The sequence below is a fragment of the Eubalaena glacialis genome, chromosome 1 (genome assembly GCF_028564815.1).
Source record: "Eubalaena glacialis isolate mEubGla1 chromosome 1, mEubGla1.1.hap2.+ XY, whole genome shotgun sequence".
Lineage (NCBI taxonomy): Eukaryota > Metazoa > Chordata > Mammalia > Artiodactyla > Balaenidae > Eubalaena > Eubalaena glacialis.
In genome coordinates this window covers 119,687,806-119,759,894 of record NC_083716.1, presented here as the reverse complement: position 1 = coordinate 119,759,894, position 72,089 = coordinate 119,687,806, and the positions used below count along the sequence as shown (strand labels likewise).

Here is a 72,089-nt window from a genome sequence, read left to right as displayed (position 1 = left end):
ACCAGAGATGGGCATGAGACGCTAAGGCTGCTGCCACTGCCACCAAGAAGCCTGTGTGCAAGCACACGTCACTATCCACACCTCCCCTCCTGGGAGCCTGTGCAGCCCGCCACTGCCAGGGTCCCATGATTCAGGGACAATTTCCCTGAGAGAACACATCGCACACCTCAGGCTGGTGCAACATCATACCAGCCTCTGCCACCACAGGCTCACCCCGAATTCCATACCCCGCCCTCCACCCGGCCTGACTGAGCCAGAGCCCCCTAATCAGCTGCTACTTTAACCCCATCCTGTCTGGGCAGGGAACACATGTCCTCAGGCAACCTACATGCAGAAGTGGAGCCAAATCCAAAGCTGAACCCCAGGAGTTGTGTGAAAAAAGAAGAGAAAGGGAAATTTCTCCGTGCAGCCTCAGGAGCAGCGGATTAAATCTCCACAATCAACTTGTTGTACCCTGCGTATGTGGAATACCTGAATAGACAACGAATCATGCCAAAATTGAGACAGTGGACTTTGGGAGCCACTGTAGACTTAGGGTTGCTTTCTGCATCTAATCTGTTTCTGTTTAAATTTATCTTAGTTTAGTATTTAGAACTTATTATCATTGGTAGATTTGTTTATTGATTTGTTTGCTCTCTTCCTTCTTTTTTATATATATATTTTTTCTTTTTTCACTTTTTGTGAGTGTGTATGTGTATGCTTCTTTGTGTGATTTTGTCTGTATAGCTTTGCTTTTACCATTTGTCCTAGGGCTCTCTCTGTCTGTTTTTTTGTTTTGTTTTGTTTTTAGCACTTCTTTTCATTGGTGGATTTGTTTTTAGGTTTGGTTGCTCTCTTCTTTCTTTTTTTTTTTATTACTTTTTAAAAAATAATATTTTTAAATTTTTTATTTCAATAACTTTTATTTTATTTGTTTTTTTCTTTCTCTCTTTCATTTTTTTTCTCCCTTTTCTTCTGAGCTGTGTGGCTGACAGGGTGCTGCAGCTGGGCATCAGTCATGAGCCTCTGAGGTGGGAGAGCCGAGTTCAGGACATTGGTCCACCAGAGACCTCCCAGCTCCAAGTAATATCAAATGATGAAAGCTCTCCCAGAGATCTCCATCTCAACACTAAGACCAAGCTACTCTCAACGACCAGCAAGCTACAGTGCTGGACACTATATGCCAAACAAATAGCAAGACAGGAACACAACCCCACCCATTAGCAGAGAGGCTGCCTAAAATCATAATAAGGTCACAGACACCCCAAAACACACCACTGGATGCAGTCCTGTCCACAAGAAAGACAAGATCCAGCTTCATCAACCAGAACACAGGCACCAGTGCCCTCCACCAGGAAGCCTACACAACACACTGAACCAACCTTAGCCACTGGGGGCAGACACCAAAACATTGGGAACTACAAACCTGCAGCTTGTGAAAAGGAGACCCGAAAAACAGTAAGTTAAGCAAAATGAGAAGACAGAGAAATACAAAGCAGATGAAGGAGCAAGGTAAAAACCCACCAGACCAAACAAAGGAAGAGGAAATAGGCAGTCTACCTGAAAAAAAATTCAGAGTAATGATAGTAAAGATGATAGAATATCTTGGAAATAGAATGGAGAAAACAGAAGAAACGTTTCACAAGGATCTAGAAGAACTAAGGAGCAAACAAACAATGATGAACAACACAATAAATGAAATTAAAAATTCTCTAGAAGGAATCAATAGCACAATAACTGAGGCAGAAGAACGGATAAGTGACCTGGAAGATAAAATAGTGGAAGTAACTACCGCAGAGCAGAATAAAGAGAAAACAAGGAAAAAAATTGAGGACAGTCTCACAGACCTCTGGGACATTAAATGCACCAACATTCGAATTGTAGGGGTCCCAGAAGAAGAAGAGAAAAAGAAAGGGATTGAGAAAATATTTGAAGAGATTATAGTTGAAAACTTCTCTAATATGGGAAAGAATATAGTCAATCAAGTCCAGGAAGAACAAAGCGTCCCATACAGGATAAATCCAAGGAGAAACACGCCAAGACACATATTAATCAAACTGTCAAAAAATAAATACCAAAAAAATATTAAAAGCAGGAAGGGAAAAACAACAAATAACATACAAGGGAATCCCCATAAGGTTAACAGCTGATCTTTCAGCAGAAACTCTGCAATTCAGAAGGGAGTGGCAGGACATATTTAAAGTGATGACAGGGAGCAAACCTACAACCAAGATTACTCCACCTAGCAAGGATCTCATTCAGATTCGATGGAGAAATTAAAACCTTTACACACAAGCAAAAGCTAACAGAATTCAGCACCACAAAACTGGCTTTACAGCAAACGCTAAAGGAACTTCTCTAGGCAGGAAACACAAGAAAAGAAAAAGACCTAAAATAACAAACTCAAAACAATTAAGAAAATGGTAACAGGAACATACATATCGATAACTACCTTAAATGTAAATGGATTAAATGCTCCAACCAAAACACATAGAATGGCTGAATAGATACAAAAGCAGGACCCATACATATGCTGTCTACAAGAGATCCACTTCAGACATAGGGACACATACAGACTGAAAATGAGGGGATGGAAAAAGATATTCCATGCAAATGGAAATCAAAAGAAAGCTGGAGTAGCAATTCTCATATCAGAGAAAATCGACTTTAAAATAAAGACTATTACAGGAGACGAAGAAGGACACTACATAATGATTAAAGGATCAATCCAAGAAGATATAACAATTGTAAATATTTATGCACCCAGTATAGGGACACCTCAATACATAAGGCAAATGCTAACAGCCATAAAAGGGGAAATCGACAGTGACACAATAATAGTAGGGGACTTTAACACCCCACTTTCACCAATGGACAGATAATCCAAAATGAAAATAAATAAGGAAACACAAGCTTTAAATGGTACATTAAATAAGATGGACTTAATTGATATTCATAGGACATTCCATCCAAAAGCAAGAGAATACACTTTCTTCTCATGTGCTCATGGAACGTTCTCCAGGATAGATCATATCTTGGGTCATAAATCAAGCCTTGGTAAATTTAAGAAAATTGAAATCATATCAAGTATCATTTCTGACCACAACACTATGAGACTAGATATCGATTACAGGAAAAAAACTGTAAAAAATACAAACACATGGAGGCTAAACAATACACTGCTAAAAATAACCAAGAGATCACTGAAGAAATCAAAGAGGAAATCAAAAAAGACCTAGAAACAAATGACCATGAAAACACAATGACCGAAAACCTATGGGATGCAGCAAAAGCAGTCTTAAGAGGGAAGTTTATAGTAATACAATCTTACCTCAGGAAACAAGAAAAATCTCAAATAAACAACCTAACCTTATACCTAAAGCAATTAGAGAAAGAAGAACAAAAATACCCCAAAGTTAGCAGAAGGAAAAAAATCATAAAGATCAGATCAGAAATAAATGAAAAAGAAATGAAGGAAACGATAACAAAGATCAATAAAACTAAAAGCTGGTTCTTTGAGAAGATAAACAAAATTGACAAACCATTAGCCAGACTCATCAAGAAAAAAGAGAGAAGACTCAAATCAATAGAATTCGAAATGAAAAAGGAGAAGTAACAATTGACACTGCAGAAATACAAAGGATCATGAGAGATTACTACAAGCAACAATAAACCAATAAAATGGACCACTTGGAAGAAATAGACAAATTCTTAGAAAAGCACAACACTCTGAGACTGAACCAGGAAGATATAGAAAATATAAACAGACTGATCACAAGCACTGAAATTGAAACTGTGATTAAAAATCTTCCAACAAACAAAAGCCCAGGACCAGAAGGCTTCCCAGGCAAATTCTATCAAACATTTAGAGAAGAGCTAACACCTATCCTTCTCAAACTCTTCCAAAATATAGCAGAGGGAGGAACACTCCCAAACTCATTCTACGAAGCCACCATCACCCTGATACCAAAACCAGACAAAGATGTCATAAAGAAAGAAAACTACAGGCCAATATCACTGATGAACATAGATGTGAAAATCCTCAACAAAATACTAGCAAACAGAATCCAACAGCACATTAAAAGGATCAAACACTATGATCAAGTGGGGTTTATCCCAGGAATGCAAGGATTCTTCAATATATGCAAGTCAGTCAGTGTGATACACCATATTAACAAACTGAAGGAGAAAAACCATATGATCATCTCAATAGATGCAGAAAAAGCTTTTGACAAAATTCAACACACATTTATCATAAAAACCCTCCAGAAAGTAGGCATAGAGGGAACTAACCTCAACATAATAAAGGCTATATATGACAAACCCACAGCCAACATCATTCTCAATGGTAAAAAACTGAAAGTATTTCAACTAAGATCAGGAACAAGACAAGGATGCCCACTCTCACCACTATTGTTCAACATAGTTTTGGAAGTTTTAGCCACAGCAATCAGAGAAGAAAGAGAAATAAAAGGAATACAAATCAGAAAAGAAGAGGTAAAACTGTCACTGTTTGCAGATGACATGATACTATACATAGAGAATCCTAAAGCTGCTACAAGAAAACTACTAAAGCTAATCAACGAATTTGGTAAAGTAGCAAGATACAAAATTAATGCACAGAAATCTCGCATTCCTATACACTAATGATGAAAAATCTGAAAGAGAAATTAAGGAAACACTCCCATTTACCATGGCAACAAAAAGAATAAAATACCTAGGAATAAACCTACCTAAGGAGACAAAAGACGATGCAGAAAACTATAAGACACTGACGAAAGAAATTAAAGATGATACAAACACATTGTGAGATATACCATGTTCTTGGATTGGAAGAATCAACATTGTGAAAATGACTATACTACCCAAAGCAATCTACAGATTCAATGCAATCCCTATCAAACCACCAATGGCACTTTTCACAGAACTAGAACAAAAAATTACACAGTTTGTATGGAAACACAAAAGACCCCGAATAGCCAAAATAACCTTGAGAAAGAAAAACAGAGCTGGAGGAATCAGGCTCCGGACTTCAGACTATACTACAAAACTACAGTAATCAAGACAATATGGTACTGGCACAAAAACAGAAATATAGATCAATGGAACAGGATAGAAAGCCCAGAGATAAACCCACACACATATGGTCACCATATTTTTGATAAAGGAGGTATGAATATACAATGGAGAAAAGACAGTCTCTTCAATAAGTGGTGCTGGGAAAACTGGACAGCTACATGTAAAAGAATGAAATCAGAACACTCCCTAACACCATACACAAAAATAAACTCAAAGGATTAAAGACCTAAATGTAAGGCCAGACACTATAAAACTCTTAGAGGAAAACAAAGGCAGAACACTCTATGACATAAATCACAGCAAGATCCTTTTTGACCCACTTCCTAGAGAAATGGAAATAAAAACCAAAATAAACAAATGGGACCTAATGAAACTTAAAAGCTTTTGCACAGCAAAGGAAACCATAAATAAGATGAAAAGACAACCCTTAGAATGGGAGAAAATATTTGCCAACGAAGCAACTGACAAAGGATTAATCTCCAAAATTTACAAGCAGCTCAATATCATAAAAACAAACCACCCAATCCAAAAATGAGCAGAACACCTAAACAGACATTTCTCCAAAGAAGATATACAATTTGCCAACAAACACATGAAAGGATGCTCAACATCACTAATCATTAGAGAAATGCAAATCAAAACTACAATGAGGTATCACCTCACACCAGTCAGAATGGCCATCATCAAAATATCTACAAACAATAAATGCTGGAGAGGGTGTGGAGAAAAGGGAACCCTGTTGCACTGTTGGTGGGAATGTAAATTGATACAGCCACTATGGAGAACAGTATGGAGGTTCCTTAAAAAACTAAAAATAGAACTACCATACGACCCAGCTATCCCACTACTGGGCATATACCCTGAGAAAACCATAATTCAAAAAGAGTCATGTACCACAATGTTCATTGCAGCTCTATTTACAATAGCCAGGACATGGAAGCAACCTAAGTGTCCATTGACAGATGAATAGATAAAGAAGATGCGGCACATATATACAACAGAATATTACTCAGCCATAAAAAGAAATGAAATTGAGTTATTTGTAGTGAGGTGGATGGACCTAGAGTCTGTCATACAGAGTGAAGTAAGTCAGAAAAAGAAAAACAAATACCATATGCTAACACATATATATGGAATCTAAAAAAAAAAAAAAAGGTTCTGAAGAACCTAGGGGCAGGACAGGAATAAAGACACTGACATAGAGAATGGACTTGAGGACACGGGGAGGGGAAGGGTAAGCTGGGACGAAGTGAGAGAGTGGCATGGACATATATACACTACCAAATGTAAAATAGATAGCTAGTGGGAAGCAGCCGCATAGCACAGGGAGATCAGCTTGGTGCTTTGCGTCCACCTAGAGGGGTGGGATAGGGAGGGTGGGAGGGAGATGAAGAGGGAGGAGATATGGGGATATATGTATATGTATAGCTGATTCACTTTGTTATAAAGCAGAAACCAACACACCATTGTAAACAATTTTACTCCAATAAAGATGTTAAAAAAATAGTTCATCTCTTCTTTTCTGATATGAAATATGGCCTTTTTGTACCTGAATTTCAAAGTATATTTTCAATATTTGTGGACTGTCTCTTTCTTTTGTTGCTATTGTCTTGTCATAGGTAGACAAGGACAAACTCATTTACTGCACCTTCATAATATTTTTGATATTTGGTAAGATTTGTCTTGCTTCAGAACTCTTAATTTTCAGTTTCTGGCTATTCTTGCATGTTTATTTTCTACATAAACTGTAGAAAAAAAAAACTTGTCTAATTCCCTGCTCTCAAAAAACGCTGTTTGTTCTTTTATTGAGCTTGCATTAGATTTATACATTCATTTAGGGACAATGGCATTGTGATAACATTGAATCATCTTATTCAAGACATTTATTGAAGTCTTTTAAAAATGTACTTTAGTAGAATTTCAAACTGCTCTTCACATAGAGCCTTAACATTCTTATGAATGAGGTATTTTCTTATATTTATTATGTTTTCTAATTCACGGTTGTTTATATAAAGAAAGCTATGTTTGCATATTAATTTTCCTACCAGTTCACCGCCCTGGATTTTCTTAATATTTTTATTATTTCATCTGATTCTTCTGTTTTCCAGGTATATAATTACAGATCTGACCTCACACCCAAAGGAATGTAAAATGGTACAGCTATTCTGGAAAACATTTTGGCAGTTTTTTAAAAAGTTAAACATACATCTAACCATATGATCCAACCATCCCACTCCTAGGTTTACCTCAGAGAAAGGGAAATATATGTCCATACAAAGACCTGTATGCAAATGTTCAAACCTACTTTATTTGTTAATAGTCCAAAACTGAAAACAACCCAAATGTCCATCAACAGGTAAATAAACAAATTTTGATATATCCATACAATGGAAAACTACTAAGTAATAAAAAGAATTAACAATTGATAAACGCAACAACATGGAGGTTTCAAAATAATTATCTTAAATGAAAAAAGCCAAACAAATGGACTACGTACAGTAGATTCGTTCCATTTGTATAAACTCTAGAAAATACAGACTAATCTAATATGATAGAAAGTAAATTCTTGATTGCTTGTGGGATGAGGGCTGTGGAGAGAGGTAGGATGGTGACATTACAAGGGACCCAAGGGACCTTTTTTGGGGTGATGGATGTCTTGATTGTGGTGATGGTTTCATAGATGTATACATATGCCAAGCTTATCAAATTTTACACTTTGTACATTTGCAGTTTATTATATGATGATTATACCTCATTAAAATTGCCTTAAACCCCTATTTAGTATTTTTAATGTAATATAAGCACATGATTTGAAAGCTTCAAGCAGTATAGAAAATTATTTGATTATGAAGTTCAGGATAGAGTTTTCAGAAAAACAAAATTCACAGAGTAATATTTGGTCATTTGAAAACTAATATTTATTGTTTTTAAACAGATTTGATGGAACCTTTGGAAAAACTTAAGGATGGATTCATAGGAAACTAAGCCAATGGCAGAAAATAAGCCAAGTATTAACTCAAGAAAAACAATTAAAGGAAAGGGAAAGCAATCATAGTTGACAATTTGGCTCAGTCATGAGCATATGTACACGGTCATGAAGATTTAAGCTTTGACTATAGATTGAGTTAAATTTTGGGAAAGCAGGCTTGAGAGAAGTAAAGGTTGGCAGTAGAAGAGTGCTAAATCCTTATTTCCATAACAAGAAATCAATAGATTATGTTCTACAGTTGGTAAATCAAATATAGCAGCATAAACATATTATCATAAAAACATTAAAGGAGACTTCCCTGATGGTCCAGTGGTTAAGATTTTGCCTTCCAGTACAGGGGGTGCCGGTTCCATCACTGGTCAGCGAGCTAAGATCCCACATGCCTCCGGGCCAAAAGACCAAAAGAACACAAAACAGAAGAAATATTGTAACAGATTCAATAAGGTTTTAAAAATGGTCCACATCAAAAAAATCTTAAAAACAAAACAGACAAAAAAAAAAATGAAGGTAATAACCAGAAGAAACAACTAGAAGAGTTTGGAAGTGTTTTCCCCTGGGGAGGAAATGTGGGGCAGCAGACTGCTCTTTTTTAGCTATTAGTCTTTTATCAATTTTAACTTTTTAATTTATGTGCATATATTATGCTATTCTAGGAGGCAGTGTAGGGAAGTGGTTATGAGCCTAAACTCTGGAGTCTGAGTGCCTGAGCTCAAACCCCTACTCTTTCAGTTAATAGCTATGAGGCTTTGAGCAAGTTACATAAATTCCCTGAGCCAGATTTCCTCATCTGCACAAGGGAGCTAAAAATGGTATCAATCCCCTAGGGTTATCATGTGGATTAAATACATTCAAATACATAAAACACTTGGGATAGTGCAAGGCTAATGTAAACATGACATAAAGCTTAACAATTCTTATTATGAAATGGTGATTCAAAATGATTTAAAAATTATATCCCTCCCACCCCCAGTCTCTTATATCAAAGACAGCCACTGTTAAAATGTTTTTGCATACAATTTTACTTGTAAGAAATTTTATAAATAACCTATCATATAGTGAATATATGCATATACTTTTAAATTTGTATCACTGGGATCATACTATTCATTTGTTCTGCCCCTCTTTTTCCTCCTTAATAACTCTTGCAATTCTTTCCTAATTAACATCATCAGATCTATCTTTCTTTTGTTAACAACTGTGTACTATTCCACAATTTATTGATGGTACCCCCTACCGAAGGCCATTCAACTACTTCCAGATTTTTGCTGTAACAAACAGTGTTGCAATGTCTCTGCCTTGCAGTGCCTTCTGTGAGTATCTCTTTAGAATAAATTCTGGCTGTGGAAATGCTGAGTGCACAGCCTCTTTCAGAAGAGGATGTCAAGCAGGGCAAAGGGCATCAAAAGCATATGTTACATATTTCATGATTTTCCTATGGGCTCACCAGTTTCTAGTTTTTTTGTATTTCTTACAGTGGATAGCATCAGCTTTATTGCCTGAGATAAAAATCCCCTCATAACTGCACCATCTAAATAACTCTGGCCCCCTTCAGGTCCAGTGACATTCAGTGTTCATGTAGTGGACACATCTGGGCTCTGTAGTCAGATGGACCTGGCTATGTGACCTTTGGCATGTGTATTTTAATGGTCCCAGGCCTCAGTTTCTTCATCTGTGAAAATGAAACACTGACATTTACATTTAAAGAGGATCGTTGTGAAGAAAGAACCTGTGTAAATGTCTAACTGTGCCAGGCTCAGAGTAGGTCCTAAAATGTAAACACTCACTTCCCTTTCCTGGGAAAGTGATTCTATAAAATTGACCACTTTGAAAGTGAGTCTAGGGAAATGCAATTACTTCAGCTCCCTCCACCCAACCTTAAAAAACTCTGCATCAGCACTTCACTTCCTTTCTTATTCATATCCAGTTTGCACAATCATTGTTAGTTAATTCCTTTCTGTGATCAGAAATGACACAAGGGAGACAGTAATAGCCTGGGAATTTTGTAGACTTATAATACAACTCCTTGCATATATGTTTTACATGGTTTCACCATACTCAGGACAGACTTTAGAATCATGAGCCCCAAGACTTCAGCCTCATCTAATGAAAAGCACAGGGTCAGACCAAATGATGCAGGCAAAGTTGTATTGTTTATTGCACATCTTCCTACTCAAAAATAGTTTAAAAGGAGGGAGGGGCAGAGTTTGGCTTCAGATGACTAGAAATGCCTTTATGTGTACATTCAACTCCCCAACAAGGGCAGAGAAGTGAGGAAGTACCGCCTCAGCAAAGACCTTCGGCCCCCAGTCTCTCACCTCTGCAGAAATGTAGTCAGTTGACAGTCTAGGGTCTCTGTTAAAGTGTCCAATTCTTGGGAAGATGAATATCCAGCATCAGTAGCCACTGTTAATATCCTGGGACTAAGGTTAAGGACCCTGAAGAATGAATCTCAGATGGAATTGGCCATAAAATTCCTTAGAGTTTTCGCAGAACAATATTTTGTGCTGGATAAAAACAAACCACAGGTCCCCACAAAGCCTTTCTGGATCACCATTCTTTTGATCCAATCTAACAAGTTAGTAAGAGAATAAAAGGGCCTCTGACCTGCCCTTTCCTCCTGTCTCCTTCCACATATCACGGGGGAGACCCACAATTCTGGGTGCTGCTGGCAAGCTGTGTGGGAGCCCCTTCTCAGCATCTCGGTGTTTCCCAATCATTCCTTCGTTTCTTCACTCCGGGGTGAACTGGGGTTAAAGCAATGGGAATGTGTGGTTCCTGCTCTTGGGGAGCTCACAGCTTAGGAAGGAGACCAATAAGCACAGCTACTGTGGAGTTATTTATACTATCCACAAAGCTCTGCAGAATGTACGTTGAAAAGGTGGGTAGGAAGTGTAAGGGTCAGTCCTACTCAATGGGCTTCATAGACCAGGTGCCCTTAGTTGAGTGATGGTCATTTGTCAGATGAGATTTAGGAGTGGGGAAGTCTCTTCAAGCTAAACAAACAGCCTTGGTAAACTGTAGTAATTCAGGACGACCAGAGAAACATGGGTAAATGGAGGAGAGGGCAGCAAGAGTCTAGGAGGTAGGCACTGGCACAATTATAGAGGCCCTTACTTGCCAAGCAAATAAGGAACTTGACCTTATTATTTTCCAAAAATCTAAACACTAGGGCCTCCTGAAGGTCTGGATTGCTGATTACATCTCTTGCTCTCTGCAACAGTCCGCAATATTCATTGCAAGTAACAGAAATGGAAATCTGATTTAAGCTGAGAAGGAAATTACTGGAAAACTACTGGGAGCTCACAAAATTGCTGATAAGGCTGCAGAACCAGGCCTAGGAGAAGGTCAGGGTCAGGGATACAAGCCAAAATCATGCTACAGAACTAATCTTGTGAGGTTCCATTTGCTGTTACCACTCTCCTGCTGCCTATGCTGCCAGGGAGGGCTGAGATGAAACCCTTGGCATTGCTGCAGCTACTGTCCCTTCTCTGGTGTGCAGTAATCCCAGCTTCTCCTTTAAAGGAACATAGAGGGTGTGCCTGGTTGGCCACATACCCATGCTTGGCTGCCAGTGAGGCTGGGAATTCAAGTAACTAGACTCATCAGCCTCTTTTAGTAGAACATGATTTCTGCCACCCCTTGACTCTCCAAAGGTGGAAAAGACCCCAGTCACTGAAAGGAGCTCAAATGCAGGCAGTCTTAACTAAGCAAATGGAAAAATGCCTCATCCAGAGTCTTTGGAGTGCTCTTGACTTGATACCAAGTCATGATTTACAAGAGGGCGGGGCCGCCCCTGAGTCATTTCCTAGGGGCTATTTGAAAGGGACACTCTACTCAATACCATCTGATGTTTTTTCTGGGTTGTCATTGTTGTTTTTGTTTAAAAAGTTTTTTGTTGCTATTTTACTATTGGAAAAATTGTTCCTTTCAGAAATAGGTAAAATTGAGAACTGTCAAAAAAGTATCAATAATTATTGGATTTGAATTGGGTTACTGGCGAGTGAATCAACCGTATTAGTTCTGAAAACTATGAGCTTTCCCCCTCCCCCAGCTTGAGTTCAGGCTGGTTGGGTCCTATGAGGCTAAGGCCTTTGAAGGGGGTACTGGACCCAAAGCACTGGGAATCCAGAAACACGGGGCACATAGACCTGAGAGGTGAGCAGAAAGAGGGTCAGGAGAGGGCCCTGGATGCCCTTTGTGAAAATCTAGGGGAACCTGGGTTCTTTAGCTCTACCCAATAAAAATCTATATCAAATCTAGCCAACTTAGCAAGAAGAAATTTATTGGAAGACTGTCAGGGACTTCCAGACTTGACAGAAAAAACTGGGCTTAGAAAAGAGAGAAACTGAGGCAGTTTGAGATGGTAGGTAGCAGGGCAGGGCTAAGGTCAAGTAGCAGGAATGGCCTGCTCAGGACAACACTGTTAGGAAGGAGTAAAACCCCAACTATTTTTAAGCTAATGTCCCTCCAGCTGTGATTTAAATACCAGACCAATACCATGCTATTGGCCTCTCTTTGTTTGCTTACCTACACCTTGGCAGAGTTACTGCAGGTCCCCTGATCACATTGGACTGAATGACAATAGACAAAAGGTAATACTGATGAAAGAAGTTGGGGGGCCAGGAAGGGAAAATGGGTGTGGACAGCTCCCACACCCATACTTGTCTACTCTAGCCATCCTGAGCAAGTACCTGGCACAGCTTCAGTAGTTCTGAGTGGCTGGAGGGATCTGAGAAGTCATCTCTTCTCCACTTGCATCTGAACTTAGCTCCAGGGGAATAGTCAAATGAGCACTGATTTCACCCCTCCTGACTTCAGCCTGTATACGTTACCCTGCCCCTGCTTCAGCTAATGTGGAGTCAAAGTGAAACAGAATTCTATTTAGATATGCGAAGCTAGCCATTCACCGTGAGGCAACAGTCATGTATCATCTGTCTACTCATCTGTTAGTCACCTCAAACAACAACTCACTGCTTCCTTTCTTCCCGAAGCTCTCCAGATGCTCTCTGAGATTGCAAATGAATGCCTCTTCACCCAGTGTTTACAGTCTGCATGGCCATTCAGCCTTCCCAGTGCCAGATGCTTGCTGCCAGGGGTGTCCAGAAATATGAGTCAGAAGGAGAAGAGAAACCTAAGCAAATATTCCATCCCTGGGTCTTCTTTCACAGGCTCCCACTTCCCCATGACTTTTTAGGTTCAGATCACTCCACTCATTCCTTGGGTCTCCCAGGAAGTCATATGACACTGACCAGCTAGTAAATGAACCCTGCTTCTCCCCAAAGGCAATGTCCTTCTGAACCTACACTTCCTGGGGACTGTGGGGCAAGGACAAGACTTGAGGGTGAAAAAAGGGGAAGATAGGCTCCCATCCTCCAGATTTATTGTGTGTAGGGCCTGTTACCCAGCAAGAGAAGATATCAGGCTGTTCTGGCCAATCTGAGTTACTTTTTTTATTGTGGTAAAATATATATAACAGAATATTTATTTTAACATTTATAAGTATATGTAAGTTTTGGTATGTTATACTTTTGTTTACATTCACCTCTAGGTATTTTATAATTTCCCTTGTGATTTCTTCTTTGACCCATTGGTTGCTTAAGAATATGTTGTTTAATTTCCACATATTTGTGAATTTTCTGGTATTCTTTCTGTTACTGATTTCTAACTTCATCTCATTGGGGTTGGAAAAGATACTTTGTATGATGTCTATCTTTTAAAATATATTGGGACTTGTTTGTGGCTGAACATCCATGCATTCTAGAACATGTCCATGTGTACTTGGGAAGAATGTGTATCCTACTGCTGTTGGATAGAGTTTCTACATATGTCTTTTTTTTTTTTTAAGATTTATTTATTATTTATTTATTTATTTAATTTCTTTTTGGCTGAGTTGGGTCTTAGTTGCTGCACATGGGATCTTCGTTGAGGCATACGGGATCTTCCGCTGCAGTGCGGGCTCTTCATTGGGGTGCGTAGGCTTCTCTCTAGTTGTGTCAGGCAGGTTTTCTCTTCTCTAGTTGTGGCATGCAGGCTCCAGTGTGCATGGGCTCTGTAGTTGTGACACGTGGGTTCCAGAGTGCTTGGGCTCTTTAGTTTGTGGCACATGGGCTCTAGTTGAGGTGCGTAAGCTCATTAGTTGTGGTACACGGGCTTAGTTGTCCCACGGCGTGGGGGATCTTAGTTCCCTGTCCAGGGATCCAACCCACTTCCCCTGCATTGGAAGGTGGATTCTCTACCACTGGGCCACCAGGGAAGTCCCTACATATGTCTTTTTGGTCTAATTGATTTACTATGTTGTCCAAGTCCTCTATTTCCTTACTTATCTTCCTTCTATCTGGTCATTCCATCATTGCTGAAAGTGGGGTTTTGAAGTCTCCAACTATTATTGTAGGATAGTCTATTTCTCCCTTCAATTCTGTTGATTTTTGCTTCATATATTTTGAGGGTCTGTTATTAGGTCTGCAAATGTATATTATATATCTTCTTGCTATATTGAACATTTTATTAATATATAATATCTTTCTTTGTCCCTTGTACTCTTTTTTAGATTTAAAGTCTATTTTGTCGATATTAGTATACTCACTTCACTTCTCTTCTGATTACCATTTATAGGGAATAACTTTTGCCATCCTTTCACTTTCAATCTGTTTTTGTCTTTCTATCTAAAATGAGTCTCTCTGTTTTTGTTTGTTTTGTTGTTATCTTTGGTTTTTATTTGCTGTTTGTTTTTCTGTTTGTTTTCATTTGTTTTTGTTTTTATTATTTGTCCTGGGTTTTGTTTGTTTGTCTTCTTTTTCTTTTTTTGCCATGCTGCATGGTTTGCGGGGTCTTGGTTCCCCTGCCAGGGGTGAAGCCTGAGCGCCTGTGGTGGAAGCACTGAGTCCAGGCCACTGGGCTGCCAGAGAATTCCCAGCCCCAGGGAATATCAATTAGCATGAGCTCTCCTGGAGGTCCCCATCTCAACACCAAGACTTGGCTCCACCCAATTGCCTGCAAAGTCCAGTGCTGGATGCCTCAGGTCAAACAACCAGCAAGACAGAAACACAGCCCCACCCCTCAGGAGACAGGCTGTCTGTAGTCATACTAAGCTCACAGACACCCCAAAACACACCCCCTGATGTGGCCCTGCCCTTCTGAGGGACAAGACTCAGCTCCAGCCACAGAGCGCAGGCACCAGTCTCTCCCAACAGGAAGCCTATTAAGCCCCTGGACCAACCTCACCCATCAGGGGGCAAACACGAGAAGCAAGAGGAACTACAACCCTGCAGCCTATGGAAAGGAGACCAGAAACACAGTGAATTAAACAAAATGAGACAACAGAGAAATATGCTGCCGATGAAGGAGCAAAGTAAGAACCCCCAAGACCAAATAAATAAAGAGGAAATAGACAATCTACCTGAAAAAGAATTCAGAGTAATGATAGTAAAGATGATCCAAGATCTTGGAAATAGAATGGAGTCACAGATGGAGAAGATACAAGAAATGTTTAACAAGGAACTAGAAGAACTAAAGAAAAAACAGTGATGAAAAACACAATAACTGAAATGAAAAATACACTAGAAGGAATCAATATCAGAATAACTGAAGCAGAAGAATGCATAAGGGAGCTGGAAGATAGAATGGTGGAAATAACTGCCATGGAAGAGAATAAAGAAAAAAGGATGAAACGAAATGAGGACAGTCTTAGAGAACTCCGGGACAACATTAAATGCACCAACATTCGAATTACAGGGGTCCCAGAAGGAGAAGAGAAAGAGAAAGGATCTGAGAAAATACTTGAAGAGATTATAGGCTAAAACTTCCCTAACATGGGAAACGGAATGGTCACCCAAGTCCAGGAAGAGCAGAGAGTCCCATACAGGATAAACCCAAGGAGAAACACGTTGAGACATTTATTAATCAAACTAACAAAAATTAAATACAAAGAAAAAATATTAAAAGCAGCAAGGGGAAAGCAACAAATAACATACAAGGGAATCCCCATAAGGTTATTAGCTGACTTTTCAGCTGAAACTCTGCATGTCAGAAGGGAGTGGCATGATATATTTACAGTGATGAAAGGGAAAAACTTACAGCCACGATTACTCTACCCAGCAAGGATCTCATTCAGATTCAACAGAGAAATCAAAAGCTTTACAGACAAGCAAAAGCTAAGAGAATTCAGCACCACCAAACCAGCTTTACAACAAATGCTAAAGGAACTTTTCTAGGCAGGAAACACAAGAGAAGAAAAAGACCTACAAAAACAAATGCCAAACAACTAAGAAAATGGCAATAGGAACATACATATCAATAATTACCTTAAATGTAAATGGATTGAATGTTCGAACCAAAAGACACAGGCTCACTGAATGGATACAAAAACAAGACCCATATATATGCTGTCTACAAGAGACCCACTTCAGACCTAGGGACACATACAGACTGAAAGTTAGGGGATGGAAAAAGATATTCCAGGCAAATGGAAATCAAAAGAATGCTGGAGTAGCAATGCTCATATGAGACAAAATAGACTTTAAAATAAAGATTGTTAAAAGAGACAAGGAAGGACACTACATAATGATCAAGGGATCAATCCAAGAATAAGACATAATAATTGTAAATATATATGCACCCAACATAGGTGCCCCTCAATATATAAGGCAAATGCTAACAGCCATAAAAGGGGAAATCAATAATAACACAATAATAGTGGGAACTTTAACACCCCACTTACACCAATGGTAGATCATCCAGACAGAAAATGAATATGGAAACACAAGCCTTAAATGACACATTAGAACGGGTAGACTTAATTGATGTTTATGACATTCCATCCAAAAGCAGCAGAATACACGGTCTTCTAATGTGCACATGGAATATTCTCCAGGATAGATCACATCTTTGGTCACAAATCAAGGCTCAGTAAATTTAAGAAAATTGAAATCATATCAAGTATCTTTCTGACCACGATGCTCTGAGATTAGAAATCAATTACAGGAAAAAATAAAAGGTAAAAAACACAAACACACGGAGGATAAACAATATGTTACTAAATAATCAATGGATCACTGAAGAAATCAAAGAGGAAATCAAAAAATACCTAGAGACAAATGAAAACCTATGGGATGCAGCAAAAGCAGCTCTAAGAGGGAAGTTTATAGCAATACAATCCTACCTCAAGAAACAAGAAAAATCTCAAATAAACAACCTATCCTTACACCTAAAGCAACTAGAGAAAGAAGAACAAACAGAACCCAAAGTTAGTAGAAGGAAAGAAATCATAAAGATCAGAGCAGAAATAAACGAAATAGAGGTGAAGAAAACAATAGCAAAGATTGATGAAACTAAAAACTGTTTCTTTGAGAAGATAAACAAAATTGATAAAGCTTTATCCAGGATCATCAAGAAAAAAATGGGAGAGGATTCAAATCAATAAAGTTAGAAATGAAAAAAAAGTACTTACAATGGATACCACAGAAATACAAAGGATCATTAGTGATTACAACAAGCAACTATACACAAATAAAAGGGACAACCTAGAAGAAATGGATAAATTCTTAGAAAGATACAACCTTCCAAGACTGAATCAGGAAGAAATAGAAAATATGAACAGACCAATCACAAGTACTGAAATTGAAACTGTGATTAAAGATCTTCCAACAAACAAAAGCCCAGGACCAGATGGCTTCACAGGCAAATTCTATCAAATATTTAGAGAAGAGTTAACACCTACTCTTCTGAAACTCTTCCAAAGAATTGCAGAGGAAGGAACACTCCCAAGCTCATTCTACAAGGTCACCATCGCCCTGATACCAAAACCAGACAAAGATATCACAAAAAAAAGAAAATTACAGGCCAACATCACTGATGAACATTGATGCAAAAATCCTCAACAAAATACTAACAAACTGAATCCAACAACACATTAAAAGGATCATACACCCTGATGAAGTGGGATTTATCCCAGGGATTCAAGGATTCTTCAATATATACAAATAAATCAATGTGACACACCACATTAACAAATTGAAGAAAAAAACCATATGATCATCTCAATAGATGCAGAAAAAGCTTTTGACAAATTCAGCACCATTTATGATAAAAAAAAAAAAAAACTCTCCAGAAAGTGGAGTTAGAGGGAACCTATCACAACATAATAAAAGCCATATATGACAAACCTACAACTAACATCATACTCAATGGTGAAAAGCTGAAAGCATTTCTTCTAAGATCAGGAACAAGACAAGGATGTCCACTCTTGCCACTTTTATACAACATAGTTTGGGAAGTCCTAGCCATGGCTATCAGAGCAAAAAAGAAATAAAAGGAATCCAGATTGGAAAAGAAGAAGTAAAACTGTCACTGTTTGCAGATGACATGATACTATACATAGAAAGTCCTAAAGATGTTACCAGAAAACTACTAGAGCTCATGAATGAATTTGGTAAAGTTGCAAGATACAAAATTAATACACAGAAATCTCTCACATTCCTATACACTAACAATGAAAGATCAGAAAGAGAGATTAAGGAAACAATCCCATTTACCATGTATCAAAAAGAATAAAATACAAAGGAATAAACCTACCTAAGGAGGCCAAAGCACCTATACTCAGAAAAAAATAAGATACTGATGAAAGAAATCAAAGATGACAAAAACAGTTGGAGAGATATACCATGTTCTTGGATTGGAAGAATCAATATTGTGAAAATGACTATACCACCAAAAGCAATCTACAGATTCAGTGCAATCTTTATAGAAAATCCAGAGATAAACCCATGCACCTATGGCCACCTAAGCTATGATAAAGGTGGCAATAATATACAATGGAGAAAAGACAGTGTCTTCAATAAGTGGTGCTGGGAAAACTGGATGACTACATGTAAAAGAATGAAATTAGAACACTCCCTAACACCATACACAAAAATAAACTCAAAATGGATTAAAGACCTAAATGTAAGGCCAGATACTATTAAACTTTTAGAGGAAATTATAGGCAGAACACTCTTTGACATAAATCGCAGCAAGATTTTTTTCAATCCACAGCCTAGAGTAAAGAAAATAAAAGCAAAGATAAACAAATGGGGCCTAATTAAACTTAAAAGCTTTTGCACAGCAAAGGAAACCATAAACAAAATGAAAAGACAACCCCCAGAATGGGAGAAAATATTTGCAATCCAAGCAACTGACAAGGGATTAATCTCCAAAATATAAAAACAGCTTATGCAGCTCAATATCAAAAAAACAACCCAATCAACAAATTGGCGGAAGACCTAAATAGACATTTCTCTGAAGAAGACATACAGATGGCCAATAAACACATGAAAGGTGCTCAACATCACTAATTATTAGAGAAATGCAAATCAAAACTACAATGAGGTTTTGACTTGCACCTCACACTGATCAGAATGGCCATCATCAAAAAACCTATTGATACAAACAGTAAATGCTGGAGAGGATGTGGAGAAAAGGGAACCCTCCTACACTGTTGGTGCTAATGTAATTTGGTACAGCCACTATGGAGAACAGTATGGAGGTTGTTTAAAAAATTAAAAATAGAACTACCGTATGACACAACAATCCCACTCCTAGGCATATATCCAGAGAAAACCATAATTCGAAAGGATGCATGCACCCCAATATTCATTGCAGCACTCTTACAATAGCCGGGACATGGAAGCAACCTAAATGTCCATTGACAGAGGAATAGATAAAGAAGATGTGGTACATATATACAATGGAATATTAGTCAGCCATAAAAAGGAACGAAATAGTGCCATTTGCAGAGATGTGGATGAACCTAGAGATTGTCATACAGAGTGAAGTAAGTCAGAAAGAGAAAAACAAATATCATATAATATCACTTATATGTGGAATCTAGCAAAATGGTAGAGATGAACGTGTTTGCAAAGCAGAAATAGAGTCACAGATGTAGAGAACAAACTTATGGTTACCAAGGGAGAAGGCAGGGTGGGATGAATTGGGAAATTAGGATTGACATATATACATTACTATGGATAAATAGATAACTAATGAGAACCTACTGTATAGCACAGGGAACTCTACTCAATGCTCTGTGGTGATCTTAATGGGAAGGAAATCTTAAAAAGTGTAGATATATGTATATGTATGACTGATTCACTTTGCTGCACAGCAGACACTAACACAACATTGTAAAACAACTATACTCCAATAAAAAATTATTTGGGCATAGGGCATAAAAATTCATGAAATGAAACATCTCAAGGACAAAAAATAAATTTAAAAAAAATGAGTCTCTTATAGACAACATATAGTTGAATTATGTTTTATTTAATCCATTCTTCCAAACTCTGCCTTTTTACTGGAGAGTTTAATCCATTTACATTTAAAATAATTACTGAAAGGAGGAATTTATTTCTGCCATTTTGCCATTTGTTTTCTACATGAATTATAGCTTTCCCCCCCTCATTTCCTCCATTACTGCCTTCTTTGTGTTTAGTTGATTTTTTGTAGTGAAACATTTTGATTTCTATTGTCATTATCTTATGTGTAAATTCTATTTTCTTTTAGGTTACCATTACATTCAACATCCTAAAGTTATAACATTCTAATTAGAATCTATTCCAACTTAATTTCAACAGCATACAAAAACTCTGCTGCTGTAGTGTTCTGTGCTGTCTCACAGAGATCCTTATTGAGGATTCCTTGAAGTCACTTCTGTCTTGCTGCTTTCAAGATTCTTTTCATCTTTTGAATGTGATTATAATGTGTATCACTATGGGTCTCTTTGAGTTTATCCTACATGTTTATTGAGCTTTTTAGATTTGTAGGTTAATGTATTTCATCACATTTGGAAAGCTGCCAGCCATTATTTCTTCATATATTCTTTCTGCCATTTCTCTTTTCCTTCTTCCCACAATGTGTATGTTGGTTAGCTTGATGGTGCCCCACAGATCACTTAAACTCTGTTTACTTTTTCTTCATTCTTTTTTTTTCCTGTTCCAACTCAGTAATCTCAATGATCATATCTTCAAGTTTTCTGATTCTTTCTTCTGCTTGCTCAAATACGTTTTTGAACCCCTCTAGTGTACTTTTCATTTCACTTATTGTACCTTTCAGCTCCAGAATTTCTTTTGGGTCCATCTTTATATTTTCTACCCTTTTGTTGATATTCTCATTTTGTCCATGCATTGTTTTTCTGTCTTTGTCCATGTGTTCCTTTAGCTCTTTGAGCATCTGTAAGAGAATTGCTTTAAAGTTTTTGTATAGTCAATCTGATATCTGGGCTTCCTCAAGTATGTTTCTGTCCATTTATTTTGTTCCTTTGAATGGGCCATACTTTCCTATTTCTTTGTATACCTTGTGATTTTTTTGGTTGAAAGCTGGGACATTTGAATCTTATAATGTGGTAAATCTGTAAATCAACATCTTCCTCTGGATTGTTGGCTTTTTTTAATTAAAAAAAATTTGTTGTTGTTTTAATTTTTAAAAAATTGTTCTAGGGTGTCTCTGTGCTGGGGCTCAGCCTACAGTGAAAACCTAAGGTTTTCTCAGCTCTTTTTTGAATCTGCCTCTTTCCCTGGACTTGCTTTCTAAATTCCGCCATATAGAGGGTTGTTTTTGAATGCCCAAAACAGCAGGTACTGCTCCTGTAAATCTCCTCGAAGCTGATTCAGCTGGTGAGGGTTGAAACAAGGGCATACAGCCTTCATGCCTTCCCGTTAGTAATCTGAAGGAGCAACCTGTAGTCAGAACACAGAACCCCAATATTTGGAGGACAAGGTCCTTATTGCGCACTCTGGCTCTATCAAGTCATGCCAGAAATGTGTGTTGCTGTCCCTACAAATGCCTGCCATGGGGTGAGGGGCAGGTAGGAGATGGGTAGCTGCCACCATGCTGATGGCTGAAATCGGTAGAAATGAACTGCAATTTATCAGCCAAGCTGTTTCATAGAAGCCTCAAATATTCAAATAAATTTCAGAGTTACAACATAGTCACTTCACACTGTTTCTGTCAGTACAATTGTTGTTCAGCTGGAGAGATAGATTCCTGCTAGTTTCTACTCCATCATCTTTCCTAACATCACGCCTGACTTATGTTTTAAAAGGATAACTCTGGCTGCTATATTGAATGTGGACCATATGGTAGTATGGACACCAGTTAGAAAATTATTGAAGTAGGGATGAAATGTAAAGCATAATAAATATAATTAACGCTGCAGAATGTTATGTATGAAAGTCGTTAAGAGAGTAAATCCTAAGGGTTCTCATCACAAGGGAAAATTTTTTTTCTATTTCTTTAATATTGTATTACATTAGATGATGGTTGTTCCCTAAACTTATTGTGGTGATCTTTTCATGATGTATGTAAGTCAAATCATTACGCTGTACACCTTAGACTTAGGCAGTGCTGTATATCGATTATATCTCAATAAAACTGGAAAGAAAAGAATGGTAAATACTAGGTTTGAATATTATATTAATATCTTGTTTCTTTACAAAAAACAAAGTTAGTGAAGTAATTCAGGAGAGAGATTGTGGTGACTTGCACCAGAGTGGTAGTGGGGAGATGATGAGAAGTTTTGAATTCTGGATCTATTTTGGAGGTAAAGCCAAAGGATTTCTTAATGGATTGAATGTGGAGAGAGAAAGAGTGTGAGAGAGAGAAAGGAGTCAAGGTTAGTGTCAGGTTTTTTGATCAAAACAACTGGATGATAAATTTGCCATCAACTAAGATGGAGCAAAATCAGGAGCACATAGAGCTTGAGATGTCTAGGTGACATGTATGTAGAAATAAGCATCTGAAGTTCAAGAGTGAAGTCTGATCTAGACATATAAATTTGTGAATAATGACACATAGGTGGAATTTAAACATGAGACCAGATAACATCACCAAAGAAGTGAGTATAAATGGAAAAGACGACAAAGGATCAAATCCTGGGGCACCCTGACATAAATAGGTGAGGAAAGAGAGAACAAATGAGCAAAATTAACCAAGAGTGACCAGTGAGGTAGGAAAACTATCAAGAGAGTGCTATGTCTTAACAACTTATTGACCAGAGACGTCTTAATACGTCTTTTGTTACCCAAACGTTATTGACTGGAGACGTTTCACTATTCACTTACATAACAAATCTCCGGCCACAAGCATTAGTTTCTGCAAAAATCCGCCAGTCAATAATGTGTTAAAAGACAACATAAAAGGTTATTTCAAGGAGGAGAGAGTGAGGAACCCTTTGATGTACTTCTGATAAAAAAAAATGAGGACTAAAGTTTGACCATAGGAGGGCACTATGTAGAATCCATTAGTGATTTAATGAGAGTAGTTTTGGTTAAGCGATGGGGATAAAAGTTCCATTGGAGTGGATTTAAAAAGCATGGAAGGAGAGGAATTACTGACAATGGGTATCAACCACAATTTTGAGGAAGTTTTCCACAAAGGAGAGCAAAAATTTAGGTAGTAGGTTGCATGAAGTGGACGAAGAGTAAATGTTTCAGGATGGGAAACTAATAGTATGTATGTTCAGCAGTTGGGAACAATCCAATGGAGACTGTATCATTGATGTTGTAGAGGAGAGAGAAGGAAGGGCTGCTGCTGGGAAAATACCCGGTGAGAGGTGATGGGATTTAGTGCACAGGTTGAGAGAGTGCTTCTTGACAGGAGCTTGGACAGTTCATCTAAGTCATAAGAAGGCGGGAAGATGGCATCTTGGTAGAGATGCCGGCAGTGGTGGAGGTCTGGTGTTTCACTTCTGGTTGCTTGAATTTTCTTAAGAGGAGGGCAAGGTCATCAGCTGAGAGTGAAGACAGGAGATGAAGTGAAGATGAAAGAGTTGTTTGGGAGAGTTACTTGAATAAAGAACTACAGTCTTATTGCCAGACGGGATTAAGGTTCATTTGCAGTTTATGTCACAAGATTAAAATGAGACCACCACCATGATCACATCATTTACTCCAGTTACATTCAGTTGCACAGAGGGTTGCATCTAACATCTGCCATGTTTTTTGTCAACTGAGTACAATGAAGCAAAACAGGTGCAAGGGAGTTGAAGATGTGTACCGGGGATGATTAAAATGACTGACCATAAATTTAAATGGGAGAAAGGACATGAGCTGGGGAATGGACAGTGGAAGAGTGACAGAATAACAGATCAGAAGTCCTAGAGGCAAAGGACTGTTAGAAATAGCATACTGAAGGAAGAACTGTAAATATCTGTGCTGTGGCCAGAAAGTAGAATGGATGAGTGATTATGAAGGATTTACTATGAGTAAAAATGACAAGGTAGGGTATGACCCTGACAGCGTGTGACTAATAGAGGGGAAGAACCAGATCATCGGAGAGGGGATGAGTCTGTTTTCTTACCAGTGCAGAGCTTGGGACAGAGTAAAAACTCAATGAACATCTGTTGAATGAATGGGGGATGACTGACAACCACCTCCAGGCAATTCTGACTGATTTCCTATCTTCTCTGTTCCATCCCAATTGCTCTCAGTCCGGGATTGCTCAGGCAAAATTGTTTTAGATCAATGAGAATTAGCACAGGTGACCCTTGGTACAACTTCTAATAGTGGCTCTTTTTCTTTTACTGCATATTTAACATTTTCTTGTGCAGAGGCTTCCAGAATCCAGGGGGGTTCCAACTCTCACCTGCTCCTGCATCTCCTCCAACTCCCAAAACCTTCTCTGGGAAAGGAATAATATTGCTTGTTTACACATCAGTATGAATAATCTCCAGGAAAGGGATACATTCAAATTGGGGTAATAAAATGTTTGGCCCCTGTGAAAACATTGTAGGTGTCCGGAAGACAGAGGGTGGTGTCTGTGGTCAGGAGAACTTGTGTTTTTTAAATCAGGCCAGGGATGCACAGCTGCCTCGATGGCCTTTGCGCTAGGTGTGCCCTGGGTGGGAGTGTTGGGTCAGTGGGAAATTCCTACCATAGACCAGTCTGCTTCCCTTCTCTTCCCTCTATTCTGAGAACACAGGCTGCAGTCCTGATGCAGCAATCCCAAAATGTGTGTGAGCATCCCTACACAGGGAAGAGAAGGTGTGGTGGCTCAGCGAGGCCTCGCACACACTTCACTCCATCTACACCCCGCAATGGCTCTCAAAGGACAAACTTCTGCGAGGTGGGCCAAGGTCCAAAAATAATAATTTCGTCAACTTTTTTCTTTAATTTCTGTTTTAATTAACTCTACTGAGGTGTAATTTACATACTGTATATATATATTTCAAGAGTAAAATTTGATGAGTTTTGTAACTAACACCCTAATCAAGGCACAAAACACTGCCATCAACCCATAAATTTCCCCTGTGCTCCTCTGCAGTCAATTCTCCCCTACCTCCACCCCAGGAAACTGTGGCTCTGTTTTCTGACACTATAGGTGAGTGTGGCTTGTTCTGGAAACTTATATAACTGAAGTCATACAATATGTCCTGTTGGGGTCTAGCTTATTTCACTCAACATAATGGCTTTTGAGAGTCACCCATGTTGTCGCTTCTTTCTCTTTATTACTGATTAGTATCCCATTGAATGGATATACCGCAATTTATTTACCTGTTCACCTAATGATGATCATTTGTGTTGTTGACATTTTTTTTATTTTTAAAATGAATCTGCAGTAATTATGCTTCATTAAGTACCATTAATGAAATTATTAAGTAGGTGCTAAGCTAGGCCTGGGAGACACTGACCACTACTGTCATGCACGACTGGCAAGAAAAATAAAGTCAATAGATAGAAATGTTTAATACTTGTCTCCTTTACATTTTTTTTAGCCCAGGTCCCTCTTTCCATTGTCTCCACTGATGAGCTTAAGAAGACGACAGAACAAATAGCCAAACTGCCAGTGAGGTGTGACGGGGACTCAAGGACCATCCCAGAGTCTTGGCTTGTCTGTTTGCTGTGAGGTTTTGTTTGTTTGTTTTGAATACTTTGGTTTGAATACTTTGGTTTGATTTTTACATCATGTGTTAACATGATTGCCCCAGTTTTAAGTGGGAATGGAGTTCTTGGTGATCTGCCAGGTGGCCTATCGACTATACTAGTTTATAGAGAGTCAAGCTCTGCAGAGGCTACCATGAGTTGGGTTGTGCTTGCCTAGGACTCCAGCCCCATTACCCCTGTCTAATGAAGCCAGTTTGGAGAACATCAGACTTTGATAGAACTACATCAGAACCCCTCTGAAAATCCATTTAAATTCTCCAATGCAATTATATGCACTCTGAAAGAAAAAGAAAGGCAAACCCTGCATTTCTTGAACAGCATGGTCCCCAAATGCAAGTCAATCACTTCATCTGGTGCTCAAGGGAAGCAACAGCCAGATCTGTATTCTGGAGATAAAAGTGTCTGAGTGGGACTTAGGAAGAAACTGTACAATAGTCTCCAAATTGTGTGTTTTGCACTTTATGGGAGACTTAAGGTATTTTTAAGGGTAGCATCGACAATGCAGGAGTTTTACATTATGTGCCGGCTTGGTATAAGATGTTATTCCCCTGAAAGCCCTTTCGCTTACACTTAGACTTTTATTATTTCATTTGATCCTCACACCCACCCTATGGACAAACAGGGAAACTGTTGGTATCCCATTTTGCAAATGAGGATGCTGAAACACAGAGTAAGGAGCTATCTTACTGGGGCCAGAGCAAGCTGGGACCAGGTGAGCGGGTGACCAGAGTCATGGCAAAATGCAGCATGGGATCTTTGTGGTTTATTTAAAATGTTGATTTTGTTTTCATTATGGGCTTTTTGCATTAATTTTGATTTTTATAAATTGTGTTAAAATATTACTTAGCTTGATTACTGAATCTTTTGCACCCCACGCTAGTGCCTCATTTGCCTAGTCTGGCCCTGCTGACTGGATGGATTAGCTTGAATCCTATGAAGTATTTATTTATCAACTATCAAATGGGATGAATATCAGTAATTTCCTATTGTTCAACCTCCTGGATCCTCCCAGGATGGAGTCCCGAGGGCTCACACAGGTCTCCGTGCTGCCTGTGACTGCTTTATTACTCTGCACAGCAGTCCTCAGCCTGGCTGTGCATTAGAACCAACCATGAGGCTTCTTATTAAAACCAGAATCTCAGGCTGGGGTGGGGGAATGGCACGTGTGTTTTCAGAAAGCTCATCTGGTATGAACTTCTGGATTATAGCCCTTGGATTAAACTAGATTTAAACCAAGCTGTAGAGGCAGGAAGTCCTGGATTTGCATGCTGGTGTCATTACTTTCTAACCACAAGATCAGAGGCAAGTTACAAGTTATTGGGAGTTTTGAGTAATGTATATGTGTTAATCCTTCTACAAGCTATTACTTTGTGCTGAGGTTCAGAGAAGCTAAGGCAATCACCCAAGGTCACACAGCAAATTAATGAAAGAGTTGGGTTTGGGTCCCAAGTCTGTTTGATCCCAGAGCCAGAGCTAAATGACAAAACCTGACATCCACTAAATGCTCCCTCCAAAGAAGGCTGCACTCGGTAATTAACACACAGCATTTTCCAAAGTGTCCCTTCTGCACCCCCACGAGTGAGGACTGCCCTTGGTCAGAGCTGAGCTGACCAGGCGGAGAGAGGAGGCACCCTTTTGTCAGGGGATTTCCTGACCACAGGGGAGGCCCTTACAGCCCCTGCCCTCTTGGGGGGTACCCCCCCTAAACTTGTGACTGGAGCTGCCAGCTGCCTTCATTTCCTCACTGCCAATTCTCTCCTTTAACTTTTTCTGTCCTGGCTTCTGCTCCTAGCCTTCAGCCCGAACCGGTGACCTCCTGAATGTTGAAATGTGGGTACAATGGGGACCCCTGCCTTGTGGGGCGCTGCCAGTAACTCTCTTTCCTGACTTTCTTACCCCTTTACTTTCTGCCATGCCACAGGCCAAAGAAAGCGACTTGACCTAACTCGTCTCCTGCCACCTCACCTCTCATGTCCCAAATAGTCCAGTGGTCCATGGTCCCCAAGCATCCAGCCACTGTGAGGCTCCACTTGCCATATTTCCCACCTGGAGGCCCTCACCTTATTCTGCTCTGCAGGTGACCCTCCAAGTCATCCCTTTAAACCCAGATCTGATGGAAAAGCTCCTTGTGGCATTCCCAGCCCTGCCTTCTCTGCCTCCGGGCCACCTCTGTCCTCCTAGGTGCTCCAATCACCAACAGCGATTTTCTGGAATTCAGTTGCATCCATGATCATCCTGCATACTAGACTGAGCTCCTTTATGGCAAAGGCTGTTTCCTTCATCTCCCTGGACACAGTGGGTTCACAATGTCTCTAGTGATAACAGCAGCAACATGGTGTTAGTGTTCATCCTGGCCACCTTATACCATTTAAATCATTTAATGCACACAAAAATCACTACCACCTTCCTTATTTTACAATCAAGGAAAGTGAGGTGCTCAAAGCTAACATGACTTGCCCATGGTCACACAGCTGCTTGCAGGAGGTGGAATTGGAACTCAGGCATTCGAGATTTTAGAGTCTGTGTCTTAACTACTGTGCTATACAACCTCCCTGGTAGGGAGTGCCCAGTGTAGGGGGACAGAGCAAAGGGGTTTCTCTTAAGTAGCTCAGATCTTACTGGGGCCAGAGCAAGCACACATGTGCACACACACACAGAGAACACAGGAAAGCTATGAGAGGAAACATAATTAAACACTAAAATGTATGGGGTAGAGCCATGCGCTTCCAACTTGACTGTGTACATACACCACCTGAGGACCTTTTTAAACTGTGGATTTGGATTCAGTCTTTGTGGGGTGGGACCTGAGACTCTGCCTTTATAAAAAATTCCCAAGTGATGGTGATGCGGCTGGTCCATGGCCCACACTTTGAGTAGCAAGGACGAACTCTAAGGGTTGAAGTAGGTCAGAGCAGGCAGGTTTCACTGTGGGTTGGAGAGGTCCCACGACAATAAGCTGGGTCTGGGATGATGGCAGGGCCTGGACAGATGGAGAAAGTGCGGGGGTTCATCGGCTCTGCTCTCAGGGTCCTGGGACCAAGCAGCTGCACTAAGCAGGAGCTCCACATGTGAATAGCCCATTTTTGAGAAATGCCTAATCCTGATCATGTCAGGAAACATTTTGCAAATTCAGAAATCAGAGCCAAGGGAAGTGCTGTGTGCTCCACCAGTAGCAGCCGTAGTTAAAAGGGAACAATCTTTCCCCGAGTGGTTCCTCTTGTGGGGAGCATTTCTGCTGGCTCCAGGACTTTGGCCATCTATAAAGCTTAGCAATGGAAAATGAGGAAATTCTCAAGGAGAAAGAGCTCTCAGCTAGCACCGGAGAAAGAACGACTCTGGACCAAACCATGCTGTCTACAATGGAGACCTTTGAACTTAATGGTAAAGTACTAGTCCCCAGTAATGACACTGCCTGTGATGTAGTCTTCCTCTTGGCAGCATAAGAATAGACAAGTCCATTGAAAGTCTAGGTTTGCACCTTAGAGAGTCAATAATACATTTCTGGAATGCTTCCATGCTTCCATTGGAAATTTATATAATGCTACTAATAGATGCTGTGTCTTTAGCATTCAGGGGTTTTTTTTTAGCTTCATGACTCCTTTAAATTGTATTTAAATATTTTCCCTTCAATTAATGCTAATGCTTATTATATGTCCCTCCTTTTTATTAGTGTCTCATTCTGACACACAGATTATGCTTGTGACGTGTGTGATGAAAGGACAATGCAAAACAAGAGGGATGAAAAAGTTCCACAAAACTGAAGCCAAGTGTCATATTTATTTAATGCAATTCTGTTAAAATTCTTTAAGATGTCTTCTGTGAAAACTCATGTGTTCCTCAGGAAGCGTGTTCTCCAGTTGGTGGGGGCTAGGGTATGTTATAGCTTCATAATTAGTTTGCCTTAGATTAAACTCAGATTTTAAAAATTCAGTCAACTGTTGTTTTATTTTCTCCCTGTGTTACACAGGTGATGCATTTTTTTTTAACATCTTTATTGGAGTATAATTGCTTTACAATGGTGTGTTAGTTTCTGCTTTATAACAAAGTGAATCAGTTATACATATACATATGTTCCCATATCTCTTCCCTCTTGCGTCTCCCTCCCTCCCACACTCCCTATCCCACCCCTCTAGGTGGTCACAAACCACCGAACTGATCTCCCTGTGCTATGCGGCTGCTTCCCACTAGCTATTTTATGTTTGGTAGTGTATATATGTCCATGCCACTCTCTCACTTTGTCCCAGCTTACCCTTCCCCCTCCCCATATCCTCAAGTCCATTCTCTAGTAGGTCTGTGTCTTTATTCCCGTCTTACCCCTAGGTTCTTCATGACCTTTTTTTTTTTCTTTTTCCTTAGATTCCATATATATGTGTTAACATACGGTATTTGTTTTTCTCTTTCTGACTTACTTCACTCTGTATGACAGACTCTAGGTCCATCCACCTCACTACAAATATCTCAATTTCGTTTCTTTTTATGGCTGAGTAATATTCCATGGTATATATGTGCCACATCTTCTTTATCCATTCATCCGATGATGGACACTTAGGTTGCTTCTAGAATTTGTAGCATTCAAAGTCACTGGTGAGTGCTTCCCACAGGGGATCTCTGATTTCCCATTTCAGTATATCCTCTTGGAATTGTCTCCCAAGTTGATCAGTCTTTCCCACTCCCACTCTCTTTTCTGGAGACTGTATGTGCAGGAACAACTGCAGCTCTGTCCCCTGGCTTGACTGTCCCTCTCGTCCAGGGTCTGTTTGTTCAGGTCAGTGGCTGGAATTATGGGGGTACAAAGATTAAGGGTCCAGTGTTCTGCCTTTAGGTGTTCACAGTGGGGTAACAAAGAAGGCAGGAGTGCAAATGACTTTAATAATTGTTGGTTATTCAGAACTTTGGAGAAGGCAGCGTTCTGGACACATGACTTTTTAAGATACCAAAAATGTTCAAGCAAAGTCAGGTGATCAAACAGATTTGGCACCTACTACATGCTGGGCATGGCACTCAGCACTGAGAAAATAGACATGGATCAACCCGGCCTCTGGCCCCAGGGAGCCCACAGTCATGTCGGATGGAGGGCGGCAGAGAGAGCCTATTCATAACCCATTTCTATACAATTCATTACTGGCTGTCACTGAGATTTGCACAGGACTTTATGGACAGATCTAAGCTGATGTGGGACCCTGGAGGGCAGAGCTGAGACCTCTTCTGAAGTTTAATGGATAACAAGGATTTGTTAGAGAAAGGAGATGGAGGCTGGGGCAGGGGTAGGGCACAACCTGTTTATGATACCTTCCCAAGGAATATTCAGAAAAAATACAAATAGCTCCATATTATTGGGTCAAAATTGGGTGGGGAAACTCAGTGGAGATTGAGACTCGGACTAATTAATTTGGACTTTATCCTGAGGGTGTCTACTGAAAAAAGAAAAAAGCACAATGTGAGAGACGTGAGTTAAGTTTTACTTGGGACAAAATGAGGACTATAGCCTGGGAGACAGCATTTCAGATAGCTCTGAGAAACTGCTCCAAAGAGGCAGGGGGGAAGGGCAGTGTTATATATGACTTTAGTGAAGGGGGGACATGGAGTCAAGCACACATGTTGGCAGAGGCTCGCTGCTAGTCAAAAGGAGCAGATGTCACTGCTAATGATTTTAATGCTTTTCTAAATACGAGGAGATGCAAGAATTGGGCTCATAAAATCTTCTCCTGAAAATATCTAACTATCTGAAGACCTGTTCTGCCAGTTTTTCCCAGAGCAAAGAGAGCCTCATTCCTGATCTCCACCCTGAACTCCTTTCAGGGGGTGTTGAAGGTCAGCCGCAGCAGTGGCTCATGATTTAATCCTTGTAGAGGTAGATGGCAAGTGCCAATTTGTAAGTGGCAAGGGCAATGGGGAGCTTTGAAGAGACTGAAGTTGGGCTGAGAGGCAGTGATCTGCACTTGAGATTACTCACCCTCATAGATGGGGGACGAGTTGGAAAGAGTAACCCTGAAGACAGAGAGGAGCTTGGCAGCAAGAGGTGATGTGAGGCAGTGGGTGTGTGGAAGGAAAAGAGAATGCTCTGGAGAAATTTTAGAAGGCAAATCAGGGACTTCCCTGGTGGTCCAGTGGCTAAGATTCCGTGCTTCCAATGCAGGGGGCCTGGGTTCAATCCCAGGTCAGGGAACTAGATCCCACATGCCACAACTAAGATCCCACATGCAGCAACGAAGATCCCACGTGCTGCAACTAAGACCTGGTGCAGCCAAATAAATAAATAAATTTTTTTTTAAAAAAAGTCAAATCAGTAGGACTATAGTGGGGGGACAAGGCAAGTGAGGATGATACAAGAGTCAAGGGTGAATCCCAGATTTCTGACTGGGGTTATAGATACCACGAAGTAAAAATCTAACCCCAAACCAAAATCGCTCCAGTTTGGATGGAACACTTTCCTAAATGCATTCACAACTTCTATCTCCTCATACAAAGAACATATGGAACTTACTAGATGAGTGCCCTCCTGGTCAGTGCTCACTGTGAAGCTCTGTAACACAGTTACCCCCTCAGGGCTTACTGAGATGAAAAAAACTACCTACTTTAGCACTAAATGGCTCCAGCCTCGTTTACCTGTCTATCTATCTATTCATCTATCTGTCTGTCTATCTATCTATCTACCTACCGAGCTCTCTGTAGGCTGAAGATTGCTTTAGTTTTCTGAAGGGGCGCCACAGACTGCTGGCTCTTGCTGCCCTGAAGGTCCAACAAAACCCCAGGTCTTCCCTTATGAACCAGTATCAGCCCCTCTCCCCTTCAACAATGGAGCATTTGAGCCTGAACGAGAGAATTCACATTTGTCCCTGCGGACCGTATCTTTCTGGGATGCGCTCCTTTCACCTTCTTGAAAATATGAGCATCTGTCTGGCTCAGGTCTTCCTGTCAGTCTCCTGATGTGTCTGGTTTCTCAAGTTCTGTTACCACATCGGCAAACTTTTGCCGGTCTGTGGAATGTAATCTGGCCCTCTCACCCAAAGCCCTCAACTATTTCAGGTCTCACATCTTTCTTCATGATATTTCTTCCCACCAATTTCCATCTGAAGAACATCCTTCCTGAAAGAGAAGACCCCAAAAAATACAAATTATGAAAGAAAGTTATGGGGTCTTTTTGTTGTTTGTTTTAATTAACACTAAGCATTGGCCCCAACATTGGACCTAGCTGTCCCTTCTTCCTGCTCTGAAGTTAATTTTAAATATTCTGCTAACAAACCTTAACCCTGGAGTCTATGCAGGGTCAGCCTTGCTGATATGACTACTTTCATTTCATGCCATTGTTCTGACTTTATTTTTTGTCATGTCACTAGTTCTTAGAATTTTTTAAAAATCTGACTTTACCCAGAGGTGTTTTTTCACTTTTTATTGTGAAATAATTGTAAATTGTAAAAATCTGACTTTACCCAGAGGTGTTTTTTCACTTTTTATTGTGAAATAATTGTAAATTTTTGCAATTGAAAGTTGCAAAAAACAAATGTACAGGGAAGTCTTTGTGACCTTCACCCATTTCCCCCTAGTGATAACATCTTGCATAGCTCTAGTACAATATGACAACCAGGAAACTGATATTGGTACAACCCACAGAGCTTATTTAGATTTCTTTACTTTTACATGCACTCATTTGTGTGTGTGAATGTAGTTCTCTACAATTTTATCTGATGTGTGTACTTGTGTAACCACCACCAAAATCAAGATATGGATCAGTTCCATCACCACAAAAATCTCCCTCATGATACTTTTTCATAGACGCACATACCCTCTCTCCCCGCCCAGCCATCACTATCCCCCAGCAACCACTAATCAGTTCCTCCTTTCTATAATTTTGCTATTTAAAGAAAGTTATATAAATAGTTATATAAATAGTTACAGCATGTAACTTTTTAAAGATTGGCTTTTTTTTCACATAGCATAATTCCCTTAAGATCCATCCAAGTTGTTGTATGTATCAGTAGTTGGTTCTTTTATTAATGAGTATTATTAATGAGTATTACTCTATGATATGAATGTGCACAGTTGGTTTAACTGTTCACCCATTGAAAGACATTTGGGTTGTTTTTCCAGTTTGGGGCTATTACAAATAAAACTGCTATGACCATTTACATAAAAGTTTTTGTGTAAGCACAAGTTTTCATGTCTCTGGCATAAATGCCCGAAAGTGCAATTGCTGGACTCTAAATATATGTTTAGTATTACAAGAAGCAGCTGATCTGTTTTTCCAGTGTGGATGTACCATTTTACAATCCCTCCAGCAGTGTACAACTGATTGCAATCCTTGCCAGCAATGGGTATTATTACTATTTTTATTTTAGCCGTTTGGATAGATATGTGATAGTGATACATCATTGTAATTTTAATTTGTATTTTCCTAATAGCTAATGACGTTCCTAATAGCTAATATCTTTTCATGTGTTCATTTGCTGTTTGTATACCCTCCTCAGTGAAATGTCTCTTCATGTCTTTTGCCAGTGTTTTAATTGGATTGTTTGTTTTTTGACTAAGCTAAACTAAAACTAAACATTTTGAGAATTCTTTATATCCTCAAGATACAAGTCCTTTGCCAGATACATAATTTGTAAATATTCTCTCTCAGTCTGTAACTTGTCATTTCATCCTCTTAACAAAGTCTTTTGCAAAGCGAAAGTATTTAATTCTATTGAGGTCCAATTTATTGATTTGTTCCTTTTATGGATTGTGCTTTTGGTGTCAAGTCTGAGAACTTTTCACTTAGCACTGGGTGCCGAAGATTTCTCTTATGCTTAATTCTAAAAGTTTTACAGTTTTACATTACAATATCATGGTTCGTTTTGGGTTGATTTTTTAATCAGATGTGAAGTTTAGGTCAAGGTTTGTGTGTTTTGCTTATGGATGTCCAATTGCTTCAACACTGTCTGCTGAACAGTCTCTTCTTCCTCCAGTAAATTACTTTTGCATCTTTGTCAAAAATCAGTTGGGCATACTTGTGTGGGTCTATTTCTGTGTTCTTTATTCTGTCCCATTAATCTGCACGTCTATCCCTGCCCCAATACCACACTGTCTTGATGATGTAGATTTATTGTAACTCTGAACATCAGGTAACATTATTTCTCACAATTTATTCTTCTTTTTCAAGATGATTTTAGCTATTCTGGGGCTTGTGCCTTTCCATATAAATTTTGGTATAAATTTATACCATCGAAAACCTTGCTGGGATTTTGTAGGAATTATATTACACCTCTAGATCAGTTTGAAAATTGACATCTTTCCATCTTTATGTTCAGTCTTACAATCTGTGAACATGGTATGTTTCTGCATTTATTTAGGTCTTTTTTTTTTTTAATGAGGATTTTGTAACTTTCAGCATACAGATCCTGTATACATTTTGTTAAATTTAATATCTAAAGATTTAATTTTCTTTGGAGCAATTGTAAATGCCATTTTTTAAATATAAATTTATGTATTTAATTTATTTATTTTTGGCCGCATTGGGTCTTTGTTGCTGCTCATAGGCTTTCTCTAGTTGTGGTAAGGGGGGGCTACTCTTCGTTGCGGAGCATGGGCTCTTGGCTCAAGGGCTTCAGCAGTTGTGTCATGCTGGCTCGGTAGTTTTGGCTCGCGGGCTCTAGAGTGCAGGCTCAGTAGTTGCGGTGCACGAGCTTAGTTGCTCCGTGGCCTGTGGGATCTTCCCAGACCAGTGTTCAAACCCGTGTCCCCTGCATTGGCAGGCAGATTCTTAACCACTGCGCCAATGTGTCCCACCATTGTGTTTTAAATTTCGATTTGCACTTGTTTGCCAATTGTATACAGAAAAAGGGAGTGAGAACAGACATCCTTGCCTTGTTCCCAACCTAAGGAGGAAAGTTTTCTGTCTCACCATTAAGACTGAATGTAAGCTTTAGATAGCTTGTTGATGCTCTTTTTTTTTTTTTAAACTTGAGGATGTTCTCTTCTTTTTTAGTTTGCTGACAGGTTTATTATAAATTTGTTATTTATTACAAGAGTGATAATTATGACAATTTATTATGAATTGGATTTTGTTAAGTGCTTTTTCTGCATCAACTATATGATTACATGATTTTTCTTCTTTAGCCTATTGATATGTGGATTACATTGATTTTCTAATATTGAACCAGTCTTGCATACCTGGAAATCCCATTTAGTCATGGTATGTAAATCCTTTTGCTGCATTGCTTGATATGGTTTACTGCTATTTTGTTGAGAATTTTTGTATCCAATTTCATGAGAAATATTGTTCTTTAGTTTTCTTTTTGTACTGTCTTTGTCTGGTTTCCATATTAGGGTAATACTTATCATATAAAATAAATTAGGAAGTGTTCTCTACTCTTCTGTTATCCATAAGAGATTGTTTGAACTTGGTGCTAATTCTTTTTTTAAAGGTTTGTTAGGATATTTCAATAAAATCATCTGGACCTGGATATTTCTTTTACAGGAGATTTTAAATTACAAATTAAATTTATTTAATGGCCATAGATATTTATATTATCTGTTTCATCTTGGTTGAGTGTTTGTAGTATGTGATTTTTGAGGAAATGATTAGTTTCTTCTAGGTTGTGAGCATACAGTTAGTAGTAGTATTTTCTTATTTTGCTTTTAATGGCTGCAGCATCTGTGGTGATATACCCTGTTTTATTATTGATACTGGTGATTTGTGTCTTCTTTCTTTTTATCTTTGTCCGTCTTGCTAGAGTTTTATAAATTTTATTGATTTTATTCAAAGAACCAGATTTTTGTTTTTTATTTTCTCTTTTGTATTCTTATTTTAAATCTCATTGATTTCTGCTCTGGTGTTTATTATTTCTTTTTTTTCCTGGTTGTTTAGGGTTATTTTACTGTTCTTTTCTGGTTTCTTGAGGTAAGAACTTAGTTTACTGATTTGAGATCTTTCCTCATTTGTAATGTAAGATTTTAGTGCTGTAAATTTCCCTTCCAGTGCTGCTTTAGATGTAGCCCATAATTTGGTATGTTGTATTTCCACTTTCATTCAGTTCTGTTTAAAAATTTTTTTTTCTTTGAGACTTTCTCTATGACCCATGCATTATTTAGAAGTTTAAAACAATTTTCCAAGTGTTTGGACATTTTTCTCTCTGTATGTTATTAATTTCTGTTTTTATTCCATTATTGTCAGAGAACATCTGTAAAATTTAATTTCTTTTACATTTTGTTGAGGTTTGTTTTATGACCCAGGATATGGTCTTAGTAAATATTCCATGTATGCATGGAAAGAATGTGTATTCTTCTGTTGTTGCATGCAGTATTCTATAAATGTTAATTAGATCCTGTTGGTTGGTGGTGGTGTTCAGTTCTTCTATACCTTTGCTGATTTTCTATCAATTGCTGAGAATGGGGTATTAATGTCCCCAATTATAATTGGGATTTGTCCATTTCTCCTATCAGTTGTATCAATTCTGTTTCATGTGAATAGAAGCTCTACTGTTTGGTTTCTATAGACAACTTATAATTGGGTCATGCTTTTCCATTCACTTTGCCAATTTCTACCCTTTACTTGGTATATTTAGACTATTTACATGAAAGTAATTATAGGTATGTTAGGCTTAAATCTGCCATCCTATTTTGTATTTTCTCTGTTTCTTCTGTTCCCATTCATCTGTTTCTCTTTTCTTACCTTCCTATGAGTTACTTGAGCACTTTTTTTGAATTCTATTTTTAATTATTTATAAGATTTTTGTGGTGCATCTCTTTGAATAGTTTATTTAGTGGTTTCTCTGGGCATTACAATATACATACATAACATATCACAGTCTACTGGTATCAACATTTTACCACTTTGAGTGAAGTGTAGAAATCTTATTTCCATTTATGTCCTGTTATTATCTTCACTTTTTAAAATGAATTGTCTGAGGTATTTCCTCTGCATACACTGAGAACCACATCAGACAGCATCATAATTTTTGTTTCAACCATCAAATGTGATTTTTAAAAATCATGAGGAGAAGTATGGTCTAATATATAGCCCTGTATTTTACCCATTCTTCTTTCCTTTTTCTTGTTCTTCCTTTCGGAAGTGCCAAGCCTTCTCCTACTATCATTAACATTCTATTTGAAGAACTTCCTTTAGCCATTCTTTAAATGTAGGTTTACTAGCAATAACTTCTATTAGTTTTCCTTCATCTGAGAATCTCTATTTCCCATACATTGCTAAAGGATGCATTCATGGTTGACAATTCATTTCCTTCAGCACACAAAAAATATTGTGCCACTTCTAGCTGATCTCCATGGTGTCAGATGAAAAATCTGCTGACATTCCAAATTGGTATAACTTTATAGGTAATGTGTCATTTCTCTCTGGCTGCTTTCAAAATTTTTTCTTTTTCTTCAGACTTTTAATTTTCTTTATGTCTAGATTTTTTAGATTTTTGCCTATGTGTCTTGGTATGGATTTCTTTGAATGTACCATGTTTGGTATTTGCTCAACTTCTTGGATCTGTAGGTTTATGCCTTTCCCCAAATTTGAGAAATTTTCAGCTACCATTATTTCTTTGATTATTTTTTCAGCTTCACACTTTTTCTGGGACTTCAATGATATAAGTATTATGTGTTTTTTTTTCTTTTTTATTGACCCACCTGTCTCATAGGCTCTGTTTATTTGTTGTTGTTTTTGTTGATGATTTTCTCTGTTTTTCAGATTGGGCAATTTCTATTGTTCTATCATTTAGTTCTATCTATCAGTCACTGAAAGAATCAGTGATTCTTTCCTTTGTCATATTTATTACACTATTGAGCCAATGTGGTGAGGTTTAAAAAATTTTTTTTGTGTTTTGAAATTATACAATTTCCATTTGGTTCTTTTATGTATCTTCTATTTTGTGACATTTAAAAAAAAGTTTTATATGTAATTACTCATTAAAGCATTTTTGTGATGGCTGCTTTAAAATCCTTATTGAATAATTCCAACATTTGTGTCATCTCAATGATTTTAGGTTTAGGTTTCTTACATAAACTATTCAGATTTATTAGATAGATTCTGGCTCATTTTGTGGGCTATGGTTCCAATCACAATTTAATTTTCAGAGCCCTGACCATGCTATTCTAGTCTGCTTTGTTCCCTGTGTTATTGGTGTTCTTGCCCCCTGCTGGTGCTGCCTGCAGGGGCAGAGGACACTGCTCTACATTGCTCAGTGCTACTAAGTAGAGGGTGGGAGACCTCAAACCCACAGGGCAGAGACCACTTCCCTGGGCCTCACCAGTAGCCCAGTGCTGGGGATGTGGGGAGAGGGGCTCCCACTTGATCTCCACTAGTGTTACAGTAGGAGAGAAGTACACCTACCAAGCCATCTTCTGCCACTTGGTGAGGGGTTGGGAGATGGAAGGCCTGGGAACCCTAAAATTTGTGTGCAGCCTTTTTTCTTCACTGAGCTCTTTTATGGAATTGAAGTTTTATTTCTCTCTGGAGCCATATTTTCACTGTGAGTCAGACAATAGAGCTGTCAAATTTCTAAAACCTGCTTCCCTAAAATCTCCACCCAGACTAACCATAGTTTACTCCAGGTAAGCTCATTCTTATTCACCTGAAGCTTTTTTTTTTTCTTTTTGAATTTTCATTCTCTCATCTCAAGCAACTCTTGCTCATTGGTCAACCCCAAACCAGAGTAGATATTTGCTTGACAGTTTATTCTAACCACTAAGAGATGAAATGATCAACGTAAGGGTAAAGAATTTATCAGATCCTCTGCTTTGTATAGAGTGAGTTAGACAAAGCTCACAGATTTGAAATTCCCAGTTTCTATAATACCTTGCCTCTATGCCAGGTGATAGCTCTGAATTAAAAAGCACTCTGGGCTTGAACTACTCCCATCACACTACCATGTCTGTTTTTCCTCTCATCATCCTTACTCAAATGCATTGCACCATGGTCCTACCATGTAATTTGAAAATATCTGTATCTTCCGTGCTGGCCTTCACCTCCACCTCTGACCTCTATGGTACCTGTGTCTCTGAAGCATAATTTATCTTTCTATTCCCATCACATGCTATGTTTCATCATGTTTGGTTGCTGTCTACGAGATTGTATTCACCATCCACCATCTTCTATTAAATGTGAGGCTTCCTCTGTATGTTATCCATCCTCACCATCATGACTATATGGACACCTGAGGTCCTAAGTTGCATTCCTGATGCTCTCCCAACACTTCAAAATGTTCAACTCTGTACATGTTCAGCACCCAAACCACTCATTCATCCATTCATCTAGCCCGTCACCATCTTTCCAAGCACACCATGTTGGTGCTGGAACGCAGCCTAAGAAACTTCCAGGCCATGTGGAGGAGACTGAAACATATATACAGTTCAGGTGCTCAGGTCCACAGTGGATGAACACACAGTGATGTGGGGAAGCAGAGCGAGGTCCCACCCAGCCGAGGGGAGTCTGAGAATCTATCTTGGAGCAGGAAAAGATCTACTGTGCTTCCAAAGGATGAGTAAGAATTAGTTATGCAGAAAGAAGGAAGGGAGGTTGGGTATTCAGAGGAGATACTCTGCCTGAAGTCACAAGGGTGTAACCCCAGTGGTCTGGCCTGACCATTGGTCAGTGTCAGCGGGGAGGTGAGGTATGGAAGTGTGGCCATAGGAGAGCTGGCTGGAGGCCAGGCTACATGAACCAGCAGGGGAGCTGTTTGTCCTGAGGGCAGTGAGCTGAAAGGCTGAAGGCAAGGGAGTGACTGGAGCAGGTTGTGTGTTGGAGAACTCACTCAGGCTGCTGTGCGGGCCTGGACTCCAGGGGTACATGGCGGTGGGGGGAACACCCTGTGCTAGACTGAGCATAACCACGTGTCTTTAAGGAATACGAGGCAACTATTAAAGAGAACAGTTAAATCTCTCTCTACTGAGAAAACTAGAGGGAAGTCCATGGAAAAATCCTTCACTGCAGAAAGCACATGTGCTGTAATTGATAGGTACTGTAATATGTAATTGTAACATGGTATCATTAGAGTAAAATTAAAAGAAAAAAAAAAACGAGTCTATCTAGGAGGATATGAGTTTGTAAGTTTCTGAGAGGAAGGGGAGATGGAAGGAAGGCCACACCCCAGAATGCTAACAAAGCTTACCTCAGTGGGTTAGGACCTCGCGGGATTAATTATACGATTATTAATCCTTGAAATGCTCTCCATATTGTTTGATAAATTATATTAAGCACGTTTTACCTTTGTAATTAAAAAGAAAACAAAGGCCTGGACGTGATTTCCAGATCTCGTCTTATAACCTAACAGGTTTTTCAACTGTTCCAAACTCCGCTCATTGTTTATAAAACAGGAGCAATCAACCTCCTCCCAGAATTTTGAAATTGAAATATGTTAATTCATCAATTTCTCTGATGTACATCTATTGAGTGACCCTTGTGGCAGGTTCCGCGCTGGGGCTTCAACGGTGAGCAAGGCTGACTGCGGACTGCTCTCTTCCAGCTAAGGATGTGTGCACAGGGGTTTTTTGCCCAGCCACACAAATGAGGGGCTGACAATGGCACTTCCTGCCTTGTGGCAAGAAGGAGGATCAAGGGGAAGATTTGGGGGTCGTGGGCCTTTGTGTCTTTCCCCTCGTGGGACCTCATGGGCAGCCCCCTGCTCATACAGAGGGGATTCGGGCACAGGCTGGGGGCCCCTGCTCTCTGCCCTCTGCAGCAGCTGCCGTCTGCCTGGGTTGTGTTTCAGATCCAAAGCCCAAGAAGAGAAATGGGATAAACTGCTTCATGGTTCTGCTGGTCACCTACCTGATTCTGCTCACCGCAGGTGCTGGGCTGCTGGTGGTGCAAGGTAAAGCATCTGGGTCCTGTTTGGTCCCTCCTGGGGTGACAATGTGGCCCGGCCCGACACAAGGCTCAGGTTCACAGGAGAGCCCTTGGGGCCACTGCTGCCTATCTGCTGGGAGAGAGTTCTCAGTCCCTGGGTGGTCTGAATGGTGGGGGGAGAAGAGGGGGAAGCAGGAAGGGGAGTGTGTGTTGCATGCGTGTGTGTGTGTGTGTGTGTGTGTGTGTGAGAGAGAGAGAGAGCAAGAGGGAGGGAGGGAGGTAGAGAGAGAGGGACGACATGTGTGAGGCTGTGTGTGTCTGAAGCAGTGAAAGATGCAGTGATCTCACAAGGATGTGCCTTGTGCATCTCACATCAAGGATTCCCTGCCTCTGAATGGGAAGTAGCTTTGTTGATCAGAGTGTTTCATTTTAACATGATTTGACTTTCAAAGTGCTCCCAATCCAAATGGTTAGGTCATGAAGCAATTCCATCAGCCGATAGTGAAGTCACTCAAGAATGCCGTGTGGCCAGTTGTCATAAGCACACGTCACACGCATATGAAAGTCACACATGATTAGGCCAGATCAGCATATTAGTGGCCACGCTTTCATGTCCAAGCATGCACAAAGCTCCTAACTGCATGCAGGTTGTTCGTGGACGCAGTGGTTATACAGGGTGTAGGTATGTTCTGTGGACGTGTAATGTCATATCTGAGTGTGGAGTGCACGTGTGCAAGATACAAAGTTCTGTGTGCTCACTCTAGGTCCTCACGGTACGCTAAACACGTGCTTACCTATTCAGGACGCAGAGTTATGCACATAGGACACAGAATGTCAGGGTTATGCTCAAGTGCCTCGGGCTTTAATGAAGTCCCTAAAAGGATGCTGCAGGCGTGGCGGTGGGGTGTCCAGTTCTGAATCTGCAGAAGCGGCTCCGGGCCCTGGAGATGCCTTACAACAATCAAACGCTGGCCTCCGAGCATTTCCTGCAGGCCCAGCTCGCCCGCGTCCGCACCAGGCAGGAGCACCTACTACGACGTGTGGACAACTTTACTCGGATCCCAGGTTGGCCCCTCCCCCCTGGGCTGGGACTCCCCAGAGAGGACGGGAAAGGGGGAGCCACTCGTGTGCAGACCAAGGGGCCTTTGGACCTGAATTCCTTTCTCTGGCCTCGTATGAGAGCGTGGAGGCCAAGACAGGGGGTGAAGGCCGTATGGGGAGGGCATGAAGTTACAGGCACCCTGGGTGGCTGCAGACAGCTCTCCGGGAGACAGCGGGGTCAGGAACCTAGGAACCAAGGACACTGTCCAAACGAGTGTGATCTCCAAGAGCCAAGGTCTGCAGCAACCAGCCGAAGGCCGGGTCTGAGTCACGGAGCCCTCAGACTGACCCAGAGTGTGCAGGACGGAGCCCAGGGCGATTTCCAGGACCACTCCCAAGCAGCAAATTAATACTGGTCTGTGGCTGGAGAGAGTAACAGTGGGCACCAAGCCAGTCTGACCAGTGCCTGGACCTTCGAGGGGAGAGGACAGCGGGCCTGTCCTTATAGAGGAGAGCACCCTGGCTCCTCCCACCATGTGAGGACACAGCGAGAGGCTGCAGTCTGCAGCACAGAAGAAGCCCTTCCCCAGAACCCGACCGGGCCGGCCCCTGATCTTGGGCTTCCAGCCTCCAGAAGTGGGAGAAGTGAATTTCTGATGTCTAAGCTCCTCCCACCCTGGTCTGTGGTGTGTTGTTATAGCAACCAGAATGGACCAACATAGACAAGGAGCCCTGTCCCGGCCACCCGAGTCTTTGGGAGGCTCTGGTCCACAGAGCAGCCCTGGCAAGGGAGAGACCTGACGTAAGTGGCAGCGCTGATGGGTACCATTTATCAGAGCGTGGGTGTGCTTTCCATGCTGGTCTCCACGTGGCGGCCTCAGGACAGCCCTGCGTAACTGGTATAGGAGCCCCATTTCACTGATGAGAAAGCTGATGATCCAAACAATGAGAGGGTGTGCCCAGGGTCACCCAGCTAAAGCGGCAGTGCTGCCGCTCGAACTCAGGTCTGTCTGGCTCAGGCTCCCTCGGGAATCATCGTCTGCACAGCTGTGTTTGCTTGTTGGGCCATGAGCTCCTTGTAGGAAGGAGCTCCACCTTTCCTTGTGTTCCTTCCGCACAGTTTGGCTGGTCCTCGGTGCTCAGTGACACTTGCTAAGTGAAGGATGGTGTGAGTGGCATTGTCACCCCACCTTGTTGGCTGGGGCATTGGCGCCTCTGCTCCTTCTCCTCAAGTCTTCCAAGTCCAAAGGGGCCCAAGGGTGTTCCTCGCCTCCCCCTTCTGCCAGGGCCTCCAGTGGAGAAGGCGGCCCCGGACGAGACGGAGCCACAGAAACCCGCTTCTGTCTACCGGCCCCATAATCCTTTTCCTCCTCTTTGTCCAGGCTACATTCTGAATTCCTTCTCCTTTCCAGGCCCCCCAGGACCCCGAGGCCCGCCAGGAATCAAGGGAGAGGCAGGTGAGCAGGGGCTGGGTGTGTGCTCCAGCATGCACAGAAGGCTGTCTCGGAGCGGCTGCAGGAACCCCAGGCACACACGCCATCCCCAGAGTCTGAACACCCAGTGGGGTCTGCATGTGAGGGAGGTTACCTGAAGTGAGACCCTAGATGGGCTGGGTTACTGGGACGTACCTGCATCCCGGGGAAGACACCTAGGTGTGGCTGGAGGGGTGTGGACACTCCAAGCCCCTCCTCGGTGCTCAGAGTACAAGCCTGTGAGTATCACTGGGGAGAGTCAAGCTCTTTGGTCCAGACTCCAGAGTCTGACACATCTGCCTTCACCATAGGCTGGCTCTGTGACTTCGGGAGCATTCCCTTACCTTTTCTCAGTCTCAGTTTCTTTGTCTGTACAATGGGGATAAGAGTGCCTCAGAGGGTTACTAGGAGGTTAAAATAACGATTCGAAGCACATGATTGTCTCTCCCTTTTAGGTTGTGGCCTTAACCTGCCCAGCGGCCTTACAAATGGCCACGGCATAGCTGGGTCAGAGAATGTGAGGGCTTGGCTGCCCCCGGGGGGAGGGGCCTCCATCGCTGTTACGGTCCACTCTGCTCTTCACTTAGGCTCTCAAACCTCCAATGCCTGGAGGGGTTGAGGCTGCTGAGGGGTAAAGATGCAAGGACAAACATTACTAGAGAAAAAAGCAGAATGAGAGGATTTGCAAGAAAGGGGAAAATAAACAAACCAAGAGCCTCTCAGCCTCCAGGCCACTGAGACAGAATGAAAAACACCACCAATTACGGAAGGGAAACTTCATAAAGGGAAACTTTTTCGAGTAACTAATTTTTGGAAGGACTTTAAGAGAAGGGGGAATCCCAAACAGCCTAGTGTTCTAGGTCACCGGCAGGGTTTTTCCGGGGAGCTTTGCAGGGGGAGGATGAATAGGAGGAGAGTTTAGGGACACACACAGGCACTCGAACACACACGTGTGCACGCACATTTATGCAACACAGTCACCCATGCACAGCATACTCACATGTGCACATACACTCACATGCATACCTGCCCACACACGCGCTCACACGCACTCACCACCCAGCCACAAACCCACTCACACACACTCACTCAACCTTCAGAGCCAGAGTGGGGCAGGGTCACTCAGAGGGTGGTGGGTCACCAGGCATCCCAGGGGCACAGCAGTGGTCCCTTTTGTCCAGGTGAGCAAAGGACAGGAATGGGAAAGCCAAGAGCAAAGTGAGAGGGGGAAGAATTTCCTGCCAGGTACAACTTGTGGCAAGCGGGGACGCAGGCAGTGCTGGGAGCTCAGAGGAGAAGAAGGTGAGGGGCCGAAATGGGGCCTGAGGTGGGCCTGGGGAAGGAGGGGAGACCACTGGCAGGGAGGGCAAAGGGGCTGATTCCAGAAGGAGGACTTTAAGCATCTAGAATCTTCCCTTGATAGCCAGCGCTCTCTCTAGAGTAGTGCTTCTCAAGGTCATGGTCAAGGTCAAGGTCATGGAGAAGAAGCATTTGAGGTGCTTGTTTAAAATGCAGGTCTGTGTTTTAGAGATCGTGGAGAATTCTGACCCTGGACATGTAGGGGACAGGCTCTGAGAAGCACGGCCCGAGCGCTCTGGCTGTGACTGAGCACCTCGCGCCCCTGGTCTCTTGGCCTCCCAAGAGACCGCCCTCGGGGTGGCTCTGGGTGCAGCAGGGGAATGAGGCTGTGGCGCCAGTAGGCTTGGTTGCCATCCCTGCTCTGTGCCTGGTCACCTGTGTAACTAGACACGTTCCTTGGCCTGTTGAGGTTTAACTTCTTCCTTTCAGCAAAGAATGGCAATTCTTTTATTATTATTAAAATAATAATAATTAAATTATACATGCTTTGCAGGACAGCTATCAGGGTTGGAGATCATGTGTTCAAACTCTGCTACATGGTAGGTAGTGTTAGTAATCCTGTAAAGTAGAAAGGGAAGGACTTCAGTTCCAAGATCAGACAGATCTGGGTTCTAATACGGCTCTAGCTGTGTAACCTCTCCGAGCCTCATTTTATCCCACCTACAAAAGGGGGATAATAATAGCAACCTTCAGTGAGGATTGATTACAACAGGAATATAAGACAGAAGATTGTGTTACTGTACCTGGCGTGTAGGAAATACTTACATTAGAAGAAACTGAGGGTGCTTGCCATCAGGAAGAGAGAGCCCTAACAGGGATGTGTCAGCCATCCTCAAATATTAGAAAGGTTCCTGTGGAAGAGAAAGTAGACTTGCTCTCAGTGGTACCCCGCAGAAGAATGGAGGCCAACGGGCAAAGGTTTCTGGAGAACCAATTGTGCTGATGTAAGGGAGGAACAAAGAGTTAAGACTTGGGCTGCCGCACGATGAAATGGGCAGATGTGGGGGTGGGGAAGAGGGGCTGCAGAATTTTCCTTGGTGGGACTGAAGGGGGATCCTTGTACCAGGCAGGTGGTTGGACAGTTGACCTCTGAGGATGATTCCAGAGGTGGCCCTCCGCATTTCTCTGTGGTCCAGACTTTCTCAAGGTGACCCTGCCAGCCCCAGAGATGGGATGACAGCCAGGCTTTGGCCTGCGGAGTCTGAGCCACACTGCTTCCCATCCCACTCTCACCCACTGCCAAGCCCAGACTCGGGCCTGGAAGCAATGTGGCTGGCGAGGGGAAATGAACAGTTTCACTTCTTCAGAAATCAGGACTCTGACCTACCCCTCCTCTTCCCAAATTTCTTTTCCCAAGATCACCAGATCTCTCTTACCCACTGCTTGCCCAATCCACTGCCAGCGGACGGGGCTAGCGGACCAAGTGGGACCCGCCCCAGCGGTATTGAGGTTTTCTGCTCTTTGTCCCAGCAGATGGGTAAAGCCACAGACGAGGTTCCAGGGGACACATCTATTTCCCTCACTCCGCCTTTAGCTGTGATGATGGGCGGGTTCTGAAGTCAGATGCAGCTGTGATTCCTCAGGCACCGCCAGACTCTGGTGCTTTCACCGGTACTACTTTGCTTCCCAAGGTTGTAACCTTTGATGGAGACACGGAAGTCATAGCAATACAGACTCAGGCCCAGACCTCATACAGGGAATCCCCTGGCGGTCCAGTGGTTAGGACTCTGTGCTCTCACTGCAGAGGGCCTGCGTTCAGTCCCTGGTCAGGGAACTAAGATCTCGCAAGCCGCGTGGGGCAGCCAAAAAAAAAAAAAAGAAAAACAAAGAAAGAAACCTCATAAAGCCACACAATTGCCTTAGCATGATGGCCCTGGCTGGCCCAGAGCAATAGGGCACCAGCAAATTCCTCCAGGGAAATAATTCCTAGCCTTGTTTAAGAAGTGCCATTTGGCCCTTCCACTCACATGGATGCTCTGAATGACCAAAAACTCGTTTGCTGTTTGCACCTGAGTCTGTTGTAAGGGACTTCAATTGTAAACATGTTCTTTATGGCTCTTTTGTCTTCCATCAAGGAATAATTATTCTTCAAGTATCCAAACCGCCTCAAAGAAGCTAATTCCCAAGCCTTGCACCTAATGTCACTCAAACCTTAGACCCAGAGAGTTCTGTACGACAGTTGCTTCTTTCCCTCCACTCCAGACCACTTTGTCTACTTTTCCTAAATCACTAGAGAGGAGGCTGGCCCCCTTCTGAGTCCTCTCCAGCTCTGAAATCATGAAAATAATGGAATGGAGCCCTTTAACCAAATTCCATCCCAACAAGCTGGTCCCAGCCCCTGAGGGAGTTGTTTGGGGTGGAACTCTGCTGATGGTGGGACCTGGCCAGCTTCCTAAGCCAGTGGGTCCCGATGGGCAGGCCCTGTGCGGGGCGGCTGGCAGGTTTGGGCAGGGGTTGCCGAGCCCTGCCTGGGGAGGTGCCTCCCTCGATTGATATGCGCTGGGCAGTGGCAGAAAGGAGAGGGAGACACGGAGGACCAGGAGAGGACAGACTGGGGCGAGCCCGGAACGCTGATGACAAGTGGGAACTCTGAAATCCTTGGCCACCAGGAAATCCAGGCTCTGAACCGCTAGGGGGATAAGTGCTGCTGCAATGTTTTCCTCTCCATCAGTGCCTCAAAGCTTCTGTTCTCAGCACTTGGGATCTGCCTTCTGGAATATTCAGATTTCAGTTTGGGAAGTTTGAAAAAATAATTCCCCAAATTCACACACTGAAATAAACCAGGCAGTGCTGGATGAGCCTGGGCTGTGGTCCCTCCTCCAGGGACCAGGTCACTAACCGGGACCCTGAGAGCCCGGCTTCTGGGACCTTCCGCTGCCCATCAGCCAGGCCAGGTCACCTCATCCATTTTTCATGAGTTTATGTCTGGTCTCTGGGAAAGATGGTGTGCTCCTTGAGGGCAGCCATTGTATCTTCCACTTCTGGGCACCAAGTAGGAGTTCAAGGAGTCTGAGTTTGGCATTTGGGTGGGACAGGATGTGTCAGAGATGGACGTGGCAGCCGGGTTTGCCCTCCTCCTATGTCTGACTGCAATCCCTTGGTCTTTCAGGAAGAAAGGGGGACGTGGGCATGAAAGGAGACATGGGGGTCATGGGACCCCCTGGAGCCCCGGGGTATAAAGGTGACTCAGGGATGCCCGGTTCCCCAGGTAAGAGTCTGCACAGTCAGGTCTGTTGTCCTGTGGGTATTCCCCTGTTTGTCCGGCGGGCTGAGCTAGACAGAAAAAAAATCCCTAAAAGTCCTTCTGTATTTTAGGTATGGCTGGAATTCCTGGACTCAAAGGAGATCAAGGTAAGAGTTGTGGGAATCGGCATCATTCCAGCTACCGCTGTCCCTGGGCAAAGTCAAGTTCAGGACCTGACTCTACTATGTCTTATTTCATTGTAGTGTTAACCCAGAACCTCTGGGGTTTTGTTAAACCTGGCCTGTCCTAAGAGGAACAGAGCAGCTTTGGAGGGCAGGCCTAACTGATATTCTTTTTTAGAGCTTCATTCCACCCTGCCACCCAGGGGTATGAAGCAGGATGCTCACACCCAGAGTTCCTAGTAAGCCCATAAACCTCAAACTCTGCAGCAGTGAATGGAAAAAATTAATAAATTGCTGAGTCTGTAATTTTCCTCCCACTAACAGGGCTAGTTCAAGGCCTCTAGTGTTTAAGCTGCCCAGGGAACACATAAGGTGTTAAGAGATGCATGTGCCACTGCAGAGAAGAGGTGTGTTGAAGGGGTAGTCAGCCAGGCCCTCTGCCAACCACTCCCAGCCTTTCTTTCATTCATGACTTCACTTTCAGGACAACCTGGAGCGAAGGGTCTTCCAGGCTTTCCAGGAGCTGTGGGATCCCCGGGTGCCAAGGGTGAGCCTGGCAGCGCTGGTCCCACTGGGCCAATAGGTGAGGTCCTGGGTCCTGTGGTGGGCGTGGGGAGTGATGTCTGAAGATCCACCCAGCCCAGGCCTTACACCCTCCATGGCATCTGTTGTCCAGGACCATCAGGGAGGCCCGGGAGTCCAGGAGCCGAAGGTGTGAAAGGAAGCAAGGGGGACACAGGTAACAGAGGGCGTGGGTAGGCGGGCAGGTGGAGTTGCTGGGGGTCCAGGGAGGACAGAGAGGAGGACTACCTCCCAGCAGGCCCACCAGAAGCAGGCAGAGGGTCTCCTGTGTTCTGGCCCCTGACGCACCCGGATTAAAAAGGGCACTTTCCTCTGCCAGAACCCTTTGAGTCCAAGGCCCTGGGGCTGTTTTTCTCTGCCCAGAGTCCCTGAGAGGCTTTGAATGCCATGACCAAACCTCCACTGTCAAAGAGGAGAGCAGGGGGTGCCTCGGCCACACTGTCTCCTGGCCTACATTCCAGCTGTGCTCGTAGCGCCCTCTCTCTCCCACTGACCTGCGGTGGGGCCCCAAGGGTCAGGGCTCTGGATTTGGACAACAGCTGTCGAGAAACCCTTCTTGCACATTCTCCCAGGGGGGCTCAGGCTGAGAGGAATGACCCACAGTTACCCAACTCACAGAGACTAGTTCATAAGCCATCGTGCCAACCTAGTCAAGGTTATAAACTGTTAATACCAATTTACTCTAGGTTATAAACCATCACACCAGTGTGGTCTACTTTATAAAGAACTGTGCTTTTTCTAGTCACTAAGTAAGTCCAGGCACCTACGATGGTCTAGAAAGTCTGGTCCACTGTGTTAGGTGCTGGACCCCCATGATTCATAAGACCTGGTTCCTGCCTTCAGATGTGCAGGCTGGTGCAGGAGATAGGTAGATGGCCTGTTGCCAGACGGTGTCAGGCACACTGTGCTGTGGGTTTTGCATGGAGAAGTGCCACATGCCATTTAGAAAGCCAGATGCAGGCCAGGAGGTATTGTGGCCAGTGCAGGGTTGTGAGAAAGGGCTGTGTATCTTCCAAGGATGTCTGTGGACAGCCATTGCCAGAGCAGAAGGTCATACTTGAGTTAGACAACCCGGATGCCTTCACCACAGAACCTACATGTTAGAAACCTACACCAGGGGCAAGCCCTCTCAGTTTTCATTGAACCAGTGGTCAACGGATTGATTTTTTTAAAGAAATGCGACTTGACCCAAATCCTTCAAGTTCACAGTGGCCCCTGGTGGGGTTGGCAAAAGGTAGGCAGTGCAGGAGTGATGGAAGAGCTGGAGCTGAGTCTTGGAGGATGAGTAGAGCTTAGCCATGTGGGGAGAGGAAGGCGAGTCCAGAGAGAGGGAACCGAGCAGGTGAAGTCTTGGAGGGTGAGGGAGGGCTCTGTAGGTGGGTGTCCCTGGAGTCCAGGTCTAGGATGTGCTAGAGGCTCAGGAGCTCTGGCCAGAGAGCTGGGCCATGCCACCTCCTGAGCCTTGGACTCTGGACCTTCGACCTTTGGAGTTTCCCTGACGGTTGTCAGGAGCCCTGGCACAAGCAACTCCTATAACCATGTCCTTCCAAACCATCCAGCCTCGGAGCTGATTTCCTTTTCACAGATGGTGGGTCAGTGCAGGCAGGGGCTCTGCTACCTGATGCCATATAAATGCCACCCGAAGGCCACCAGCAAGTCTCGCCTTCCAGAAAGGTTCCATCTGGGTGTGGTGGTCAGGTGACCCCGATTAATTGGCTGCCTCTCTCTGATTTTATACTTCCATCTTCCCTGACTCCAGATCTTAGGGTGCCTGACTCTGAGGCCTGAGGCTGTCTTACCACTGAGTTTTCTGCTTGGCTTCATGGAGATGTTGGCTCTTCTCCCTCAGTTATAAACTGGGGGCCCCGCCACCCGACCCCACCACTGCCAGACTAGTGATTCTTGACTAAGCAAGAGTATGGGTGACAGAACATGATTTTACCCACAAGGGGCACTGCACCCACTCCCCAGGCCCCTAAGCCTGTGTCTCCACTGAAGGTGGAGAATCTTGCCTGCACTGTGCATCCTGGGAGGGTTTGCATAATAAGAGCAGCTCCTGACAACGAGCATTTTCATGACAGCCCAATGGAAAAAACACTCTTCTTAGTGCTGCTTCACAGTAAGAGATGCAGCCAGGGTTGGAATCCAGGCCTGGCTGACGCAAAGCTTGGGGCCTCATCCATCATCCTCTGTGATGCTGCCTTCCTCTGCGGGCAGCCTGAGCCCTCCCCCACCCCCATCAGGGCACTCCGATGAGCTCACCTTCTCCCGGTACCCAAGTCCCGGAAGGATCAGGGCAGAAGCTGCAGCAGCTTCTTCCACTCTTAGAAGGAAACATGGAGCTCTCAGGCCCTGTTATGGCTCTTTGTTATTTACCTAAGACCCCACAGACACTTTTGGCCAACTGTCTGGGAATCACTTTAACTCCATTATAGAGTCCCTGCATATTTGGTGAGCACCTTTATGGGAACCTCCATCAACCAGGCCTCGTGGTAAATACCAACCAGGCAAATTCTAAGGGTTATTCCTTAATTCCAGCTGCCCAAGTAAACATGGTGAATTACATTTTCAATTTGGGGCGTGTGATGATTACAACAAATTCCAAATTGCATATGTTTCCCGCTCAAACCCAAACATTTGTCTTGATCAAGTAGCTGATGGTCTACATAGACATCTCAGGAGGGAATTCCCTTAGGACCATAAACTGGCTAGTTGTAGCCAGGGCTGTATTTCATCCTGAAGTCATAGGTTAATGAACTTTTGGAAAGGTCAGATTCTGAAGTGGGAGAAGGAAGAGTGGGTGGTGAGTGGGAGCCAGACCATCTCATCATGGAAGACAATGCATACTTGTCAATGTCAGGATGTTGGTATTCCCCAAACTAGAGGTACTGAGGTGTTGGTTCAGTTTTGATTATATCAAGCCAGTTTTTCAAACTGATGTATTTCCCATTTTGTAAATAAAATCATTAATCTCACAGGAGAATATCTAGCAGTATGGGATGAAAACAGAGAAATTCTGGCGCCTTGGCTCAACCTAGGTAACAGCTAGATCTCGTTATTGTGCATTAATTACCAAAAGTAAGAGGTCTGTTTAGTACTAATGATGCCTCCAAGCCAGGCACTGCGTTTGGGCCTTTCCTCCCGTGATCTTAGTTCATCCACACAGCTGAGTTTCGTCATCCCTACCTTACAACTGAGGAAGCAAAGGCTCCCAGAAGGTAAAACCTTTCCTCAGGGTCTCACAGTTAATATACACTGAGTCCAGGAGTTAATCCCAAAGTCTGATTCCAAAATTGTGCTTTTCTAAACTTTGTTGTGTAGAATAACATAGAGTATAGGACTCAGAGAAATCAGAATTGCCCGCACCTCTCACCCCGCAGTAGGTGGGTAAATCCTAGCTTAGTCACCAAATCTTCCTGCTGTTGTGAACGCTCACTAACCACACTCCAACCCATTCTGGTGGAACGTTTCCCCACGTTCACACCCCTTGAGAAAGATTAAAGATAAAGATGGCGAAGAGGAGACGCCTTCCGTTCTGTTGGGAAGATAGACTGCATAGTCTATTTAAGTAAAGCATTATCACCGAGAAGAACTCTCTTAATGGTAGTTTCCTTCACCATTCATAAAACAGGGTTTTATCAAACCCCCAAAACTTAGTTTTTTCTAACCTTTGATCTTTCAAACGATTGCAAAATCATTTGACTTTGGGGAAAAAAATTGCAAAAAAAAAAAAAAAAATCCACAACAAAACGAATTTTAGCTCTAAATCCTTTGGCCATTTTGAAAAGGAAAGTTCGTTTGGAAATAAGGAAGGGCTCACTTCAACTTGTGATCATGGCATTTCTCTTTCTACCACCTCACCTCATGAAATGAAGTTAGACGCAGCCAAACATTGAAGCCCCAAAATACCAATCTGATCAAAATTTCTGCATCTCAACAATCTTCATGTCTAAAATATAACAAGAATCTGAATTTTCTATGCCCTTTTATGTTTCTCTTGAGGCAAAGCCAAAGTGCAAATAACTTGAAACCTAGTTTCTCATCTGTATTTTAAGACGTGTTTTACTTTAAAGATAAGTAACAAAGAATAATCCATAATAGCAATTAAGTCCTATATCATGAATATAATTTCTCAGTTGATTTCATTCCCCATGTCTAAGTACTGACTCAGTCTAAGAATTTATTAAATTCTACCAACTCATATTACTAAATTGTCACTTAGAGTTTTCCTCGTTTTCCTCTAAGTTTCTTAGAGACATCCAAAGAAGTCTACATGCGTCCCAATTTTGGGTCCCCTACCTACCATCTTACTTCTTGTTATACAGCTCAATTTTTTAGGTATTAAATTAACCCAAAATTTGCCAGGCTGCACTTAGCCTGTAAGTTGGGATGGTATTTAAGGAAGTTTCCTAATGTGCTGGAAATTTCTACATTAAATCAGAGTCAGGAGGCCTGTGCATCAGCTTGGACTTGCCAACTAGCTAGGTGATGATGGGTTGGTACATGACCTCCAGAGCCTTGGTTTCCTCCTCTGTGGAGTGTGGGGAGAGTTCTAGAATAATGCTCAGGTCCCTGCCAATTTGCCAGCACTCTGGGTTTGAAACAGACAATTTTCCCTTCAAGCAGGGACATTCTAAGATTTTAGGCAGAGCACCAGCTGAACACAAAACAATAGGAAGGCATGTGCTTTCTAACTAAACTATTTTCTTGGGGGAAAATTGTTTCTATAAAGAAGCACCTTGCAAATAAATATTTTGAGCCCTTTCAGCGTGATGAGTCTGTGACCCCCAGGGAACCCCAGTTTGCTTGTGGTTAAGGGGACAAACCCAGCATTCATTCCCTTCCAGTGTAGGTTTACAACATGCACTTCTGAATTCTATTTTTCAGCCATTTCCCCTTCTCCCTGATCCAATCAGGATGCCGCCTTGATTTATAGTGAAGTCATTACTGGTCCCTGGATCCATGCATAGCCACTCAGCGAGCACCTCTCAGAGTCTAGTCCTGGAGAGAAATCACACCCCAAAAAATCACACAAAACTCAATTCTGGTTTCCTTCCCTTGAAGAGGGGAGTTTTGAAGACATAAACCTACACCTATTATACACATCTCAGAGGGCATTTTATCAAGGGCCAGTGGGTTACGGGAGAGCTCAGACAGGGGAGGGGCCGTGAGTTCCTCAGAGACAGGAGGGCTGCTTGGAGGACGCGGGCTGTGAGCTGGTCCCCGAAGATTGAGTGAGATGTGTTTAGGGCAGTGGTTACTCAAACCATAGTCCCTGGGCCAGCAGCGTCAGAAATACCCAGAAACATTAAAAATGCAGCGTCTCAGATTCCCAGCCCAGATGCAGTGAATCAGGAACCCCGGGAAGGGGCGGGGGGCTTAGCAAGTTGTTTTTAACAAATCCTGTGCAGGTGATTCTGACACGCACTCTAGTTTGACGACTTACTTAGGAGTAAGGGATGGCCTAAGGCCACTGGGAGTCTTTGGAACCAGGTGGAGAGCCCACGTGAAACTCCAGGAAGGAGTGAGCTGGCATGCTGGTGGGACACAGACAGCCACAGTGCCCAGTGGGAGGCCAACCCTGGGTCCTAACCCCGACGTCACCACGCCCTCCCTGTGTGACCTGGGATAAATTGCCTAGCGTCTCTGAGTGTGGACTTCCTCCTCTGTAAAGAGGGAAATGGCACGACCTCTCTGGGAAGCTGAGAGATGTATGTGAAGCTCCTGGCATGGTGCCCAGTGCAGTGCAGGCGGCCGCAGATGTTGAGTCCCCAGGAGGTGGGGGGCTGGGAGGGAGGGTGTGAGAAACGAGATGGAAGGGTCAGGCCTCGGAGACCACGGACCTAGCGAACAGGGGCTCCCCTAGGGCTCCTGTCTGTATAGGACATTTGTTGTTTGGTGCTCTGGAGACTTCTTCGGTCGTGGGGAGGCAATAAGGGGAGATCACGGTGCCAGGTGTCCCTCAACCTTGCATCTAGGGACAGGCTCTTAAGGGAGAGATCTGTGCAATATGGCACCCTTTAGGATGTGACAGAGAGGGTCAAGAGTCTAGATAGGAACCGTTTTTCTATTTAATAACCAAAGACATGTTTCTGAATGTGGTTTCTCTTCCCTCATCTTGATACCTGCCATTCAGGTGCAGGTAAGCAGAGAGGACACATCTACTGCCCGTGCTGGGCCACCTGAGGTCAACAGCAAACATCTGGGGGGGCTTCAGCCCCAGTGTCCCAGGTGCTCTCCGCTGGAGGAGAGACAGACACGTGCCGACAGGGTCCTGGGGTCCTCGTGGCACCGCTCGTCAGACACGAGGTTTAGTACTTGACACAGACAACTTCATTTCAGTCTGACAACCACCCCGAGGCAGCCAGAGGCTCAGAGGAGAAAGGTGAGGCTAAGGGAGAGGGAGCCTGGCTCCAGGTCACAGAGGCAGACACAAGCCCAGGCTCTCTGACTCTGGCCCCTGTGCTGCCTTGGGAGGAAGTGCGTCAGCCACGGGCGAGGCCAGAGAAGGCTTCAGAGTCGGCAACATCTAGCATCTTAGCAGCTTTCACAGCCTTGATCCCGTTCCCCAGGGGACCAAAGCGGTGAGGCTTTCCAAACGGAGGGACCGGAGTGGGCACAGCTGGCGTGGGGTGAGCTGGGGCCTGTCTGCCAGAGCCAACCTCAAAGGTCCTTCCAGCTTTTAGAAGACGCTTTCTGGGCCTCGATCTGGGCCTCATCTCAAACACGAGGGCCAGAACTAGTTGCCCTCTCAGATCTTTCCAGGGCTTCCCGCCTCCCTTGGTGCCCAGGCTTGCAGCAGCAGCTCCTAGCTCCTTGGCACTCGGATCCTCCTCCCCAGGCAGCACCCGGCCTCAGACGAGCCCTCTGAAAGGCTGCCAGGAGCCAGGACTCCTTGCTCATTATTCCAAGAAGGGATCCTGAAGAGGCCTACCAGGCCCCTCGTCTGCCCTCCACTGACCAGCACACAGTAGGTGCTCAGGAAAGCCAGGAACTGAAGTGGAAGGCAGGAACTTCCCCCAGGCAATTGGCAACGAGGGTAACTGAGTTCCTTGTGGTCTCTAGTGATCATCAAATGGGTGGGTTCTTGGTTGAGACTGAGCTGCCATGGTGGGAGGGATACCAGTCAAGAGCCTGGTGGGAGCGCATTCCCACTGTTACCCTCTAGTAACTGTTACTTCATGGTCAATAATGAGCTTTAATTTCCCCAAGTTTGTGTAACTGTCTTGGAGAGTCCTGTTTCTCTGAAATAAAATCAATATTTGCACTTAAAATTGAGAGACCATGGAGTTGCTAAACCAATAAATTATTATCCCACAATAAATTATGACCCAGCATGGTGCTGGGGATAGTGGGTCTTCCATGTAAGTTAGTGAATAAAGAGATGAATGGGAGGAAGGAAGAAGGAAAGGAAGGGAGGAAGGAAGCAACTTTCACATTAGAACTACAAATAGGATCATCCCCAATGATTGCAGTGGTTATTTTTCCATTTTCTGGACGTGAGACCCTTTAGCTATATAAGCGTTTAGCTACACTGGGGGCCACAATGAAATAAACCAATAGACGTTACGGAATATCTACTGAGGGTGAGGGCCCCCCAAAGCTCCTAGTGGCCACTGAGTCTCCTCCACAGTCTTTTAGAAATAAAAATAACTTTATTTTCAAAATATCTCTCGATTCTTTTTCAATAAAATGAACAGAAAGGAATGGGATTGAATTTAGACACCAAGTCAGATTATTTCTGGACAAGGAAGGCCAGCCACTGAGTCTGGGGTCTGTCCGTCTAACCTAGACTTTCATCCAATACATTTCTATTTCACCCCAACACACGTCCCCATTTATCTGCAGTCTGTCTACTTTTATGCTCTGCTAAAGAGGCTTTAAACAATCGTGGAGAACCAATGTACCATTCCTTCTGCATTAATCAGACAGAAGGTAGAGGTTGTCTAAGATTAAAAGCGTCTAATATCTAAGCTTTATTATCTTCTCCCCTTTTTTGTATTTTGATCTTAGGACTTCAAGGACAGAAAGGAACAAAAGGAGAATCAGGAGTTCCAGGTAAAGTGCCGGCTTCATTTTCATTTCTCACAGTGATGACTGGAAGGGCTCGTGCTCCAAGGGTGGGTCTTGTCGACCCTGAAATCACGGCGGTAACCTCAGTAACCTTCCCCCAGAGTGTCTCCGCCTCCAGGGCTCTATCGCTCAAGCCTCAGACTCTTTGGGTGACAAACCTGGGGAAGGGGTGTAGAGAGAGGGGCGGGGGCTGAGGGGGTGGAGGGTAAAGAAGGCCAGGAGAACTGCCCCTGGTGGTGGCTTCAGGCCGCGCAGCCGCCGAGGACCTGGGCGACCTTCCTCTCCAGTTCCCAGGTTGGTTGCATGGCTTCTGTCTGCCTGTCCGCATCTGCTTCGATCCATCTCCCCCTACCCTTTGGCCCTCAAGGCGCCCCCCTCCTCCTGCGGCTTCTCATGGGACTATCATCACGGTCCTTGTTGGCCCCCGCCTTAGCTAGTGGTTGGTCACTGCGCCCTGCCCACGGCATTTCTAGTCTTCTCGCCAGCCCTGCCCTGGGGAGCCCAAGCGACACTCCTCAGACACATCTCCTGAGCAGTCTTTCTTCCACCTGAGCTGGATATTCTATCCCTATTCTAACTTACTGAAGGAGAAATTGAATCCTAGAAATGTTCTAGCAAATTCTCCCAGAATGGCTAGAATGTCCACACAACTATGCCGTCCAATGAGGACCAACAGCCTTGGAATACTGTCGGCGATTTTCACCCGCTCGTCCTCAACCAGAGTTTACACGGGAGTCGGGGGATCAGGGCAGCGCCCTGCCCACACGGGCTGAACATTCGAGCAGCCCATTGATGGGGGCGAGGGGGAACCTGGTGGATTAGGACAACTCATGCACCAAACACCAAGGCCCTTGGTCCCCCTGGGAAAGCAGAGCAGAGCATCTGATGGAGGTGGTCTCTCTCCTGCCCAGGCCCTGCAGGCCTGAAGGGAGAGAGGGGAAGCCCAGGCCTGGTGGGCCTCAAAGGGGCACCTGGACCAGACGGCCGAAAGGGAGAGCCCGGAGCGAAAGGTAAGGCCTCGGTTTCTGATGTGAGGGTTCTAAGGAGAGGCCTGCATAAGGTGCTGGGAGTTTTCAGAACCAGAAGGGTAGAGGTTTAGTGGTTCTGTGGACAAGTCCACAGACTTGCTGGGATCGCCCTCAGCGTGGAGCTTACGGAGGTGAATAAGGCGTGGCCGGGCACTCCGAGTGGCAGGCAGGTGACCATGTGCGGGCATCACGCCCAGTCAGGCCCTGGACCACACAGTCTCCATGACCGATGGCAGGAGAGACTTCCAACTCCATGTCTCCTGAATGTTCCTCTCTAATAGAGCTTAAGTCCTTCCTGCTGTGGCTCAGGCCCATTTCTTCTTGCTCACCCATGGGAGCCCATAGCACATCCAGCCCCCATGATGCCAGGTGGCTGGCAAAGCTGAAGGAGGGAGTCTGACCCTCACCCCTCCTCCCCACTGCTGGCAAAGGAGGGCAAGGGGGTCCTGGCTTGGTTTCCTTTGAACTGTGTGGTTTTTCTCCTCATGATAGGATCTTCTGGGCCGCAAGGAGCAAAGGGAGAAAAAGGTCAAAAAGGTAATTGCTATTTCTGTTCTCTTTAATGTGTATTTCAGAGGTTACTCTGTACTTGAAAATTGTAGGTGTGCTAGGGGGCGAGGCCTTGGTTCTCAGAGAGATTCCTCATTTGGGGGGAAAGCTAAGGGCTTGCCCCTTGAATAAGCCTGCCCGTGGCACAGAGCCACAGATAACACTTTCCTCCCTCCCTCCCTCCCTTCTTTCTCCCCCCTTTTTTATCGACAACACAAGGCAAAACATGGTGGGCTGGATTTGCAAGGCCAGCTGCAGAGGGACCTGCCCCTATGGCCTCGCACCTGCAGGCCCAGGTGCACAGAGGCCGCTGGTGGTGCTGGTGCCATAACGTGGGATCTTCCCAGCTGTGGTGGCAGCCAAGCAGGAGGCTTCTTTTCCCTAACTATAGGACTTCCAGAAATGAAAAGGCAGAGCCTGCATTCACACAAAGCCCTGGGCTGCTTCCCTCACCTCTCCCACGTGTGTTTTGTCATCCAGGCGAATCCATGGTATCCGTCCGGATTGCTGGCTCTAGGAACCGAGGCCGGGCTGAAATTTACTATAATGGTGCCTGGGGGACAATTTGCGATGACGACTGGGACAATTCAGATGCCACTGTCTTCTGCCGCATGCTGGGTTACTCTTCGGGAACTGCCGTTTTCAATGTGGGAGGTGGTAAGTGAATCGATCCTCAACCAGGAGCCTCTTTCCTTGAGGTGCTGATGTGGGCTTTCTCTCCCTGGTAGGGTGTTGGCAACCATTGGTTGCAAGTGACTCACCTTGGTTGGGTTAAAAGAAAAGGATTGGTTCAAGCAACTGAAACGTTCTGCAGCCCAGGGCCCCAGCTTACATCCTTCAGACTTGGCAGCCCCAGGAGAAAGAAGGCTCTCTTCCCCAAAGGGACAGCAAAGGCTTGGTCGAGTTGCTCTCTGTCCAGCCCTAAAGCCAGAATGCCATGTGTCTGAGGGTGTTTGTGAGGGACACTCTCTGGACAGCTGAGGGGCTGGAGCTGGGAGAACAGAGAAGGATGCAGGGCAGGCAAGCACAGTGGTCATCCCAGCTCTCTGGAACCTGAAGGCCTAGGTGGCCCAAGCTTGATCATCTTCAAGGAGAAGGTGTGAAGGGAAGAGAAAACGAATCAGAGCAGGGACTTCCTAAAATCAGTTTTGGAAAGATGTCCTGGGGTGCTAGAGACTCAGCTATGTCTTGCAGCAAAAGGTTTAGACTTTCAACAAAAGAGTTAAGCCCCAGGCCTGAGACCGTTTCTGAGCTGATCTGGCAGGGACACTAGGCCTGTTTCTCCTGCCCCCACCCCGAATTGTTCTCTGCCCTTACCCCTCCCCCCAACCCCACCAAAATGCATACCTACTTTTTAATCTGAGTCCAGTTGGATTACAAAACTCCTTTAAAATACACGTTTTCCTCAAACAGATTAAGCCTATATAGATGGTCACACTGTAGTGTAAATTACCAAAATCAAATAATCCAGTAATTCCTCTGAGCTCCTGATCTGCAATCAATTATATCAGAAGGAAGGGGGTTTGAGGAAGGTGTGAATGCTTTAGAACACATGAATGGCCTGTTTACAAAGGCATTTAAGGAAGAGACAAACCCTAGAGATCCCTAGGAGGAGATTTCAAATCATGCTTGGGTTACATATTAAATACTCGGATGAGACGTTTGTCAAAGGGTAGAAAGCAGAACAGAGGCAGAGCCGTCGTTAAGAGAGCAGACCAGCCGTCAGCACGGTGGGCCTGGGCACACGTGGGAGAAATTGGCAGTCTAGCTCCCCGTGGAAACCCCTGAGGACAGACGGGCCACACTGCTTGGACCCTAACCCCACGCTCCTCTCCCTCCTTGCTTTTTCTGTGTGCAGGCACTGGGACCATCTGGCTGGACAACGTTTCGTGTCAAGGGTCGGAATCGACCCTGTGGAGCTGCAGCAAGAACAACTGGGGCTCTCACAACTGCAATCACAGTGAGGACGCGGGTGTGGACTGCAGCTGACCCCGCCCACAGGCCGTTCACGGCTCTGCCCCCAAGGTGTCCCCAGCCAAGACACTCAGCCCACGAAGGGAGGCCGTGCTCTCCGAGGGGCTTCCCGGGGTGGCTGACAGCCTCTGAAGCGGGCTCGCTAATAAAGCTCAAAGCGCTCCCTGGCACCGCCCTGCGCTGCGGCTGAAATCACTAGCTCGTCCCTCCTGCCCCTTAAGGATGCGCCCACTCCCTGCACACAGCCTTTCACTGAGCCCTCAGTCTCCCTGTACCCCCATTGCCACGCACGGGGACAGTGGAGTCTCAGCTCGGAGCCGGGGAGGCTGAGGGCACAGGGGGGGCTGAAACGCAATGCCGAAAGTGAGGCTCACCTGTAGACAGAATTAGTCATGACCAGCCTTTCAATCAATCCGATGTCGCATCTCTGCACAGCAGTGGGCACTCCCTCCAGCGCTGCAGCTGCTCGGCAGCAAATGAAGAGGCCGCATGTAGTTGGCACCAGGTTGCATGGAAAATAGGAAAGATACCATTAAGCATGAACATTGGTTCTCATTAGGATGTGAGCTCCATAAATGCAGGAACTTTTGTCTGTTTTATTCACCCCTATAGGGGCTCAGTAAATATTTATGCAATGAACGACTGAATTAAACCAAGAAGGTAGAGCAGCTAACCCTCTCTGAGACATTTGGCCTCCCTCTCCCTTTGCAGTCTTCCCCTGGGATATATATTCTCTGAGCGCAATCACAGGCTCTCGCTCTCTCCCTCCAGGTGCTGTAAATGGTTCAGGTAAACGTGAAATCTGGGAGAGTGGGATGCATGTGATGCGACTCTGAGGCATCACCATTCACACTTGACCTGTAAGGAGCTCAGCCTCAGGGCACTGGGAGACTTGCCCAGGGACACTTGTAAATGGTGGAGCCCAGGACGAGCAGTGGAAGGGCTGGGAGATGGAGTGGACACCTCAGGGCTTTCTGCCTCAAGGGCTCAACCAGCCACCCAGGACCCCATACGCACTTTCAGAGGCTGCAGCTGCATACCAGCACCAAGGTCAGAGCTGCAGGGGGACGGGAGGGCTCTCTGGCCCTCGGCAGGGAGAGGGGCATGGGACGGGGGGTTGAAAGCTGGCTGTTTTCATTGGTCAGAAACCTCTATAATGATGCAGGTTTTCCTGGCACTTCGAGACAGGGGAGTGGTAGGTCAGTCAGGGAGGAAAGAGGACATTTTAAGCCCTATCAGGGGTGCTGGGATATAATATTTTGCAAATGGTAACTAATGTGTCTTATCAGCCTCCTTATCTCTCCAATCTTATTGCCTGTTCCTTATCTCCCAACAAGTTTCCCACCCCCCATTCCCCCACCCCCGTAAAGGAAGGAAAGGGCAGGTACAGCCTGAAACAAAGATGTCATCTCTCCCATCTGAACCTCAGAGCTGACTTCCTGAACCTCTTTAGAAAGAGGAGAGCCATGAAAATAGAGTTGAAAGCAGAAATAGTTTTCTAGTTTTTTCCATTTAGCTTCTCAAAAGCCAAGCCTGGCTGACTTGATTATAGTGTTTTAAGTGCAGGAGGTCTGAACAGAGCAATCAGGAAGGGAGGGTACCGTGAAAGCCCCCTGCCCCTCACAGGGGAAGGTGGGAAAGGAGACGAGGAGACAAAAATAGAGGAGGGTCCTCCCTGGAGTCTCAGGCCCAACTCTCCCACCTTCATCTCCTCTCCCAGGATCTGCCTCCTCCAAGAATGATGGACTGTGGGACTGGTTCCTGCCTGGGGGACCCCTTCCATCATCCTTAGGGATGTGTCAGTAGGCATGCTCTCTCTCTCTCTCTCTCTCTCTCTGTCTCTCTGTCTCTCTGTCTCTCTGTCTCTCTGTCTCTCTCTCACACACACACACACACACACACACACACATCTTTCCACAGGAACAAACAACAGTTTACAGGCACAGAAGAGACAAAATCCTTGCAGAGAATGGACCACCCCCCGCCCCCCGACCACAGCAAGGAAGCTGAGAGAAACGGCTCAGCACACCCAACATTTCCCTTCCATAGCTTTGGTTTTCATCTCTTGGCTGTTGATTCCCCAACCTATACTTCCAGTGAAGACCTCTCTCCTGAGCTCTGGCCACCTGTATGTCCACCAACTGCCTCCACACGGGTACCTCGAAGGTCAGGCAGCTAAAGCCTGCCCCCATCTCAGCCGATGGCTCCCTCCATCCAGGGTCCAAGACAGAAACTGAGTGTCAAATGCCATGCCTCCACCAGGCACCACGTCTCTCTAATTCTACCCCCCAAACCTCTGTCCAGTCCACCCAAACCTCTCCATCTCCGCCACCAAGATGATCCAGGCCACAGCCCCAGTGGCCTGGGTGCTTGGAACTTCTCCTAATTAGTCTCTTCCATCCACCGTGCTCCACCAACCACCTATTCGTTCTGCAGGCAGCAGCCTGAGAGATCTTTAGAAAAGATACAGCTCACCATGCCACTCCCTGCCTATAGCCTTCAGTGGCTCCCCATTCCCTTAGGCAGTGGGTCAAACTCACCATCACGGCTTACAAGGATGTGCCCCTGACAATCTCACCTGGTCTTCCAGCAACCTTAATGTTTTGTTTCCCCTCTATCACATCCAGTCCTTTGTTCATGCAGTTTCTCTTATGCAATGTCTCTTACACAATAGACTCATGATAAATATTTTCTGACTGGCTCCCTGAATAAATGAATGACTGCCTGAACAAATGAAGGCATGAAGGAATGCTAGACAGAGCACTTAGCTTCTCATATTGGGATTGCTTCATAGTCTTTCCTCAGATGGGAGGCACATCCTTGTTATGCACTGTACTCTAATTTTTGTGACTAAAGACCCCTGCATCCCCACCCACTAAACAGGTTCCCCCATACAAAGGAATGGTTTTCTCCAGAGGCAAATCTAATCCGAGGCCTTTTACAAGATTAGCTTTCGAAACAAAATCATGGGGTCCAAGTTTTACAAGGTGTATTGTAAATTTTTAAAGTTCTTATCTTCCTGCTGCCTCAGCATCGCCACAAACAGGCTATGAGCACCAGCCCAGGTGACCAGGTGCACCAGTGTGATAAGCTGGGCCCTGCCACAAATTCCCCTTCCACCCTTCCTGTCGCTGTGACCTAATGACGTTCAAACGCACCGATGAAATCCCCTCGCACTGTTTGATTGTGTACCCCACCCAACCCCCCAACAAAGGCCCTCACCCACGGGTTCTCACCCTTTCCCAGCTCCCTGCCTGCGTGGCTGACCCACTCCCTTGGTGCTCTCTGTGGGTGGCTCCCTCTCAGCCTGCAGTGACTCTGTCTCACTAGGACCTGTGAGTGGAATAGACTTTGTTTTCCCACGCATCTCCTGGGTCCCCTCTTGAGGCTGCACCGGACCGACCAACCCCTAAAAGGACACAGCACACCAGAGCATCACATGATACAAGCAGTATCATTCGCCTCTTATAAATAAGCAAATTGAGTCACTGAGAGGTTCAGGACCGTGGTATGCGGGTCCCCATTCACCACCTTTCTATTCACGGCCTTTGCAACGTGACCGCAGCTCTTCTCAACAGGAACCAAGGCTGTGACTCCTCCACTCCCTCGCTTGGAATTCCTGCCACGATATGAAACCAAGCCCAGGCTAAGATGCTGGGGGAGGAGTTAGCATGTGAAGAAGGACCCAGTTACCCCAGCAGAGGCCATCCTCCGCGAGCCAGCCAACAGCCGGCCCCAGTCACGTTAACGAGCCGAGCAGAGACTGGTCAAGCCTGGCCCATATCAAAAGGACTCACTGCCCAACCGACCCATAAACCCATGAGTAATCACAGATGGTTGCAACTGAAAGCCACTAGGTTTGGGGGTGGTTTGTTCTATAGCAATAACGGCCAAATAAAACTATACCCAGCTAGTAAGAAGTAGAGGGGGATTCACACAGCCTGGAGAGTTGCTGCCTGCACCTCCGCCCGGTGAGTCCTCTGCTAAGCTCTCAGGCCGAGCTAAGCTGAGGAAACCCATTCAGAACTGCAGAGACCACAGAAGGTAGCCGCAGTGTGTGGCAAGCTGGTGCTGTGGCTGATCGGCGGCTGATGGTGGGGCTGAAGAGGAACTGGGTAAAATTAGCAGGACCGCATCCTCAACGGTCAGAGAACAGGCTGGGCTGCTGGGGCCGCCATATGTTGGGCATGACCTCTGTGTGACACTACCGTCCACTTGAAATAACTCTCCTCCCTCCTGCTTCCCTTTCCTGGGGACTCTGTGCCCTGTCTGAGGCCGGCAGCAGAGACACCAGCACTGAGCATACTGGCTGGGCACAACGCAGATGGCAGGGTCCTCTGTGTGCAAGACTCCCATCATTTCCCCTCCTGGCAGGGCAAGCACAGGGAGTTTCCCAGCATCCAGCTGGACAGGTGCAGCTCGGAACTGAGGTTCTGGAGCCAGACTGCCTGGGTTAGGATCTGGTACTGCCACGTAGCAGGCCTTTACCTGCATAATCAAGTTACTGAAACTCTCTGGGCTTTCCTCATCTGTAAAATAAAGACAGTAAGAGTTCCTCCCTCTCAGAGTTCTTGTGAGGATTAATTGAAAAGGTAAGTTAAAAGAAAGCATTTTAAATGGTGCCTGGCACGTGGTAAATGCTTGGTATCGGTTATTATGATCCTTCAAGACCCTTCACAGCCATCCCTCGCCCCCAACGTTGCCCCACTGAGCCCCCTGCACCAGACGTTGGGTCTCCTCAGGGCCTACCCATCTGCATCAGGCTTGTGGGGAGGATGGACCAGGATGGCATGTCTGTGGGTCCTCCAGAAGCCCACACGTATGGAGCTGGGAGCGGGAGAGGTTTATTGGGAGGAAGGCCTGTGAAAGATGCAAGGTGGAGGGAGAGTCTCAGACCGACATGTAGCCCTGACAGAGTCTCAGCCAGCTCTACAGGGAGACAGGAGCAAAGGTGGCCCCTCAGAGGAGTGCCATGTTGGGCAGGAGTAGCCAGGCCCTAGTCCCTCCTCCCAACTCAGTCCCCTGGCCGGGGTCTGCCCCAGAAGTGCAGGGCCTTGGCCCAGATGTGGAGGTGGGTTTGGTATGATGCTGCCCTGAAGCTGGGCACTCCTACAGCTGAACAGGAGGTTCTCTCTTGAAGCCAGAGACCCAGAAGCACCGCTATGGCTGCTACAGATGGTTTGCTTAAAAGAGGGTGGGACTTAGGATCAGATTCAAAGCCAGCACCGATGACCAGTTGTGTGGCTTTGGGGACATCACATAACCTCTCTGAGTTTCTGCTTCCCATCTGTAAAGTGGGAATATGATGATGATGATGATGATAAAAACAAAAATAAAATATTACCTTATGTGGATTAACTTGTGTGCTCTTGGCATATATTGGGTACTGACTAACAGCAACATTTATTAGAACAGCTCCTGACTCCAAGCCTGTTCTTACCATGTCTCCACACCCAGAATATCTTCCCTTCTTCCATCCACTACTCCAGAATCCTCCCCACCCTTTAACACCCAGCTCAAATTGTACTTCCTTTAGGAAACCTTCCCTGATGGCTCTCACGCCAGAGACATCGTTCCTTTCCTTTCTCTTAATCCCTTTAGCCCATCCATGAAAGGAAGGAGAACTCAGTGCAGAAACTGATTTTTTAAGGGCCTACTGTGGGGTATGCACCATGCTAGCTGCATTATATTTTTGTGCTGGTGGCCCATGACCTTATTTATTCTTCACAGCAACCTTGAGTGGGATGTTTTATTATTAGCTCCATTTTACAGATGGAAAAACTGAGGCTGAGAGAAATAAAATGACTTTCCTTTGGTCATTAGAACTCATCTCCAGTTCTTCTAGTTCTGAATACTATTTCATTTGCACCATGCTGGACTCAGGAGGCTTTCAGAAAATGTGTATTTTTGCAACATAGGAAACTGCATTATTAAAATTGTACACAAATAGCACTCACCTGATAGGGTTGTTCTAAGCCTATGAGACTGAGGAGGGGCTCAGAACTCAAGGAATTCATTCATTCAAACACTCTTCAGTTTTCTTCAGTGGCAGGGTAATCAGAGGTGAATTATTTCAAGTCCCAGGAATACAAACCATCAAGTCACAAAAGAGAGCCAATAGACTAGTAAACATATATTTTAAAAATGAAATGTGGGTGACAGTGACACTTATAATAAAAGAAATGCAAAAAGAGGGAGATCATTTATTTGCACATCAAATTGGCAATTTAAAAAATCCTTGGTGTTGGTCAGAGAGGAGAGAAACTATGAATAGAAATAAAAATGGATTTCCTAGGGCAGGGTGGGAGGGTGTTGAAATTTGGCAAGATGTGACCTGAACTTTTTGAAATATAAAAAGGGGCTGATGAGAAATGTCCACTGTATCAGTTAGTTATTGCTGCATAACAACTTACACCAAGATTTGGTAGGTTACATTATTTATGCTAACTCCTGCATCTGCAGGTCAGCTGGACATTGGTTGACCTGGGCTGGGCTCAACCAGGCAGCTCTGCTGCAAGCTGTGGTCCAGCTGAGCTTGGCTCCTCTCTGTGGGTCAGGCTTAGGGCTGCTCCACCTGTATCCTTCTAGAACTTGCCTTATTGTGAAGGCAGCGGCATGAAAGAGCAAGAAGGAACATATGATGCCTCTTAAGGCCTGGGATCAGCGGTGGCACACTGTCACCCACATTTCATTGGCCAAAGGAAGTCACATGGCCGAGCACAAAGTCACTGGGCAGTTGAAGTTCCCTCCACCTCTGGTGGGAGGACAGCAAAGGTGCAAAGGGCATGTATTGGGGGTGGGGTGGGCAGGATGCAGAACTGGGGCTAGTGAGGCACCTGCCAACCCACTGGAGTGGATCAAAGTTCTTTGGAGCATTGTGTATACCGCTGTGGAGTCACACAGTTGCTCTGGTACTGTTACCTTATGTAAATTCAACTACCTGACTTCAGAAAAATTAAAAGAAAAATGGCAATTTAAATAGTGGCCTAAAGTTCTATTTTGCACATATCTTTTTAAATAGATGTTGCACATTATATATTGACACATGCACATTACTATACGTGTCTATGCATATGGAAGACTATACTTCATGAGTGACTTAAGTGGTTTTCAAAGATATTTGAATATGGTGGTGGACCTCGGAGATATTGTGGGTTCAGTTCCAGACCACTGTAATAAAGCAAATATCACAATAGAGTAAGTCACATGAATGTTTTGGTTTCCCAGTTCATATAAAAGTTATGTCTACACTCTACCGTAGTTTATCAAGTGTGCAATAGCATTATGTTTAAAAAACAGTGTACATACCTACCTTTATTTTGTATTTGGTGTGTATTTTTAAATTAATTTTTATTGGGGTATAGTTGCTTTACAATGTTGTATTAGCATCTTGCTGTGCAGCAAAGTGAATAAGTCATATGTATGCATATATCCACTCTTTTTTAGATTTCCTTCCCATTTAGTTCACCACAGAGGACTGAGTAGAGTTCCCTGTGCTATACAGTAGGTTCTCATTAGTTATCTATTTTATACATAGTTATGTATATATGTCAATCTCAATCTCCCAGTACATGCCATCCCCCTTCCCCCCTTGGTAACCATAAGTTTGTTTTCTACCTCTGTGACTCTATTTCTGCTTTGCAAATAAGTTCACCTCTACCATTTTTCTAGATTCCACATAAAAGTGATATTATACGATTTTTGTTTTTCTTTTTCTGACTTACTTCATTCTGTATGACAGTCTCTAGATCCATCCACATCTCTGCAAGTGGCACTAATTCATTCTTTTTTATGGCTGACTAATATTCCATTGTATATATGTACCACATCTTCTTTATCTATTCCTCTGTCGATGGACATTTAGGTTGCTTCCACATCCCGACTATTGTAACAGAGCTGCAATGAACATCAGGGTGTACACATCCTTTCAAATTATGGTTTTCTTTGGATATATGCCTAGGATGGGTATTGCTGTGTCATATAGTAGCTCTATTTTTAGTTTTTTAAGGAACCTCCATATTGTTCTCCACAGTGGCTCTACCAATTTACATTCCCACCAAGAGTGTAGGAGGATTCCCTTTTCTCCACACCCTCTCCAGCATTTATTGTTTGTATCAATAGATTTTTGATGATGGCCATTCTGATCAGTGTGAGGTGATACCCCATTGTAGTTTTGATTTGCATTTCTCTAATAATTAGTGATGTTGAGCAGCTTTTCATGTGTTTGTTGGCCATCTATATGTCTTCTTTGGAGAAATGTCTATTTAGGTCTTCCGCCCATTTTTGGATTGGGTGGTTTGTTTTTTTGATATTGAGCCACATGAGCTATTTGTATATTTTGGAGATTAATCCCTTGTCAGTTGCTTTGTTTGCAAATATTTTCTCCCATTCTGAGGGTTGTCTTTTCATTTTGTTTATGGTTTCCTTTGCTGTGCAAAAGTTTTTAAGTTTAATTAGGCCCGATTTGTTTATTTTTGTTTTTATTTTCATTACACTAGGTGGTGGATTGAAAAAACTCTTGCTGCGATTTATGTCAAAGAGTGTTCTGCCTATAATTTCCACTAAGAGTTTTATAGTATCCAGCCTTACATTTAGGTCTTTAATCCATTTTGAGTTTACTTTTGTGTATGGTGTTAGAGAGTGTTCTAATTTCATTCTTTTACATGTAGTTGTCCAGTTTTCACAGCACCACTTATTGAAGACACTGTCTTTTCTCCATTGTATATTCTTGCCTCCTTTGTCATAGCTTAGCTGGCCATACGTGTGTGGGTTTATCTCTGGACTTTCTATGCTGTTCCATTGATCTATATTTCTGTTTTTGTGCCAGTACCATCCTGTTTTGATTACTGTGGCTTTGTAGTATAGTCTGAAGACAGGGAACCTGATTCCTTCAGCTCCATTCTTCTTTCCCAAGATTACTTTCACTATTCAGTGTCTTTTGTGTTTCCATACAAAGTGTAAAAGATTTTGTTCTAACTCTGTGAAAAATGCCCTTGGTAATTTCATAGGGATTGCATTGAATCTGTAGATTGCTCTCGGTGGTATAGTCATTTTCACAGTATTGATTCTTCCAATCCAAGAACATGGTATATCTCTCCATCTGTTTGTGTCATCTTTGATTTCTTTCATCAGTATCTTATTGTTTTCTGAGTATAGGTGCTTTGGTCTCCTTAGGTAGGCTTTTTCCTAGGTATTTTATTCTTTTTGATGCAATGGTAAATGGAACTGTTTCCTTAATCTCTCTTTCTGATCTTTCATTGATAGTGTATAGGAATGTGAGAGATTCCTGTGTATTAATTTTGTATTCTGCAACTTTACCAGATTCATTCATGAGCTCTAGTAGTTTTCTGGTAGCATCTTTAGGATTTTCTTTGTACAGTATCATGTCATCTACAAACTGTGACAGTTTTACTTCTTCTTTTCCAATTTGGATTCCTTTTATTTCTTTTTCTTCTCTGATAGCCATGGCTAGGACTTCCAAAACTATGTTGAATAACAATGGCGTGAGTGGATATCTTTGTCTTGTTCCTGATCTTAGAGGAAATGCTTTCAGCTTTTCACCATTGAGTATGATGTTAGCTGTAGGTTTGCTGTATATGGACTTTATTATGTTGAGGTAGGTTCCTTCTAAGCCCACTCTCAGGAGAGTTTTTATCATAACTGGGTGTTGAACTTTGTCAGAAGTTTGTTCTGCATCTATTGAGATGATCATATGGTTTTTATTCTTCAATTTGTTAATGTGGTGTATCACATTGATTGATTTGTGTATCTTGAAGAATCCTTGCATCCCTGGGATAAATCCCACTTGATCAGGGTGTATGATCCTTTTAATGTGTTGTTGGATTTGGTTTGCTAGTATTCTGTTGAGGATTTTTGTGTCTATATTCATCAGTGATATTGGCCTGTTATTTACTTTTTTTTTGATATCTTTGTCTGGTTTTGGTATCAGGGCGATGGTGGCCTCATAGAATGAGCTTGGGAGTGTTCCTTCCTCTGCAATTTTTGGAAGAGTTTGAGAAGGATAGGTGTTAACTCTTTTCTAAATGTTTGACAGAATTTGCCTATGAAGCCATCTGGCCCTGGGCTTTTATTGTTGGAAGATTTTTAATCACAGTTTCAATTTCAGTACTTGTGATTGGTCTGTTCATATTTTCTATTTCTTCCTCGTTCAGTCTTGGAAGGTTGTATCTTTCTAAGAACTTATGCATTCCTTCTATGTTGTCCATTTTATTGGCATACAGTTGCTTGTAGCAATCCCTTATGATCCTTTGTATTTCTGTGGTGTCCGTTGTAACTTCTTGTTTTTCATTTCTAATTTTATTGATTTGAATCCTCTCCCTTTTTTTCTTCTTGATGAGTCTGTCTTAAGGTTTATCAATTTTGTTAATCTTCTCAAAGAACCAGTTTTTATTTCATTGATCTTTGCTATTGTTTTCTTCATCTCTATTTCATTTATTTCTCCTTTGATCTGTATGATTTCTTTCCTTCTACTAACTTTGGGTTTTGTTTGTTCTTCTTTCTCTAGTTGCTTTAGGTGTAAGAATAGGTTGTTTATTTGAGAGTTTTCTCATTTCTTGAGGTAGGATTGTATTGCTATAAACTTCCCTCTTAGAACTGCTTTTTTTGCATCCCATAGTTTTTGTATTGTTGTGTTTTGCTGTCATTTTTCTCTAGGTATTTTTTGATTTCCTCTTTGATTTCTTCAGTGATTCATTGATTATTTAGTAACATACTGTTTAGCCCCATGTGTTTGTGTTTTTACAGTTTTTTTCCTATAATTGATTTCTAATCTCATAGTGTTGTGTTCAGAAAAGATGCTTGATATGATTTCAATTTTCTTAAACTTACTGAGGCTTGATTTGTGATCCATGATGTGATCTAACCTGGAGAATGTTCTGTGTGCACTTGAGAAGAAAGTGTATTCTG

At 43.4% G+C, this 72,089-nt stretch overlaps 1 protein-coding gene across 1 annotated transcript; it reads left to right on the top strand.

The window, feature by feature from the left end:
* The first annotated feature begins 29,261 nt into the window (after window positions 1-29,261).
* On the top strand, window positions 29,262-61,187 carry MARCO (macrophage receptor with collagenous structure). The gene is made up of 13 exons (XM_061199214.1): window positions 29,262-29,337; window positions 41,643-41,744; window positions 42,632-42,784; window positions 44,173-44,217; window positions 48,701-48,799; window positions 48,907-48,942; window positions 49,442-49,540; window positions 49,634-49,696; window positions 57,553-57,597; window positions 58,524-58,622; window positions 59,133-59,177; window positions 59,670-59,846; window positions 61,048-61,187. Exons 1-13 carry the CDS (start codon window positions 29,304-29,306, stop codon window positions 61,176-61,178), a joined length of 1,128 nt encoding a protein of 375 aa, XP_061055197.1. The 5' UTR covers window positions 29,262-29,303; the 3' UTR covers window positions 61,179-61,187.
* The last annotated feature ends 10,902 nt before the right edge of the window (window positions 61,188-72,089 follow it).

Excerpts from the sequence above, each read along its gene's own strand:
- MARCO (XM_061199214.1), top strand. The coding sequence starts at position 29,304 with ATGCTGTCTACAATGGAGACCTTTGAACTTAATG. Across the intron at positions 59,178-59,669 it reads GGGAGAAAAAGGTCAAAAAG|GCGAATCCATGGTATCCGTC; the intron begins GTAATTGCTATT and ends TTTGTCATCCAG. Across the intron at positions 59,847-61,047 it reads CGTTTTCAATGTGGGAGGTG|GCACTGGGACCATCTGGCTG; the intron begins GTAAGTGAATCG and ends TTCTGTGTGCAG.